At 42.7% G+C, this 72,089-nt stretch overlaps 1 protein-coding gene across 1 annotated transcript; it reads left to right on the forward strand.

Annotated features, from left to right (window-relative positions):
* Positions 1-12,271: 12,271 nt before the first annotated feature.
* Positions 12,272-32,907, forward strand: IYD (iodotyrosine deiodinase). The gene is made up of 5 exons (XM_057739893.1): positions 12,272-12,449; positions 23,852-24,043; positions 25,925-26,084; positions 30,756-30,912; positions 32,725-32,907. Exons 1-5 carry the CDS (start codon positions 12,272-12,274, stop codon positions 32,905-32,907), a joined length of 870 nt encoding a protein of 289 aa, XP_057595876.1.
* The last annotated feature ends 39,182 nt before the right edge of the window (positions 32,908-72,089 follow it).

Below are 72,089 nucleotides of genomic sequence, written 5' to 3' on the forward strand. Positions count from 1 at the left end.
CCCCTCCCTGCTTCCCTCTCCCCACTGGTAACTACTAGTTTGTTCTCTATATCTGAGTCCACTTCTTTTTTTGTTATATTCACTAGATTGGTGTATTTTTTAGATCCACATATAAGTGATTTTATACAGTACTTGTCTTTCTCTGTCTGACATTTCACTTAGCATAACGCCCTCCAAGTCCATCATATTGCTGCAAATGGCAAAATTTTATTCTTTTTTATGGCTGAGTAGTATTCCATTATGTAATATAACCACATCTTTTTTATCCATTCATCTGTTGATGGACACTTAGGTTGCTTCCATATCTTGGCGACTGTAAATCATGCTGTTATGAACATTGGGGTGCATGCATCTTTTCAAGTTAGTGTTTTTGTTTCTTTTGGATATATACTTAGGCATGGAATTGCTGGGTCATATGGTTGTTCTAATTTAGTTTTTTAAGAAACCTCCATACTGTTTTTCACAGTGGCTGCACCAATTTACATTCCTAGCAACGGTGTGGGAGGGTTCTCTTTTTCTCCACATCCTCACCAACATTCGTTTATGTGTTCTTTTTGATGATGGCCATTCTGACAGGTGTGAAGTGATATCTCATTGTGGTTTTGGTTTGCATTTCCCTGATAACTAGAGATGTTGAGCATCTTTTCATGTGCCTGCTGGCCATCTGCATTTCTTCTTTGGGAAAATGTCTATTCAGTTCTTCTACCCATTTTTTAATTGGGTTGTTTGTTTTTTTGATGTTGAGGTGTATGAGCTGTTCATATATGTTGGATATTAACCCTTTGTTGGTCATATATTTGCAAATATTTTCTCCCTTTCAGTAGGTTGTCTTCACTTTTTTGGTTTTCTTTACTGTGCAAAAGCTTTTAAGTTTAATTGGGTCCCATTTGTTTATTTTTGCTTTTATTTCTTTTGCTTTAGGAGATAGATCCAAAAAAAATATTGCTATGATTCATGTTAAAGAGTAGTATCTGGTCTCATATTTAGGCCTTTAATCCATTTTGAGTTTTTTTTTTTGTATATGTAATACTAAATATCTTGAAAGTCATAAATATTATCTATTCATTTATTCCTTCAATAAATATTTATTGAATGCCTATTATGGTAGGCCTTGTGCTAGATGACCACTGCATCCCTCCCTGTTTTTAAGTATATTTAATCTTGACTCAGCCATTGGAGTAAAAGATGACACAAATAATAATGCTTCCTCATTATTTCACAACATGTTTTGGAAATGGAAAGTACTATTGGAACTATTTTACAGAGAGGAAACTGAAATAGAAGGAAGGTAGTTAATATCTTACAGTAACTGTCCTTGCTCTTCCATTTTAGGTTCAGATGTAAGTCTGGCTAAAAGAATAAGCAATGGGAATAGTGGTGCAGGAGATGCTCTTATGTGCTCCAGGCTCTTTGTCTTTTATCCTTTGGCAGCTGCTGGTGAGGGGTCGGGACTGACCAGGAGAGCCTGGGGAGCGTAAAGGAAGTGGGAAAGAGGAAGTGGAGCCATGTTTCTTTTCAGGGGGTTTGACGGTAAGTCTGCTGGAACTTATTCTGGTGTGTCTGCTGTCCTGGAAGTCTGATATTCCTAACCCATGTCGAACTCTATGCATTAAGTATTTTTAAAAAATTTGAAGGCCCAAGGTTGTGGTGTGTTTTTGTTAGTATCTTCCTGACAGGGACTCAGGAGCCTGCCATCCTGTCACTCATGTCAGCAGAGGGAAGTCCCACCCGTAGAGAGGAAGTTCTATAATATCTTCCCTTTGTAAATACGTCTGCCAATTAGGAGCACTTTCTTTACATATTTCACTTGATCTTCACAACCACCCACAAGGTAGAAAGAAAATGGTTTGTGGTTCTCATTTTATAGATAAGAAAAAGAGGACTGGAGAGGTAAAGTGACTTGTCCAAGGTCAAACACTCTGTAAGTGGTTGAGCAAGAATATAGCTCCAGGCTGGGTGGGGAGAACATTCAGGACACCTGGTTCATGGTTTAGATCTGCAGGTAACTAGTGGTTCAACCCTTGGGAGCCGCTTGTTCATGAGAAATCAAGAGGCTGGGGTTCCCTGGGGGATCCCTGAGGGTCTCTGGCCCTGGCTGGTGGGAAGTGGGGCTATCCACCTGCTTATTCCCTCCCCCTGACCTCCACTGAGTCATTCCTGGATATGGAAATGAGGAATACAGGATAGTACTTTCCAGGGAGATTTCATTTCTTTCCTGTTAAGTACAGATAGGCTGAAAAATCACTGGGGAATCAGCAAAATCCCTCAGTCGCTCCAAACCTCCTTAAGCAATTGGTGCTGCCTAAATCCAAAAGGAAGCTCTGGCTTTGCCGTGAGCTGCTTGGCAAGCCGCCTGTCTAATTACCATACGGCAGGAAGCTCTGTTATATTCTGTAGAACCACGATTACGGACTCAACCTGTAATTCAGTCTTAAGAAAACTGTCATTTTAGAGTGTGCGCCGTCAGAGGGCGTTACGCAGTCTGAATTCGGATGTTGTGGTTACTTTGGATTCTATGTTACTCACTGAAGTGAACTTCCTACCACTACTTTTGACCCTAAGAACATACCTTTTCCCTGTCAGTAATGAGATTCAGCTTTCTGAATAGTGTCTTGATGTCTATGGTAACTATGGTAACACCTCCACCCCCCCCACCCCCACCCCCACCAAGGAGAAACAAACAAAGAAATAATAAAGAAATAAGTTCACATCATACCGGCTCCGTCTGTAGTCCACCTGAGGAAATGGATTTGTTTGGGCAAGGCAGCCACCACCATCCCTCCCGGAGCCCCTGGTACTGCACTTCTGCTCAGCAATGCTCTCCTTCTCTCCTGGGGCCATCCTGCTTTTAGCATCATTCTGTTATTCCCTGTTTTACCACAGAGCAGTGGTAATTGATGTTGATGCTCTATTAAACAGATGGAGGGATGAGCCGGAAGCATCTTAGTTAAAAGACAGTTAGATTCTAACAGTCTTGTCGAAACACTTTACCCTCTGATTTAATTTTATTCCACTGGGATTGAGGGTTACAGCTTCTGGTTCTCATTCTGTTGTCATTCATAAGGATACATACACTCTCTAGAAAAGAGACGAGCCCTCTCTCCTGCCCTTCTTCCCACCCAGATTAAGGGTGTGAGGTGAAAACACAAATAGCATCCACTGAGGGCCTTCTCTTGTGAATTCTTTTCTGCCAACAGGCAGATGGGGTGGGCAGCCTCGCTGGCAGGCGACAAGGGAGAAGGGAAAAAATCATTACTGCCAAGTGAACCTTGAAATGGTGGGGAAGCTTGGTTTGATGCTGTGAATGCAAACCTCTGAGCTTTCTGGAGTTTTCTCTGAAATTTGATCTGAGTGTTTAACCTCTTCCTTTCTGGTCAGACACCTGAATGTAGAATGACATAAATGGTACAGCAAATAAAGTATCCAGATTAAAAAGAAGATAAAGATTGGGATTAGAACACATTTTTCTTAGAATAGTGTCTTGTAAGTGATATTCTAGGTTAGTGCGTCTCAAACTGTGGATGTCCCAGGCCTTCAGGATGCCTCGTGTACATTGTGACCCTGGAGAGGTATATTCCTTTCTGTATGGTACTGGTGGTTTAGCATTTAAGGAGATACCTGGTGTACTAGTTTCCTAGGGCCACTGCAACAAAGTACCACAAAGCAGGTGGCTTAAGACAACAGAGATTTCTGGTCTGGAGTGAGGAGGTGAAAAATCTGAAATGAAGGTGTGGGCAGAGCTGTGCTTCCTCTGAAACATGTAGAGGAGAGTCCTTCCTGTGTCTTCCAGTTTCCGGTGTTTGCCAGCAATCTGTGATGTTCCTTGGCTTATAGACACATCGCTCTAATCTCTGCCTTCATCACCACATGGATGTCTCCCTGTGTATCTATGTTTCTATGTCTCCCTTCCTTTTATAAGGACACCGGCCACATTGGATTTGGAGCCAAGCCTACTCTAGTATAACTTCATCTGAATTTACTTAATTACATCTGCAATGACCCTGGTTCAAATAAGGTCATATCCTAAGGCATTGGGGTTAGGACTTCAGCACACCTTTTGGGGGGACACAATTTAACTCGTAAGAAGAGAAGATACCGAATCCAAAGTTTCCCCAACTTAAGTGTCCAGAGAATGTTTTGATTGAAGAGGATACTGCGGAATTCATGACCTGGGGAACATGCTTGTGAAACGATGCCCTTAGCCCCGTGGAAGGCTAGCTCGCGGAGTTCTCCAGTTTAGCTCCAATACTACCCTCAATAGGGTTTCGTGCCTTTCAGGCTCTGACACCATCGTCCCCCCATTTCAGTTTCCCGGAGACCATGGAAACTGCCGCCCAGGAGAGGAAGGGGGCCCCCGTTTTGAGGAGTCTGCGCAGGCGGCCTGGCCCTGACCAAGCATTGCTCGCAGCTGAAGCTGAGACCCTGTCTAAGTGCACACCTGCTATTTTGTGGTTGGCTCTGACTTCTCTGCAACAGGCAGATTTTCTATCAAGTAAAACAAGAGCCTTTTGCCTCTGCTAAGAGTAATGGTGCCTCAAAGCCCAGACCATCAGAGGCAGCCACTGCTCAGCTGCTCTCTGCTTCTGGGACCAAACTAGCCACACTCTGGTCTTTATATGGTCTATACAGTGCTGTATGTCAATTTTATCTCAATAAAACTAGAAGAAAAAAGTACCTACTGTTGGGGTTTGACTATAATAATTAATCACCTCCCTCTCTGCTGCTGGGAGTTCAGAGACAGACTCAGGAGTTAGATAAATGGGAACAAAAATAGTTGTATTCTTGGTAAAATTCAACTGGAGAATGCGGCACCTATGTTTTGATGATCTAGAGGGTCTGTTAATGTTTCCTTCTTAATATCTTGACCAGAGTTTCTAGAACTAGAATGCTCTAGAGTAAGCTCTCTTTTTTGCTTCTTTCCCTCTCTCCCTGTCTTTCCTTCCTTTTTTTAAATGTTGATTTCTGATTTTAATGATATTGCCTCTAGTGTTTATTATTAAGAATATTGTCGATTCAGTTTAAGGTGGATTTTTTAAACCATGTTAAAGAAACATTTTAGGACTTCTAAAGAAGTTCCTAAAAATCAGGTTGGGTATTAAATAATATCAGATAGCTTTTGGAAATATAATTTTAAATTTTGACCAACTTTTGTAATACAATATATTTAGGCTTTCTCATACTTAATTATTCTGCATCTCTTGGATAAATCTTATTTGACCCTATTTAGTGAAGATATTCTAAAATATATTGATCAATTTAAATTGTTAATTCTTTCCGTAAAATTTACAAGTGGGATTTATAAGTGCGATTGATTTTTTTTTTGGTCTGCGATCTTTGTTGAACTTTGTTAGTAGGATTATTACTACTTTCGCTCAATAAATTGAGCAGATTTTCATGCTTACATATACTCTGAGACTTTTTATTTAGCTTGGGTAATATTGTTCTTTCAGTGTTTGAAAAGGTCATCATCTGAGGTAGGATGCATCTTTTTTTAAACATAACATTCTTTGACAATTTTTTTTTGATTAATTAGTTTATTTTTGGCTGCGTTGGGTCTTTGTTGCTGCATGTGGGCTTTCTCTAGTTGCGGAGAGGAGGGGCTACTTTTCATTGCAGTGCATAGGGTTCTCAGTGTGGTGGCTTCTCTTGTTGCGGAGCACAGGCTCTAGGCACGTGGGCTTCAGTGATTGTGGCACACGGGCTCAGTAGTTGTGGCACGTGAGCTTAGTTGCTCCGTGGCATGTGGGATATTCCCAGACCAGGGATCAAACCCATGTCCCCCACATTGCCAGGCGGATTCTTAACCACTGCGCCACCGGGGAAGCCCGACAATGTTTTTAATTTTTTATCACAGCCACTGATATTTTTAGTCAATTGTAGAATCTTGCTTGTTTTCTCCCCAAAAATTGCCCATTTTATCAAGAGTTTAAAAAGGTATCCACACTGAATCATATAAAGCTTGATGTAATTGAAAATGTCCCTTTGTAATTGTTTTAGATATGACCTTAGTTCTAATTTTGTTAAATTGTGTTTTTCTTATTCAGGTTTGCTTTTGTACGTTGTATTCTTTTTTCTCTAAAGAATCAGTACCACTATATTTAATAAATAAATTTATTTGTTTTTTAGAGAAACATTTAAAAATGAAAATACAAGAATTTAAGGGTAATTATAATGCTAACTAGGGGGAAAAAAACAAGTTTCAGAAAAATTAGCTACTTGTATTATGTAATGTTTCATTAAGAATCAGCCCCCAGGCACTCCCGGCAATTTTAGAGTCAGAGGTTTCAGTTCCTCAGATTGAACTACACTGTTAACAGTGTTGAAAAGAATAGCATAGCACAACAGTGTTCACAGCTGCACTGTGCACAGTAGCTGAACGGCAGAAGCAACCCGTGTCCTTCAACAAGTAAATGAATGAACAAGATGCAGTATATTCATACAACGGAATATCATTTGGCTTTAAAAAGGAAAGGAATTCTGACACACGCTATAACATAGATGACCCTGAAGACACTGTGCTATGCGAAATAAGCCAGACATAAAAGGACAAATATTACATAATTCCACTTATATGAGGTACATAGGGCAGTCAAATTTCTAAGGACAGAAAATAGAATGGTGGTTGCAAGGGGCTGGGGGACGAGGGAACAGGGAGTTAATGTTTAATGGTCCAGAGTTCCTATCTGGGATGATAAAAGAGTGTTGCAGATGGATGGTAGTGATGGTTGTTACAGCAGTGTGAACATCCTTAACGCCACTGAACTGTATGCTTAAAAATGGTTAAAATGGTAAATTTTATGTTATGTATATTTTACCACAATTTTAAGAAAAGAATATTATGCAGTCAGCTTTGGCTTAGTTTTGATTAATTATTCATGAAACGAGAGTACCGTAACTCGATTAATCTATTAATTGGTAGAGAAACAGCCCACACTGAGGCTTAGCATGCAATATTAAAGAGATTTTAAGTCATTATTTTGCAGAAAAGCATTGAATGCCTTTCTTTGCCTGCAGAAATATTCCTTTATGTTAATATTGCAAGGAAATATTAAACAGGGAGATTACCCTGGATTACTGGCTGGACCCAACATAATCAGAAGGAGAGGTCCTGTCCTCTCTCAACCTGGTTCTCCTAGTGGGAAAAGGGGGGGTAGAGGTGGAAGTCAGAGTGATGTGATAGGAGAAGGACCTGACCAGCTATTGCTAGTTACAGTCATTAACATTAATATCTAATCAAAAAATTTAAGGAAAATTATGGCATTGGCCAAAAAGTTCATTTGGGTTTTACTGTAATATCTTTTCGAAAAACCCAAACAAACTTTTGGGCCAACCCAATAAAATACATAACCTTTGGACGTCTGGCCTTTCCAGAGTCCAAGGTTGGATCTAAACATACCGGGGAATAAAAAAAAAAAAAGAAGGATTCTGGTCTTCCAATATTTGTATTAAGCAATCTCAGGGTCCCAGCTGGACAGGTGAGTCATTGATGAGCCTTCACCCCCAACAGGAAACTGACCACAGACGGAGTGGTTGAGGGAACACTTTTGCCTTCAAGGAGAGAGAGAAATGACTGTAATTTCTCTTGTTCGGCCCACTTTATAATCAGAAAGACTAAACACCTGGAGACTCACTATGATCTGATTAACATTTCACAGTTAACTGGTGATACTCACAGGAAACAGGCGAAGTATCTTCACTTCCGTTTTATCAGGTATTGCGGGTTGAACTGGGTCCCCAAAGAGATATGTTCACATCCACCTGGAATGTGCGAAGGTGGTCTTACTTGGAAATAGGTTCTTTGCAGGTGTAGTCAAGTTAAGATGAAGTCATTAGGGTGGGCCCGAATCTAAAATGACTGGTGTCCTTGTAAGAAGAGGAGAAACATACAGACAGAGACCCTCCGGGGAAGAGGAGGTGAAGTCCCACAGAGAGAATGCCGTGTGACTCCAGAGGCAGGACCGGAGTGACAAGTCTACCAGCCAAGGAGCAGCAAGGCTTGTGGGCCTCCACCGGGAGTGAAGACAAAGGCCTGGGACAGATTCTCCTCTAGAGCCATCGCGGGGGGAGAACCGGGCCTGCTGACACCTCAATTTCAGACTTCTGGCCTCCAGACCTATAAGACAATACAGTTTTGTTGTTTTAAGCCATCCAGTTCATGGGACTTTGTTACAGCAGCCCTAGGAAATGAACACACCAGGCACCCCCGTAAATGCCAAGCAACCAATGCCTCTCTTAAGAGCCACCTTGTTCTGTCAAAATTCTGCTGTGTAATTTATTCTTAGAGGAGAAATTAGATTGAGAAACCATCACTAGTTCAGATAATATATATTTTTTAAGGTGTGGAAAAGCAATAATGAATGTCTATAGGAAGCAAATACAGTATTGATAAATACTAAATAACGTTGGCCTGGAACATGCTATTTTTCTATTAAAAAATGTTTCTGACTAATGTTACCCAGTGTTTTTGTCTTCTTGTCTAGAATGGATGTCATTCGGTTTGTGGCTAAGCTCCTTCATAAAAAGGCACTGTTTTCCACAGATACTATAATACAGTGGTTGGAGAATTCCCGTCATTTTTCTTCTGTGGGCCCTCATCCATGGCAGGGCAGTGCTGTTTGGACAGCGCTTGGGTGAGGAAAAGAAACACTCAGGAAATCCCCGCATCTCAGAAGTCGTGTTTTGATAGGGGCAGAGACAGTCTCACTTGATGAATCACGTTCCGGAACAAGCCCCAGCTTTGTGAGACCTGTGTTTTCTTTCCAGCTTTTTTCCTGAGAGCTCTTTCTAGAAGAGTCTCTCCCTCCAGTCTCTCCACTTAAATGCTCACTGGGTTAAATACCATGGAGCACGTGAAATCCCCAAGTCTGCCCCAGAGAAAGTAAAGAGTGAGACAAAGTACAGATGGAAATATACTTGGAGAAGGAGGGATATAATTTTTGATTCCCACTCTATAACCCTCCATGTCTGGACCTTGTCATCTCCACCACTTCCAAATTTTATGCCAGTAGCTTTCTCGCCAGATGAGCCCTCGGTCAGCTCTCATCTGAATGACTGCAGTGGTTCTTCTTCTCCTCCCCCTCCCCCTCCTCCCCCTCCGCCTCCTCCTCCTCCTCCTCCTTCTTCTTCTTCCTCCTCTTCCTCTTCCCCCTCCTCCTCCTCCCCCTCCCCTACCCCCCTTCTTTTTTTTGAAGTACAGCTGATTACAATGTTGTGTTAGTTTCAGGTGTACAGCAAATTGATTCGTATATGTGTGTGTGTGTATAAACACACATATGTATATTCTTTCTCAGATGCTTTTTCCAAATAGGTTATTACAAAATATTGAGTATAGTCCCCTGTGCTATATGGTAGGTCCTTGTTTATCTGTTTTACGTATAGTAGTGTGTATATGTTACTCCCAAATTCCTAATTTATCCTCCCCCTCCGGCTTTCCCCTTCGATAACCATAAGTTGGTTTTCTATGTCTGTGAGTCTGTTTCTCTTTTGTAAATAAGTTCATTTGTATCCTTTTTTTAGATTCCACATTTAACTGATATACGATATTGGTCTTTCTCTGACTGACATTTTTTCACTTCATATGATAATCTCTAAGTCCTTCCATTGTTGCTGCAAATGGCATTATTTCATTCTTTTTTTTTTTTATGACTGAGTAATACTCCATTATATATACATACCACATCTTCTTTGACTGCCTTTCTGGTCACAGCCTTTATTGGCACCTGATTTGGTGACCAGATTAATCTTCCTTAATATAGTTTTTAAAACATCACCTCTATTCTTAAAACTTTGAATTTATATTTGTTGGGAGTTTATTATGTGCAGCATAGGGTGCCTTATTGAGACACCATGTAAGAAAAAGTTTCAAGAAGCATTTGATGGTTACAATACTTTGCTCTTTTGAACAAGGAGAGGGCTTGAGCGTAGAGAATCTAAATTTGAGGTAAAGTAGGGACTGTGAGGAGAGAGCCGTTCTTGAGTGTTCTCTCCCTTCAGCAAGTGTCAGAGTCACATGGGCTTCCTGAAACACAGAGTGCTGGGCCCGCCCCCAGACTTTCTGACTCAGTGGGTCTGGGGTAGGGCCTGAGAATCTGCATGTCTAAGAAATCACCCAGAGATGCTGACAGAGGGGACCCAGGACCACACTTTGAGGACCTTTTGCTGACTCATTTGCGGTGCTTTAGCTGTGGTGTATAAGCGCTTCATTTTCTTCAGGACAGCGGAGTATTTTTTTAATTAAACATTTTTTTGTAAAATATACACATAAAATTTACCATCTTTGCTATTTTTAAATGTACAGTTCAAGAGTCTTAAGTACATTCCCAGTGTTGTGCAACCGTCACCCCCATCCATGTCCAGAACTCTTTTCATCTTGCAAAACTGAAACTCTGCACCCATTAGACAAGAACTCTCCTTTTCCCCTCCCCCAGCCACAGTCAATGACCATTCTACTTTCTGTCTTTATGAATTTGACTACATTAGATACCTCATATACGTGGATTGTACAAGTTTTATCTTTTTGTGACTAGCTTTTTTTATTTAGCAAATGTCTTCAAAATTCATCTATGCTGCATCATGTGTCAGAATTCCCCTCTTTTTTTTTTTTTAAGGCTGAATAATATTCCAGTGTCTCTATAAACTATATTTTGTTTGTTCAGTCATCTGTCCATGAACCCTTGGTTTGCTCCCATGTCTTGGCTATGGTCAAAAATGGTGCTATGAACATAAGTGTGCAAATAGCTCTTTGAGACCCTGCTTTCAATTCTTCTGTGCATATACCCAGTAGTGGAATTGTTGGAGCAGTGGAGTTTCTTTCTTTTTTTTTTTTTAATTTATTTTATTGGCTGTGTTGGGTCTTTTTTGCTGTGCGTGGGCTTTCTTTAGTTGCGGTGAGTGGGGGCTACTCTTCGTTGTGATGAGCAGGTCCTCATTGCCATGGCTTCTCTTATTGCAGAGCACGGACTCTAGGCACGTGGGCTTCAGTAGTTGCAGCACATGGGCTCAATAGTTGTGGCTCACGGGCTCTAAAGCACAGGCTCGATAGTTGCGGCGCACAGGCTTAGCTGCTCCGCGGCATGAGGGATCTTCCTGGAGCAGGGATCGAACCCGGGTCCCCTGCATTGGCAGGCAGATTCTTAACCACTGTGCCACCCAGGAAGCCCTGGAGTTTCTTATAAAGTGCCTCATCCTGTGAATTAAATGGGATAATGTAGATAAAGAATCAACACAGTGTTTGCACAGAGTAACAAAAACTTCTGCATCACACAGCCCTCTGGGCATTAGAGCTACATAAAAGAAACACCCTTCAGTGGTGTTGATGTTATTAGTGAGCATGGACTGTGTATAGGTGAGGCCAATTAGGTTTAAAAACGTTTTGAATTTCTCCCCCCCCCAACTTCACACTTGAATTGAGATAAGATTTTGGTGTAGACATAGGCACATCCTATTTCAAGCCTTTAGCTTGAATACTTGATATAACACTTGCTAAATGAGCACTTCATAGAAATGCTTGGTGAAGGTTGCTTGCGTGAATCATTAGAAACTGTGTTCCCTCACTCAACACCCCAGGAAGTTCTCTTTCACATCATTTGACTTCCCCTGCAGATACACTCATGGGATGTTACAAAAGCAGGAAGGAAATGGGGATGGGGATCATCAGATTCACCATCAGCACTGCAAGTTAAAAGTCACATGTGTGTCTTGGGAAAATGTGTTTTCTAGACGAAGGCTATTCGCAATGTGGTCTGCAGACTGGCCAGTCCATCCACTCTTGATAGCCAGTCATAAAATGAGACAAGGGGCACACACTAGGACAGAAATTCAGGCAAAGCAACCACATCGCTACCCTACACACTGTCTAGGTCAGCTGTCTTTTTTTTTTTTTTTCAGCAGGAGTTGCTCAAGGAAGGGAACAGTGCATTGATTAGATTCTGGCACAAGCTCCTTGAGTAGCATTACAGGAGGAAGATCGAGTGCATTAAAGTGTTTCCTCAACTCCTGGCAACTATTGTCTAAGACTATATTGATTGAGCACACAGTTTAAAAAAGTGCAGGCACCTGTGCGTTCCCAGACCCACAACACACCCCGGTGCCCACGGCTGTGATCTTTGCTCCTTTGCAAAGTCCTCGTAGAGTCAGCAAGTTCGCTGTTCCTTCCTCCGGCTTCCCCCCTCCCTTCCTTCACTGCGTCTCCCGGCATTCCCCACTCCGGTCCCTGTGTGTTTAAGTACTGGCCTGGGAAGTATGGGCACCGCTCAGAATCAGCCTCACCATCATGTTTCTGCTGACTCCAGTCTTGGTAGCAGTCGTCTGTATTTTGATGGTGCGGATCTTTACAAATGCTAATGGAGGCACCAAGAGAAGGAAGGAGGAGCCTAGGGTTGAGGCCCGTCCTTGGGTGGATGAAGACTTGAAAGACAGCACTGATGTCCGCCAGGTGGAAGAAGCTAAAGGTACTGGCTGTGCTGCTCGGTTTCCGCCTTCTGTGTTTTTATGAGGAGGGCAAGTGGATGGCAGGGCTTATGAAGAGGAAGAAATGTAGGCAGGTCAGTTTCATCAGCACCCTCTATTGTGCAGACAAATTTAACGTGTGACGGAGACATCATTTCCCTCGGGTGGTCACCTGCTGGCACCAAGCCTCTTTATTCCTGGATCTTCAGTAAAAAGCAGTTGTGAGGCTGACATTTTCCCCAGCTCTGGTCCTCTGAGGCTGCTAAAATCTTTCTGAAGGGGCACAACACAGGCTAGGGTGGCTGTGGGTTAAGTAGTCTGGTTTTGATCAAGAACTTTGAAATAGAAAAGGGACATCTACCTAGGGGCTTGCTACCCCTCATTGCACCAGCCCTGTGGGTCAGAGGCAAGAGTGGCTGCTGTCCTCAAAGCTGAGCATCCAATTCAGTAGACAAGGCAATAAACAGGCCACCAATAGAGAGTAAAACAGAGAGAACTGGGTGGAACTGGTTATAAAGTGTTTTGGGAAGCCTTGGTGGTTTGGTGGGGCAGCTAGAAAAAGGCTGAGCCAGGCCTGGTGGGTTACTAGAATATGAATAGCAAGGCTTAGGAGGCTAAGAGGAACAGAAAGAGCCCGAGTATGGAACCCCAGGGAAAGATGCCAAGAAGATGGAAGGACTATACTGACCAGGGCAGGGTGAAAGCACATGGGGAGTTGAGGGTGGGCTGGGGGCATAGTTGACCTGAGAAAGAAGAGGTGATGATGGAGGTAGGCAGGAAGGAAGATGTTCTTGAGGAGCTTTGAGTCATCTGTGTTTGAGGTTTGTCTGAGGTGGTTTTGTGGGATGGATTCGACTTGAAAGAGGCTCAGTAATGCTCAGCTGGGGTAGTAATGCCTCCACCCACCCTCCCTCCAACAGAGGCCACCTGGAAGTGTGTGTGTGCATGTGTGTGTGTGTGTGTGTGTGTGTTCTGAGTTGTCTTAATCTCAGGATTAGCGGGTGAGCTACTCTCAGCTGGCACTCAGTGCTGGGAGCCTGGCACTCAATGCTGGATGTACTGCTCAGGATCCAAGCCCAGGCAGCCTCCCAGCAGGGTGACCTCTTACTCTCCCCCCTGAATGCCAACTATGCCAGTTGAGAAGCACTTCCCTTGAAAGAGGGGAGATCCACCATGAAGCTGGGTAAGGATCTATTCCAGCAACGATGGGCTAGGCAGTGGGGACCGTGAGATGCAGAGGAAGGGGTGAATCAGAGGGAAGGTCAAGGAAGAACAGTGAGGTCTGGTCATAAATTAGATATCGGGAGAGGAGGAAGAGGGCACGATTTGGAGACTGGAGGAATCAGAACAATGCTGTTACAAATGGGGGAGCGAAGAGGATCCGGTTTAAAGCGGAAGCTGTGGAGTGTCGTGCAGGACGTGTTAGGTTTGAGAGGATAATGACATGCTGAAGCAGAAAGGCAGGCAGGTTTCTAGGTGAGGGATCCAGGCTGCAGACACTGATCGGAGAGTCAGCAGCATACGGGTGATGCTCGGAACTAGGAACACTAATGAATTCACTAGGGGGGTATCGCTAGTATTCCTGGAGAGAAGGCTGAGGATAGAACTTGGCGGGCGGCACCTTCAGTTAAGAGGAGCTGCCAGGAGGAGTGGACTCAGAAAAGAAGGTGTGGGAAAGGAGGGCTGGGGTAGTAATAACAAGCCCTCACGTGGCACTGCCGGTATCCAGTGTCACTTTTATATACGGTGAATCATTTAGTCTTCGTAACGATGCAGGCAGGCAGGCACTATTATCATCCCCATATTATAGATAAGGAAACTGAGGCTCAAGTCAGCTAAGTCACCAGCCCAAGCAGCTAGTGGAGGATCCAGGACCCAGGCAGCCTGGCTCCAGAGTCCAGGCCTACAGGCAGTGTGCTAGGCTGTTTTTTTTTCAAAAGAGCAACCCAGAACAGAGGGGGCAGGAGATGGCTAGCAGGGTTAAACATTCCCTGAGAGATCAGAGGTCGTGTGCATCGAGGAAAGGCCCCTGGATTTGAAGACCCAAGAGCCTGAGGGACACAGAGGGACTGATAAGGCAGGCTGGTGGGGAACCCGGGACCTGGGGCTGGGCCTGAAGGTTGGGAACAGAGAGCAAAGCTGTATGGTCCCCGTTCTGCCTCTCTCCTGATGATCCACTTTTAATCCTCTGCCTCTCCAGTCTCTGTTCCTCACATAGAGGAACGAATTGAACACATAGTGGCCCCCTCGACAGCCATGAGCACATCTTCCCCGAGTGCAGAGTTCACGGTCTCTTATTGGGATTTTTGTTACTTACAGAAGTGATACTTACTGAGGTCACACAGTTACACAGGTGGAAGGTGAGGACTAATGTTTAAACTCAGTCTCCTCTGCCACCCAAGTCCCTGTTCTTAACCAGTGGGTGGGTAGACACAGTCTAAGAGAGGATGTATAATTGGAGATATAATTGGAGAAGAGAAGGGAGTCCATTACCAAGGAAACATGAGATGGTTTTGATAACAGTGAAGAGACACCAGATTCAAAGCATTTTGAAAATTAACAGAGACAAAACAGTAAAATATTGTAGGCCATTCTAATGTGAGTTAGAGAACACATGGGTACCAATCCAACCTCTCTGATTCACAGAGAATTCCTGTTCCGCATTCACAGATCAGGGAATCAGCGTGTGTGGGGGCAGGGTGGAGGTAGGGGTGGGTGGGAGGGGTATAGAGAAGACATGCGGATTAGAAATCAGACACAGACTTCCTCCGGGGACCAGTCACACGTGGCGTCCTGTTAATGCTCTTCAGTTCCCTGTTTATCTATAGCAGAGGTCTGAGGAGGAGAAATGACTGGTATTTAATCTCAAAGCGGAAACCTCAGATTGTTTCCCTAAAATGAACTGAATATACTGCACAAAAATTCTCTAGTGAGGCCCAGAATCACGAAAGCCCACAGAACCGGAAATAAGAGAAAAGGACACAGGAAACACATCTTATTAAGATGTGTCCGTTTTCACGTTAGTGAGGATTTGCTTGGCTCATCTTCCCTAGCTCCAAAAGCGATGATTCTAACTGAAATTGTGATCGTCCCAGTCACCGCTAAAAAAGCCTTCGTTAAAATTCTTATCTAGTGTGGGCAACACCTGAGAATAAAAATGTTCCCTCAGACTTGGGAACAGACAGATTTTTATGTACCCATAGGCAGGTGTTTCAAACCTGTTCCTTGGATCAGTGACAGCACAGCTCAGTAAAAGCTTAACAAGTCAACCAATGAGAGATGGGCTTATTCCAATACCAGCCCCTCTGAGTGCCAACCACTCAAAGACAGTTTCAACCAAGTAACACTGTTCCCGCAGAAGCTATCAACCCTCTTACGTGCCTGGAAGTCCACCAATGCCTGCATTCCATGCTTCACCACCCAAGTGGTGTGCAAGAACTAGCCTATGGGGCTAGCCAGAGCCAACTGTTAAATATTCAGAAAATCTGCAGGCCATTTGCTCAATTGCCAGTAGCTTGAAATCAGGCCATGATGGGACTGTATACTCCACAGAAATTGGCAAGTGCTGTAAATCAGGGCTCTTTTTTCCCTCCTCTCAGAGAGCTGGTTTACCAGCACGCCGCTGATAAAAAACACTACATAAGGGCAGCACTTAGGACCAGCATAGTTTTCCTTTGCCCTAGGAAGCAATAAATGCAGCTTCATCTTTGCATTTCATCATCCTTTGACACACCCACCCGTGCATACTTCTGCATGGCTCATTTTAAAAGGCTGGTTTATCAGGACTCCGGTAAGACTTGATGGTTCTATGACAAAGGATAGGTAAATTCAAATTCAGATGATTTGGGAAGGGAAAGGACTTGAATGGAGATGTTGTCCTTGGGATCAAGTCTGGGTGGGATCTGCTGGGGAGAGTGAAGGTCAGCACAGAACACTGGGGACACCGGGGACACCACAAGAGGTGAAGGGGCTCAGAAAACAAGTTCTTTCAACTTCACGCAGGATAGCATTGCTCTATTCAAGGCCTTTCCATCTGGATACCCCCAGACTCCCCAGCCCCCATCCACCCCTGTGTCTGTTAGTGAGTCAGTCTATACAGCAGTGAGGGAGTTGAATGGCTGAGAGGTCCACGTAGGAAGCAGAGTGATGGCTGAGGCAGTGGGAAGGAGGAGAGCTCCAGGTGTTGCGCCTCGAAGTTGCTCCCATAGCCACCTTCAGAATCTGTCTGTTGTGAGAGCTGTGTCACCCTGAACCTTATGAATACTGATGCTCAAGTCTTCCCCAGAATTGCAGGGAGGGAACAAGGATGACATGACACAAATGGGCCTTGGAGTTTCATAGCTGGAAAACATTTGGCCCATTTGCAACGATTTTGAGGCAGAACTGCAAAAACACAGAAGCAATTCATGTAGACATGCAGCCAGAAAAATGCCTCCAAGTTAAACATTAAAGGATAGACGTGGCCTGGAATTACTTGGCCATTAAACCTAATTATGGAGCAATTTAGGGCTCCTCGGCAATAAAGCCCGGATAAAAGGCGAGTTGGTCTTGGTGCCAATAGCAAACCGCACGTGTGGCAGCACAGGACTGATGTTAAAATAAAGTAGCGTGCATTTATTTAGGAATATACGGGCTGCACAGCTTGAATGAATCCCCCAGAGTGGCTTGGCTGGTCTGGGGTGGAAAAGCAGGAGAGCTGCAGAACAGAGGCTGTTTGTTCTCTTTCCTCTGGTGAGGCCTTATTCCTAGGGGGCAGTAAGGAGTTCAAGAGGAAGGAGAGAGCTGTGCCTTTCTTATCAGTTCACTGCCTTGCACCCCCTCCCTCAGAGCTTCTCTCCAAGCCTGTCTCAACCTGCCTCCCTTCCCCAGGCTGAGTGTAGACGTTCAGCCCTGAGAGAGGCTCCAGCAACAGCAGCCCCGCTATGCTCTGCTCAGACAGCCTTTCACGATAACCCAGCCCAGCGGTGGTTGGGGCCATTTGTCCGCTGTGCTCAGAGATAAGGCTGCACTGATAAGGCTCAGGCAGCAGCCCTTCCTTCAGTTTCACTATTTTAGGAGCACCTACCCTGCACTTTTGCTGCTGCAGAGACCGCCAAGTCATGCACCTCGGCTGCCTTTAGTTTATGCAAATGCTGAGGTTAAGGAGGCCTTGCAGGCATTGACTCACTGACCACTTACTGACTGCCGAGGTTACCGGGCTTCATTACAGGTGGGGGAGTATCCCTGGTGTTGGAAGTCTTTATTGACACATCTGATAAAGTTCAGGGTTGATACTGATGACATCTGGGTTTGGTTCAGAGCGGCTTTCTAGAAAGCTGATAGGTGTTAGTTGCCACTCCCCCATCTCACCTACTTCCTTTTAACTTTGTAACTGGGCCTTTGCAAGCCAGTGGGGACCTGCTGAGTGGCACGGGGAGCTCCGCTCCATGCTGTGTGGTGACCTAGATGGGAAGAGAATTCCAAGGGGGGTGGATACGTGTGTAAGGCTGAGTCCCTTTGCTGTGTACCTGGAACTAGCACAACGTTGTTAATTGGCTGTACTCCAGTATAAAATAAAAAGTTAAAAAAATATATGTGTACAATATGGGCCCCCACCGCCCCAGCTAGTAAAGTGTAAAAAGTTTCTCACTACTAGCTATGAGCTAACTGTGGTCCCTGCTAGTTTTGTAGTTGGGTTCTCAGTCTCTTCAAAGTCCTCTTTTCCTGAGTGTTCCCACTTGCCATCTTCTCCCCATCCTCACATATCCAGAAGTGACGTGTGTGGGTGCTCCCGGGGAGAAGGTCCCTCTTCTACCTGAATTCCACCCAGAATGCGGCAGACCCTCAGGGCCGGGCCCTGGCTCTTCTTGCTCTCTTCCCTCTGTTCCTGTCGGCATTCTCCTCTTTATCTGAGGGCTCCCAAAGTGACCTCTCGCCTTCTGGACGTTTACTGCAGCGCTCCCTTATCCTCAGGGGATGTGTTCAAGATCCCAAGTGGATGCCTGAAACCATGGAGAGTCCTGAACCCCACCTATCCTAAGTTTCCTCCTGTGCATACAAACTTGATGTTTAATTTAAGTCAGACTCAGAAAGAGAATGTCCCAATTGCCAGCATCACGGCTCATGTGCTTCGGGGTCATTACTAAGTAAAATCAGGGTCACGTGAACACCAGCAGTATCCCAGCCGTCGACCTGATAACTGAGAGGCTAGTAAGTGACTAACTGGGGAGATATATGGACAAAGGGATGATTCGTGTGGGTGGGGGGTTGGAGTAGGACAGGCATGACATTTCGTCATGTTCTCAGAATGGTACACAATTTAAAACTTGTGAATTGTTTATTTCTTGAATTTTCCATTTAATATATTCAGAACACAGTTGACTGTGGGTAACTGAAACCTCAGAAAGCAAAACCTCTGATAAGGGAGAACTGCTGTATTGGGGCGGGGGGGGGAAACCACTGATTAAGGAGTTAAGAAACCTGGGCTGTAGTTCTGGCTCCATGAAGGACTGCTATGTGGTCAGGACAAGTTAATTGTGCCCACTCATTCCTGTTCCTGTTTTTGTCCCTCCTTCCCCAGATGGTTCACCTCTCATCCTCTTATCTCCCTTAAGAAAGTATCAAGTGTCTTTTTTTTTTCCCACAGATGTTCTTAAATAACAGTCGTTGGGTTTGTTTTTTGTTTGTTTTTTTGGTAATTCGTTTCTATGGCCTTCTCATTAAAGACAACAAAAACAAAAACAAACAAAAAAACTAAACAAACCACAAAACCCCTTAATTGTGAAATGTAATATGCTTACTAGAAAAGTATATAAAACACAGGTGAATGAAAGCAAAAATCCATATAATTATCACTTAGGTCAAGAAATATGAACTTCTAATACTCCATAAACCCTTATATGTTCTTTCCCAGTCACAAGCTCTTCTCTACCCTATAGAAGTAACTATTATTTTATTTTGAATTTTATGGGAATTGCTTCTTTGCTTTTTTTACAGATGTATCACCTGTGCCTGCATTCCTAAACAGTAGAATTATATTGCTTATAATCTTTTGACTTTGTTCTTTTGCTTAACATTACATTTGTAAAATTCATCCACATTAGGCATGTGACTAGAGTTCATTCATTTTCACTGCTGTATAGTACTCCATTTCGTGAGTATATCTCAATTCATTCATTCTACTGTTGATGAATGTTTTCAGGCTATTACTAGTTTAGGGCTATTATAAACTATGCCTCTATGAACACTTTAATACTTGTTTCCAGTGTACATGTGCATGAGTTTCTCTGGGGTGTACACGGGATTGCAGGGTTATAGTGTGATGGGCATGGAAATTTACCACCCAGATCCCCCTTCAAGGAAAGACTTGTTGCTCCTTCTGCTGGTAGTGCTGTCAGCAAATAGCCTTCAACTGTCAGCATCTTCCAGGGTTTACCCCTGCTGCCTACCTGCTTTGCCCAAGATCCTGCCTTTCCCGGGGTGGTCCATACAAAATGACTGATTGGGTTAAGGGTAAAATAGCCCAGTCATTTTGGCCTAATTTGGGACAATTCTGATGGGCTGTATTTGTTCCAAAGAAGCCTTTGTTCTAGGTTAAGCCATCACCCAAGGCTTGCATTGAAATGTGACATCTTCTTCTGTCCAATCCTCTTTTTTTCCTCTCTCTTCCACAGTGTTTGATTCCAAAGGTACTTCCTATAAACATCCTACACACTAGTCTCAGTCTGAATCTGCTTCCTGGAGAAGCTAATAGACACTTGTAGGGTATACACACACACACACACACACACACACACACACACACACACACACGCGCGCGCGCATTTAACTTTACTAGATGATGCTGAGATTTTAAATCCGTGGATTGGTGTCTTTCATCAATTTTGGAAAAATTTCAACCATTATCTCTTCAAATACTGCCTCTGTCCCATTCTCTCTCTCCTCTCCTCTCCTCTCCTCTCCTTCCAAGACTCCAATTAAATGGTTAAACCTTTTAACTGTATTCTCCAATGTCTTCTACTTTCTCTTCCATATTTCCTATATTTTTGTCTTTTTGTACTGTATTTTGTATATATAAGAAGAAATCTTCCTATTAATGAATTTTTATCTTCTGCTGTGTCTACTCTGATGTTCAGCCTGTTAATTACATATCTAATTTGTTATTGTAATTTTTAACTTCTGGAAGATCTGTTTGGTTCCTTTCTCAAATTTGCCGTCACTTTTTCCTGCCATAATTGTCAAGTTTTTCTTTTATTTCTTTGACCATAGTGCGCATAGCTATTTCATGATCTATCTGATATTTCCACTTAATATATTCAGAACACAGCTGACCGTGAGTAGCTGAAACCTCATAAAGCATGTTGTTTCATGATCTATCTGATAATTCCAATATCTCAAGTTTTTGTGGGTCTATTTCTGATGTCTGTGGTTTCCATGGTTCTTATTCATGACATCTTGTTTTTTGTTATCTTTAATTGCATACTGGTCATTCATACTCATACTTTTTTTTTTTTTTTCTGAGGTCTATGATACTGTTACTTATTCCAGGGACTATTCACATTTGCAGCTACCAGTTGAACAACATTCTAACACACTGGGGCAACTTTAATCTGAGGTCAAGACTTATGGTTCCCTGGATCACTCACAGGGTATTACCTTAGGCTCTAGGACAAATTGGGATTATCCCAGGAATGCAAGGTTAACAATGTTAGAAAAGCAATGTTGTTTGTTACATTCACAAGCTGATAATCATTGTAATGCAGAAAAAGTGTTTGATAAAATTCGGCATTCATCTCTTAGTAAATGGGGAATAGAAAGGAATTCTTAACCTGATAAAGTCTAACTATGGGGAAAAACACCAAAACAGCCCAGAAACAACTGCATAGTTAGTGGTGAAACACTGAAACTCTTCCACCAGATATTGAAAATTAATGAATATTGCCTGTATTTTCTTTACATATTGTTGCATTCTGTTTACCAATATTTTGGTTAGGACTTTTTGCATCTGTATTTATGAGAGAGTTAAGCCTGTAGCTTTTCTTTCATTTAGTGGTCCACTCAGGCTTGGTAGCAAGGTTGTACGAGTCTTATAAAATGAGTTGGGGAGGATATTTCCTCTATTTCTATTCTTGGGAGGAGTTTGAGAAAATTTAGCAATAATTGTTCTATGAGTTTGGTAGAACTCCCTCATGAAGCCATCTGGGCATCCTCCTAAGGGAATCTTTTTTTTTCCTCTGACTGATTTTAAGATTTTTATATTTGATTATAAAATGTGTGGGCTTCTCTTCTCTTATACTGCTTGGGATTTACTGGGCCTCCTGAATCTGTAGATCAGGCATTTTTCATCAGTTTTTCATCAGATATTCTCTTTCAAATATGGCCTCTGCCACATCCACTTCCCCATCTCCTGCTGTCACTATCATCAGATAGATATTAGACATTCTCACTCTGCTTTACTTTTTCTTGATCTTTCTTTTATGTTTTCCATTGTTTGGTCTTTCCTTGTGTATTTTCTTATGAGTTATCTTCAGTTCATTAATTCTTTCTTTAGGTATGTCTAACCTGCTATTAAACCCATCCATCAAGTTCTTAATTCTATTATTTTATTTTTCAGTTCTAAAAGCTCTATTTTAAAATATTTTCTGTCACTTTTCTCCTTTTCCTGTACCCTACAGATTATATATGTTTGTCTTTTTTTCCCCTCTAAACCTAGTAATCACAGTTGTTTTATCTTTTGAGTCTGATAATTCCAATATTTGGAGACTTTGATGTCTGACTTTATTTTTAAAAACATATTCTGCTGTTACTTGCTCAAGATATCTTGTTTTTTGTATGTCTGGTTGTCTTTGGTGGGTTGCTGATAATTGTACTTAAAATTATTTCTATGTTGGCATTTGCTTCTGCTGGGTAATGGGGGTATTTTCAGGTAGGGCCACATTGTTCCAAGTTCAAGTTTGAGGCAGGACCCATGAAAATGTTATAACCTCTTGGGAGCTGATTTATTTATTTATTTATGGCTGTGCCATGTGGCATGTGGGATCTTAGTTCCCCGACCAGGGATTGAACCCATGCCACCTGCAATGGAAGTACAGAGTCTTAACCACTGGACGGCCAGAGAAGTCCCTGATTTATTTATGATTCTTGTTTTTTCTAAGGATGTAGTCTTGGGGTACCAGCTTGTTAGACTTCCCATTGTATATAGGCCTACGCTTTGATTTCTGTCCCTCTTGATCCCTGAAAATATAAAAATAAAAATTCAAATATATAAGGATTGGCAGATATTATCAGGGCAAATGCAGCTTCAGTGCTTATTTACCTCTGCAGGATCATATTTTCTCCTCAATTTTGGCCTAGGAATTTCTTACTATGCTGTCAGTAATTCAATGATTTTAAAAGGGCTTTTAAAAAAATTCTTTATTTTAAGATCTTTGTGGTTTTCAGGGGACATCCCTGGCAGTCCAGCGGTGAAGACTCCATGCTTCCACTGCAGGGGGCACGAGTTTGGGGAACTAAGATTTGGCAAAAAAAAAAAAAAAAAAATCCTAGTGGTTTTCAGCTAGTGGAGATTATTTCAAATAAATTAGTTCACCATTAACAGAAATTTGCATTTCTTATCTTTATGTAGGTAAAAATCTTCTTTTTCTTGATTTATAACTAGTCTGGGGTGTGAAGGACAGTGAAGATTAGAGTTCAGGGATTCTGTAGACCTATTCTTCTCATTTGTTCTCGATGTTCCTGAGCTCATCACCTTACAGATATTTTTGAGAACTTTATTTTCTTCTCCCCAGTGAATACCCTGTGATGATAAGGGAGGAAAAATAATTTTCCCTCTCTCTACCCTTCTAGGTTTTTGGCTGAGACACACCTCCCCCATAATACAAATAGATTAACAAGAAAAAAACAAACAGAAGTTTAACAACGTGAATATCTCTTGTGTACGTGGGAGAGATCCTGGAAAACTGAGTAACCCCCTGAAATGGCCCTAGCCACCACCTTAAACACCATCTTCAGATAAAGACAAAAGAAAGGGGTCGGGGGCTGGGGAGACCCAGTTATGGGAGGTTATCAGGAAAAGCGGAATAAACAAGGGTAAGGTTGCTACAGAGGTTCAAGTCCATGCCTTCTCTTATTGACAAGAGTTTACTGTGATTTAGAATCCTCCTTCTCTTCCTGATACAGAGAGGGAGACACTTCCAAATGGAGATTTCCTTTATAAATGGTAAATGTCTCTTACAAAATGGTGACTTCTACTCGGGTTTTCAGGACTTCTCCTGTGTCTGCATTTCTTAAAAATAGTCAACTCAAAATAATTCTTATGCTAAAGAGGCATATTTGGCGGGGGTGGGGAGGCTGGGGGAGTATTGCACTCCCCTTCACAATCAAGAGAGGTAACTTATTTTGCTGTCTTTCTTGTTCTTATTTGCAGATGCTGATGAATGGCAAGAATCAGAGGAAGAGGTGAAACACATCCCATTCTCCCACACCCGGTACCCTGAGAAGGAAATGGTTAAGAGATCCCAGGAATTTTACGAACTTCTCAATAAGAGACGGTCTGTTAGATTCATAAGTAATGAGCAAGTCCCAATGGAAGTGATTGATAATGTCATCAAAGCAGCAGGTCTGTAAGTGCACAGTGCGTCTTTGAGAACGTCTGCTACAGGTGACACAAGTGGAGCAATGTTGAAGTTCAAACACAGGGAATAAAGCCTGGAGTGATAGATTTCCCTGCAAAGTCTTACCCAGGTGTTGACTGACTGCCAGGGACATAATGATTTCCACTTTCTACAAACTTTTAACTATTACAAACTCCGTGGGAGCAGATGTGACAACAGTTCAAAACTTTCGAAATTATTCAACATTATAAAATTTATGAAAAATGAAAATTTCTGAACACACTATTACACATCAGAAGAGAAACATCCTCTTACTTTCACCTCCCCTTAAACCTCCCCCCACCACACACAAACACACACTCAGTCACATTTATACATTTCCCTTTTGGGAACCAAATTTCTCATATTACACACCAGGATGTTCTAGTACTGTATTCTAATGAACTAGCAAAATTTATTCCTGTGAATTCACAAAGTAAATCAAAGCAAGGCAAACCCATTTCCAGTGTAAGTTAACATCTATTCCTAAAGGAATAGATGAGAATTATAGAAAAGGGGGAGGAGATATTGATATAAGAGAAAGCCCCCTATTTGAGAGTCTCCTCTGATTGGATTCTTATTCCTATATAAGTCACATTTAAGTTCATATGCAGAAATTATTGCATGACCATTATAAATCCTTTGCCCAAATTAAAAGGAAGTAAGAATAAAACATTTCATTTCAGTTAAGAACACAAATGCAGTAGATTGGGGAGTCCTTTAACTAACTAACAGCAATTACTAAATTTCTTCTGTGTACATATCTGTATCTAAATGTGTGGGTGTGTGCATATGACATTCAGAGAAGTTTGGCATAATTAAAAACATTAGGGGGCAATTTATTTCTTATGTTCAGTGACGCCAGTATTTGGTGAACAGACAACGTGTACAAAGTGAACTAGAATCCCTCCGTTCAGAAATTTGGGCTTTATGTTTAGATTTGACTTGCATTTCACAGTTCAATCATGCCTTCTCTACCATGGGGACTGGTGGATGGCAAACTCATCAAGGCTGGCAGGACTGAAACCCCTCCTGTAGAGTTTATGCCATTGAATGACTCACTAGGAAGAAAGGAATACTTGCTTCTGAAATATCCCATCAGTGGGTCACTGTGGTCTACTTCTAGAAACAGTGGGCCATTTCTAGGACAGAGGGGTGACACCCAGAGCAGAAGTTGGCCCAGTCCCTGGCTGGAATCTTAAAGGGAATTCAAGCTCCTTGGTTCCCGCGATGCATTAGGAAGCTTTGTCCGGGATACTGGGACTTATCCGGGTGTGGGTTGAGGTTTCTCAAAACCTGTGAGTCTGAGTGCCCAGGGCCAAGAGTTCTCATGTGCTCCAACAGGGCCAAAAACCCCACAGAGCCACGCTCAGAACTTTGATATAGGTACTAAGCAATTTATAGTTCAGTTGCCTTTTGAAGAGTGCTTTTGAAGCCATTTTACCATTTAAATCTTACCATTTCCAGTAGACTTCATGACTTGATCCTTTTTCAAGAAAAACAAAACAAACAGCATTTGGAGGATTTGGGCTGTCAGAGCTTCCCCTCTGAGTTCCCTTATTGGTCACGATGTAGTTTCTTAGGGATGTTTTCTCCCACGTAATTAGAGAAGCAGTGATAAATTCCCACAGCCTGGGAACTACTGGCCTTGATCTCAGTTAGTTGGTTTGGAGACCCCAGTAGAGATGCTGAACAAAGCGGGCCCCCAGCAACATCCCAGAGGCTACCACCAGGCACTTTGTGCACCAGATGCTCTAAGTTCATTTTGAGTAAATATGAGTTATATTTAATTAACAGTCACATTTTCCTTCGGTTTTAATTTCTGATTTTAATTTAATGGGTGATAGGAACAGCCCCCAGTGGGGCCCACACAGAGCCCTGGACCTTTGTGGTTGTGAAGGACCCAGACGTGAAGCATAAGATTCGGGAGATCATTGAGGAGGAAGAGGAAATAAACTACTTGAAGAGGATGGGACCTCGGTGGGTTACAGACCTGAAGAAACTGAGGTACAAAAGTGGGTAGAAAAAAAGAAAAAGAAAAAAACAAAAAAAGAAGAAAAAAAAGAAAAAAGTGGGTAGAATTAGGCATGTTTGGTTTAGTTTCTTAAAATGAAATACTTATGACTTTGGTTTCCTGGTTTTGTTTTAGGCATTAAAAAGTTTCATTTTACCTGTGGGAGAAATAGTGAAAGTTAAATCATTCCTCACTGCTGTATTGCCTTGAGCACATGTCTTGGGCTGGGGTGAGGGATGCCGGTTGGAATTGCGTCTGGGTTCACATCTTAGCTCTGGTTTTCCAACGGCAAGACCTTAGGTGTTTGCTTATTTTCTGTAAGTGCATTAGTCTGAATTCTCAGAGAAACAGAATCAATAAAGAGACAGAGAGACAGAGAAACACAGAGAGAAAGAGATTTATTGTAAGTAGTTGCTCAAGTGATTATAGAGGCTGGGAAGTCCCAAGATTCGTAGTCAGCAAGCTGCAGAGCCCATGGAATAGTTCCAGTTTGAATCCAAAGGCCTGGGAACCAGGAAAACCGATGTGTAAGTTGCAGCCCACATCTGAGTCCAAAGGCAGGAGAAGACTGATGTCCCAGCTCAAAGATAGACAGGCAGAGAGAGAAAATCCTCCCTTATTCCATGTGTTTTGTTCTATTCAGGGCTTCAACAGATTAGATGAAATCCACGCATGTTGGGGAGGTCAGTCTGCTTTACTCAGTGTGCCAATTCACATGTTAATCTCATCCAGAAACATCCTCACAGACACACCCAGAATAATGTTTAACCAACCATCTGGGTGCCTTGTGGCCCAGTCAAGTTGACACATAAAAATAACCATCACACTAAGCTTCTGTTTTTTCATCCAAAATGATAAAACATTGTGTCAGGATTAAATAAGAGGCTAAGAGTAGGGCCTTGGAAGCTAGAGTGCTTGGGTTCAAATATGAGGTCTACTACTTATTAACCTTTCTGTGCCTCAGTTTCCTCATCTGTAAAATGGGAATAAGTCTAATATCTACTTCATTTTGAAAATGAGATGTATTTGTAAGCACGTAGAACAGTGATGGCACATAATAAGGACCATATGAATCTGGTAAATAAATAGGCTCTGACCCAAACAATTATTAGTAAATAAAACTTTAAGGACTTACGTTTCTACCATCTGGAATGTAAAATTGTGAAATATTTCTCAGGATCTTGAGTGAAGTAAATTACATTTTGCTATAATGATCACGTTTTATACCTGATCTCATTAAGCAGGCTTTCATTTTAGTACATGTTTAGCAAAAGTACAAATTTAGTACAAGTATGATATCCATTAGGCGTTAGTAACTTTGCAGGCTTCCTTATCTCCAGGAAAGAAGTGGATTGGAATTCAGTGTAACTGGCTTTACCATGAGGCCTCAGCGTATTAGGGTAGGCATGTGTGAGGCTTCATTTTTTTTTGGAAACTACAAATAACTCTGCCTTGTTGAGCCCACTTTCCCCATTGTGGGCCAGTCACCCTACACAATGTCCAGGATAGATTCCATAATTTCTCAGTCATTTTTGTAGTTAAAACAGTCACTTTCAATTTTTTCAGACAGCCTTGTCATTTTATTTATTTATTTTTAAAAGTCTTTGGGGGGGGGATGGTAAGTATTTATTTATTTGACTGTGCCGGGTCTTAGTTGCAGCATGCCGGATCTAGTTCCCTGATCAGGGATCGAACCTGGGCCCTTGCATTGGGAGCTCAGAGTCTTAACCACTGGACCACCAGGGAAGTTCCAGCCTTGTCATTTAAGAACACTGGTCACAGAGTCCTCTTTATAAATACTGCACTCCCCACAGAGGCGTTTTCTTTCCCCTCTAACCCCTTCTGGGGCTGAGCGTGAGGTGGGATGGGGCAGAGATATTGGCTCTGACCTCTCAGAAGGCCCTGCGGGGAAGCCAGCTACTTCTTGGCATGTGTAACGTAGAGGCACCCATGCTTCTGGCTGTCAGCTCCGGGCCTTTAGCAGCCAGTTCCAGCATTAGCCATCCAATACCCACTGTGACACAAGCCTAAGAAAAGGCAATGGAATCTCCATCTTGTGGGCTGAGGCGGGACTTCTCTGGTAGTTAGGGCTGGGTGGTGAGAAGGATGGCCTCTTAGTCCTGCTCCTATCTCATTTATTTGGCCCCAGAGGACAATTTTTTTTCCTGAGATATTTAAACCCTATTAAAATGGATGTCTATTGGCATTGTAACTGACAGCTGTGTTCTGGAATAAGTGCAAGGTATTAATAATGAATATATAAATCTTGTTGCACATTCATGAGAAAGAACGGATGGGTAAAGTCCAGCTGAGTCTCTCCTCTTAGAGGGATGTTGCACCTGTGTGTGCAGCACCTACAAAATGCTGCCAGCCCCGTCCCTCCTCAGAGACGGCAGCGTCAGCTGCTCCCTTGTCTCTACGCTCGAAGCACCTGATACACACCTTCCAGGCATTTCAAATAGCCATTACCATGCAGTATTTTAATTATTGGCTTACTTTTCTTCTCATTTTATTGGCCATACTTTAGAAACCTTTGCGGTACACCAAGATACTCTTGAGAATCCAATTAACATGATGGACTTTCTCTGCAGACAATATGCACGCGCGCGCGCACACACACACACACACACACACACACACACACACAGACATATATATAATCTCTAGGGTCCAGGGACCTGCAGTTTAAAGACGTCTTGTATTGTACCACCTCGCACAGTGGGCTGAGGCATAGTAGGTAACGGAATAAATGTTCGTTAAACAGTATTGCAAGTGAACGAATGTCCTGTTTGAGTCAGTCTGAGTCAACTCTGAAACTCATAGCTGTCATTAAAGGCTTGATATACCATCTGGTCCACCCAAGGAGCGTTCTCTTGCTGCTGGCGTGAGACCCTCCATCCCAGGTGGCAGGTGCTAATGGTCCTTTCTTAACAGACCTCAGCACGTTGCTGTCTTCTTATTAGCTCTCATATGATGCCATAATACATTCTTGTAAAATCGAACAAACCCAAAATACTAGCTACCAGTGTATGCCTTGGCAAAATACATAAGTACAAAAATTGGTAAACATTACCACCCTGCCTCCGAACCTAGTCAATTCCTTATTCTTCGCCTCATATTTAAAAATTGTTTTGAATTATTCACTGTAAGATAATGTGTAGTAGTAATACTACTACTAGCTAATATATACATGGCACTGTATACTAGATACTATTCTAAGCACTTGATCTATTTGGACTGATTTTACCTTCACAATAACCGTTTGAGGTGCGTGTACAATTGTACGTTTTACATCTGAGGACGCTGAGCTGTGAGAAGGTGAGGAACTTGCCCAACATGGCAAAGGACTCCAGAGTGTCCTGTAAACTATTAACATTCTCCCGCTGTGTAAAGAGAAAAAGAATTGATACTAGTCAAATGTGAGTAAGCCGGCTGAAGGATGGTAAAGCAGCTTTGAAAATGTACTGTATAGAAGTTAGTAGTGCACAAGGAAGCATAACCAGGCTAAAAATGAAATGAATGGTGACTGTCTCTTGCTTGTTGATGACGTAACATACCCTAAGGAGAAATCCCAGTATATAGCATTGTATGAATATCTTTCCTTTGAATATCTGTGCTAGAAAGAAGCATTTGCCAAAATGTATGGGCAGGATAATGAAATAGAGAAAGATATGCTCTTAGCTGGGAAACAAAAATGGAAACTCAACATTTATGCCTCACGTGACTTACCTCCCACTGCCACAAAAGTTTCCTTCCCTTTCCCCATAACTAGGCTAAGAGCTTTATTGTCTGCCCATCTGGAATTTCGGTTCAAACTCACCACCACCGTTTCTTCTGCCTGTGCACTCCTGTACCAGAGCTGTCGGCTCCAGCCTCTGCAGCTCCCCAGCTCCCCCGGGGCCTTTGCCATTGTCTCCTGCCTGGTCCCCTTCAAGCTGGTCCTTTGCGCACACCCATCTGCCTCTTTCTGAAACAGATCTGATCATGTGATGCTTCTGCTCAGAAGCTTGTGATAACTTTCCATCGCCCAGGGAACCAAATCCAGGACCCTGCAAAATCTGAAGGAAAACTGCAAGCCCCCAATGTGTGCCCCCCACCCCCCACCCCCAAGCACACCATCCTGCAGCCTACCAGGCCGCTGAAATTCCCTGGCCACCCAAGCATTCTCCTTCCGGCTCTGTGCCTCGCTCTTCTCTTCCCTGGGGTGCCCTCCCCAATGCCCTTTCTCGTCTTGGCCTTCAGTGCCCCGCCTCAAGAGAAACTTTGGAAACATTCTGGGTCTTTTTATTCAAAACTAACATTTCATTTTGGGGCTCCTAATACACTTGGCTTATATTTCTTTAATAATAACACTTACCAGGTTTTGTTTTGCTAAATTTGGCTTGTTGTCCTGTGCGTTATAGGATCCATCTTTGTATCTTTCAGCATTTCACGTCTTGCCTTATTAGGCCATTATTAACACCTGTTTTTTGACTTTGGCTAGAAAAAGATGCACATGGCACAAATAAAAGACACAAACAAAAATCCTGCTCTTTTTCAATTTAAACACAAAAGAGAAGTAATTGTTTTTATTTTTAATGTAAATAAGATAAGGTGGTAAAAAGGGAAACAGAAATCCATGAAAAGAAAATATTCTCCTGAATCTCTTTTTCTTTCCCCTTTAGGACCAACTGGATTAAAGAGTACTTGGACACAGCCCCTGTTTTGATTCTCATTTTCAAACAAGTACACGGTTTTGCGGTAAATGGCAAGAAAAGGATCCACTACTACAATGAGATCAGTGTTTCCATCGCTTGTGGCATCCTCCTAGCTGCCCTGCAGGTATGTCACCCTCCCACTCTGCCCAAGAGAGAGACGTGATACTTGGAGGCCAAGTGTGCTTTTATTTGCAAATTTTAGCTGAGTTTCTAGTTCAGGGACAGTGGAATTTTATCTACAGTTGAATTCCTAAGGAAGGGAACTCTGATGTAAAAACTGCTTCTGGAACCTTGGATTGATGAGAGTGATGTTTCCAACAAACTGGCATCCTTCCTGGAAATTTACTTACAACATTCTTTAAGGGTCAGAAAAAATGGTCTTTGTGTTTGCCTTCATCTGTAATGACACAAAGCTTTAAGGGTTTTGGTAAACACACATGAAGAGCTTCAGAGCTTGAAAGTGCCAGGGCCTGGCTTCTCAGCTGTGTTTACTATTGTCTGAGCCAGTGGGATGATTAAATGGCTATAAGGGGAACTCTATCATAGAGCTCCTGTCCTGAGAAGTTGGGTTTATATTGTATTGCATTAGAAAGATGTCCATGTGCTTGAAAAAGTTCTGTCTACATGGTAGATACAGGGATGCTAAGTGTGAAATAGAGCAGGATTGAGGTCTGCCTTTCATAGGATTCAAGTCATTCACTCAACAGATATTTTCTAAGCTCCTTCTATGTGGCAGCTTCCAGGAGACACCAGGAACAGTCATCTTGTGAACTGTACATTCTGGTGGGACTGAGGTCCTGGGAGAGGGCAGAGAGCAACAGTAAACACCTGAAATAAATAAAGCAAACAGGATTATAAGAGCGAATGAGCCTACTTTCAAGGGACAATCGATTCCAAAGAACTATGTGCTTCTTTACTTATCTCGAAGAAAAATGTGTTTGCTGAAAATTTGCAAAATAGTCATTATGACATAAAAGAGGAATGTGTTGTTAGATGACTTGAAAAATTTCCCTCCTGATTCTGTAACAGACAAATAAAGGAATCACCGTGTGATGTCAGACTGCAGGGCGCCGCCCCCATCCTGGATAGGGTGCCCAAAGAAGCAGTTTAAGCGTGGCGAGGGCTCCCTTCACCTGTGGCTTTTATGCATTCCAAGCAGCAACTTTTTCTACTTTACTGTGGAGTTTGCTGCCCTCTAGCTTTCTGTCAGGAATAATTCTGAGTGTAGGTTTTGATTTGTGAAGGAGGAAGGAATCTCCTGGAAGTCCTTGTCTGGGCAGATTGCACAGGGACTGGAGGCATGCTTGACGCCAAAAGGCAGTTCCAGAACCTCCTTCCGGTCTAGGCTTAGCGATGGCCATCTGATGAGAAAAGCAGGTGGGATAGAGGGGGCCAACTGGGAAAGTGTCTTGAAGCTACATGTGATTTTTATTGGATGTTTATTATTCGAAGGGGCTGGGGAGAGGTTGGTGGAGTATTTCCTCTACTTCTTAAGTACCCCTTGGCCGCTGGGTCCTCCATCACCGGACACAGGTATTTTCAGCTGGGGAGGATGCTCTGCTTCCATTGTTGGTTATATAATCACTGGAACTGCCTTTTGTTTTTCTATTCCTTTGTTGTAGTTGGATTCCCCAAGTTTCTTTCCATGAGATAACCACGCCCATTTCTTAAGCATCGGTCAAAAATAAGACTGGTATTTTCTTCTCTGAGAAGCTTCCCACTGTTTGGTTAAAAGAAGGTGGGGTCTGGGAAGGTCGAGGAGGGCAGGTAAGATTCAAGACACCACTGCCTGAGCTGGTAGCCTCTTTGCTGCCCAACTTCAAGGAAATGATAGGACAAGCAGATCTTACAGGGACTGGAACATGCACAGGCTAGAAGCAGAGTTGGGATTTTGCCTGCTGACTTTAAAATGTTTTCTTTTCCTCTCCTGTTGTAGAATGCAGGACTGGTGACTGTCACGACCACTCCTCTCAACTGTGGCCCCCGTCTGAGGCTGCTCCTCAACCGCCCTGCAAACGAGAAGCTGTTGATGCTGCTCCCCGTGGGGTACCCCAGCAAAGAGGCCACGGTGCCCGACCTCGCGCGGAAACCTCTGGATCAGATCATGGTGACTGTGTAGGCAGGACACAGGCAGCGAAGGCTGGAAGGTGATGCTCCTTTCTCCTGCTCCTCTTGGGATTACAGGCTGCTCTTTCCCTGGGTGTTCCGTCTGCCCGGCTCTCCACTCCCCAGGGGTGGCCACTCTGTGTGTCGAGAAAACTTTCCATTTTCTCCAGCACTTTGAGTCTGAGAAGCCCTGATTCCGACAGTGTGATTCGCTGAACATACAGAATAAGAGATGAACAGATATGTTCTCTTCCATTTCTCAGCCACTTTGGAAATGCATTCAAGTTTTTCTAAGAACATGCCCTGGTTTCTAAGGTTTTTTAATTGTTCCAGAAAAATCACAGGTGATTTTTTTCTTTTACTTTAAAAACTCAAAGAGGAAAGAGTCATCAGAAAATTTAATATAGTCCCAAGAATTCAGCTATGTGGTGATTTTTTAATTTAAATTTAGACTGATCAAATGGCCTTCTGCTCTCTGCTTTCTGGTGGCTTTTAGACAAGGTTATATTTTTGAGATGCACTCTTCCTGAGCTTTACTGGATATTCTGCCAGTTTTTAATATGTAACCTTCAAAATAATTAAAACATCACAAGCGCAGAACAGAACAGCGTGTGCTTGTGTAGGTGGGTCGGACTGGCAACCATCTGGACTTGTAAATGGTTAGTCGCATTGTCCAGTGTATATTGGAGCTGGCTCAACCAGCTCATTGAAGCTGATGGTTAAAAATTCAAGAATTTTGTGAGCCCGTTATTAACCCATTTGTAGCTTAAAATTGGCCACGGTGGGGGTATTTACACCATGGCAATCGGCAGACACACAAGTCAGGACTTCCTTTCTTTTTTTTGAAGAGAGCTGTTTTCCAGACACTAGGGAACACTAACTGTGTCCCCCTTCTTTCTACTCTCCCCCATGAAACACACTTATCCTTTTTCTCCAGATGGCAGTCACGCTGTTTGGAACTGATGGGGTCACAAAGTGCCAGGTGGGGGCTGCCAGCTCTAGCCCTTCAGCCATCACCTTCTGTCTTCCCTTCCAGGGGCGCTGCTCAGACGGGCACACTCAGAGCTCAGATAATTGCTCATCAAACAACTCTACTCACCTCTCTATCCCCTCCCACCATCTTTTTTCTCTTCTACTTTTATTTTATTTTATTTTATTTTATATTTTATTTTATTTTGCTCATTTCCCTCCAGAAAAAGTCTCCTGCCTCTTTTCCCTTCATTTGTGAGTCACACAGTGCATTAAGATCATTGATAGTATCATTGATGAGTCAGAGCTGGTGACAAATCTGTATCAGAGAAAAGCAAGACTTTTTTTCCCTTTAAAATATAATTAGAGGGAATTCCCTGCTGGTCCAGTGGTTAGAACTCTGTGCATTCACTGTTGTGGGCAGGGGTCCAATCCCCGGTTGGGGAACTAAGATTCCGCAAGCCGTGTGGTGCAGCCAAGAAAAAAGAAAAAAAAAAAAAAGAAATAAAACTCTTAAAAATGTGTATATAACTAGATATTACAAGAACCTGTGCTGTCAATCTCTGAAGTACCCAGACATCTCTTTTAGAATCTCCAAAATCTTCCATCTAAATCTTTTCCTCTAAACATGCTTTTGCCCAAGTCTACACATTTTACTAAATACAAACTTTCTTATATTTTGTTTCTATTTTTTTTTTTCATTATTAGTATTGTGATAGGTATTTGTCCTGAACTGTTTACTGTGAACGAACATTGTTTTAACTACATTGTGGCTTTGTTAGGCTTACCGCAGGCTGGGCTGGTTGCCTAATCCCTAGGCTACAGTGGTTTTTAATAGGAGAAAGATACTCTGAGTTCCAACAGCAGACCAATAAGCATTTTGGCATCACAGTGCAAAGAAATCGACGTTATATTTATGAACTTCTCTTCTATTTCCTATGATTTGAGCCCAGGCAGTTCTTTGCTAGTTTTAGTGCACCCTGCTGAGGAGCTGAGGGTGCAGGAGAACCTTGCCTCCTGGGTGAGGGGTGGAGAAGGAAACTGGCCAGTGGTGGGGGTCTGAGTGCAGTCGTTCAACTACAGAGGCATTGAGGGGAAAGGGGAAGTCCAGTCACAGGCGTTAGGGCCCTCAGGCAAAGGGTTGATCTGGTCCCCTTCTAACCACAGCCACCCAGGAACACGGCCCTGATTTCTCATGCATGTGGAACAAAGTTGCAGAGGTATGGATTTGGGGGGAGGTGCTCCAGCCAGCTTTCTCTTTGGGGGATAGAATTATTAGCAATTCTTAGTCTGGACAGCACAGCATAGATGGGCTTGGATTCAAGTTCCCCTCCTGCTGCTCCCCAGCTGGGTGGCTCTGGAGAACTGAATCTGTCTCAGCCTCATTTTCTTCATCTGCAAAATGAGGGTAAATGCAGTTCTTTCCTCAGGGCTACTGTGGTGACCGAGTGTGATGATTCACATATAGTTCCCAGCGTGGGGTAATGACACTGGTGTGAGCTTTTATTGTGGGCTCTTGATATTGTTATTCGTGTTATTATTAATACTATGTGCTATGTGCATTTGACCACAAAAATTAAAAACTAAAATGACACCCTTTAAGAGTCTTGTCCTTAATGCACTAAATCATCTTAAAATGTATTATAAGAGAAAGATGTCTGCCATCTCAGCCTGAGCCTGAGCTGTTTTGAGGATTTAGGTTGATTTGGCTGTTTCTGGTGGGTTCTGGGGGCTCTGGATGGGACCTCGGAGTCTATTTAGTAGTAAGGTCTATAAGCAGAGGTCTATTTAAAAGTAAGGAAAAGGCTCATTGGAAAACTTATTTTCAGGGAAGAGAGACTGGAGACATATAGTAAGATCCTATGACAATAATCAATGTCAGAAAAAAGGGACAAATCTAAATGTGGTTTAGAGTCTGCCCCTCAGATACCAAGTCCTAAACTCTCACTGACGTTCCAGGACAGAGGAGGCTGGAACAAGCAGAATCACTGCTCCCTGCAGAGATCTCCGTGACGGGTGCACAGCCCAGTCGTTCGATCCAGCTGCGGGCAGGGCTGCATTCAAAGAAACATCAGATGACTTTCGTTTTTCCAATTATCATAGATCAGCAATTAATATCTTTACTGCCTTCTTTTGAGAACGCAGCAAAGGAAGATTACAAAACTGAAAACCCTCTTTCCCATCTGTCTCTCTCTCTAAATATATCTCTAACCAACATATGACAGCTGCTCCCAAGGTATATATTGTCCCTATTTGTTAATCACCTCGACATTTTGTCACAAGCTTGCCCCACGAAGGCTCTCTTATACCCTTTGCTCCTTTCTGTTCTCTCTTTTTTTTTTCTTCTTCTTCTCACTTTTCACCATTATAAATCCAGCTGTCCTCTCTGGCTTCTTCTGTCCTTGCTACCCTCTCCCCCATACATTATTCTGATCCTGGAAATAGAGGCCTAATAATGACAGGTGAAGGGAAACTTTCTTAGATCCAGCAGAGGGGAGGAGATGGTGTATCCTCATATGTCAAGACCACCATCAAGGTCACGTCCAAGAGACAGTGGTGGCAGTGAGTATAATGGCTGAGGACATGAGCTTAGGAGTCACCCAGGCTGGGTTTATATCCCTGCTCTGCCAGGGATCTTAGGGGAAAAAACTCTTATTTCCTGGGTGATCTTGAACTAGTTGCTTAATTAAGGCTATTATCTGATATGCAAAATGAGGTTAATCATATTTACCTTGCGGGGCTTGGCACAGTGCCGGGTACCCAGCCCTTTGAAATGATAGATGTCATCTTGTGGTGGTGATGGTTGACACCACTGTCATTGGCAGGCAGCTCTGCTTTGGGTGCCAGATGGGCAAAGGTAAGAAGTTCGGGCGAGAGGCCCCCTCCCCTCAGAGGAGAAACCTGCCTGGGGCTCGGGGGGCAGCGGCAGACCAGGTGGATGTGGCCTAGAGGGTGTCAGCCACAGCGGGTCAGAGAGCTTCTCAGCAGACACCACTGGCAACTTGAAATGATTTATTTCTCTGTTATAGTTAATGTTATCAAGTTGATATACAGTTGGGTATTTACTTGTTTGCATGCATTTGTAACATTTGTATTTAAAAATTACAATTGGGGAAGATAAAATTGGAGGTGCTCACCCCAGCAATTACATATGTTGGCCCAGGAGTGCCTTCCTCACCCTCACAACCCACTGGCCAGAACTAAGTCACATGGCCTCATCAGAAGGTCACCCTCCTGTGCCTGCAAGGAGAGGGGACTGAGACGGGGGTAAGCATTAGAAGCTTCTTCCTCCAGCACGAGTAATTTAGAACTTAGGAGATAAAGCTGGATACAAGAAAAAAAGTGGGGAGAGGAAGGAAGGCTGAAGAAATGGATGAAATTAGAATTAGGATGGTGAAAGGCTAAAGATTCTCTTTTGAAAGGTAAACATTAAGACTGGTTGATATTTGTCTGATACAGCTTTGAAATACAGCATCCATTTGGGCCAAGAAAATGAATATAAATATATAGAGAAGGACACTAAAATTCCCTTCTTCCTAAATATTCCTGCCTTTGCCCACAAAATGGAAACTTCTATCTGAGAAGTACTGAGGGAAAGTCCCTATTTCCACATTATTTGTTCATTCTTATGAAGGAATAGGGACTTCTCTGGTTGTGGAAATTGGGGGGAGTGGGGGAAGGGTTATTGCACATGTTCAAACCCAACAAAGTGTACTCCATTTTAAGCCAAATGTGCAAATTACAAGTGAGTTTTCACCCTAGAAAGACGATCCACCCATGAATTTCTCTAAATATTGGAGTTTCAAAGAGTATTTGAACTGATGTGATACTAAAAAAAATCTTTGTAAACCTTTTTAGGAGTATCTGTAACCTAGGGAAAACATACTTATCAATATTTTGCTTGAGAGGCAGGAGGAATGTAACTGTTATTTTGCCAGATAGCAGAATGCTCCCTTAGAATCTCATGAAATAGGAACAATTGTAATGTTTCAATCCACTCATGTCTACAAATAATGAAAAGTCTATAAGAGTTCTGCTGTGGCGGCCTCACGTTCACACACACACAAAAGGCCAGGCATTCAAAAAAAGGGGGAACTTCTCCACCTTTTAGAGAGAAGTGAATAAAGAGACCAGGAGGTGGGGATGGTAAGGAGACCCCCCTGGGCTGGAGTGGACTGAATGAGCTGACACATCTGAGGGTGGGACCAGACCAGCTCCCCCTTTGTGTGGCCTCAGCTACCATCCAGGAGATACAGGTTCCAGGGAGAACAGTACCCGGAGCAGAGATCCTGTGAGTTAAATACAGTAGTTCTGATGAAATGTGAAATGCTATAATCTCACTTTGGGAATTCCTGAGAAGTTACAAGGAAGGGAAATGGTTTGTGTTATTCTCATGACTTTAGAATCATGGTTCAGAGCCAAATGTTCAGGATTAAATTGAACAGCATTAAAATGTCCTTAGAGCAACATGGAAATATGTTAGCAATGTCTGCAGAGGGCCAAGCAAACCTAGAAGCCAATGAAGTAATAGAGCAAGTTAGCTAACCATGGTGGAGGTGGAGTTGCCAACTTCTTTCTACTCTAATAATTAAAAATAAAGAATAATAACTAAGAGGTAACTGGAATGAAGCTTCTAAAATCAACCCCCTCTGAAGGTGTCCCCTGTTGCCATAGTAACTGCAGAAAGGGTCAAGGTGCTCGCTTCCCTTCTGATTTTGGCTTGTAAGCACCTTCGGCTTATCTGAGATTCCATCATATTGAGGTCATGAGTAATTGACCCAGTAGCTTTGACTCCCTGAGGTCAAAAATCTGTTCCTTCGTTGAATAAGTGACTTCCCAAGTCTGAGAATGTTTAGAATCAAATATGGAAATGATGAAATAAGTTTCATCATAATAATATTGATACTCTCATGTTAAGAATAATCTTGCATATGTTTCTTATTTAAATAATTTAAATGTTTTTTTAAAACTTATGATTCCAATTTAAAATGTGAAATTGATTTAGGCTTATAATTTTATGTTGAAAGGTGTAAGGAAATTTGACTTAGCTCATTAACAACATTAAAACAGATTCATTATGTTTATGAATTTAATTTACTAGGTTTAGAAGAATAGTTTGAACATATGAGAACATTTTGACTTAATTGGTGGTAAACTTGCCCAGGTCAATTATATGAAGTGCTAAAACAGAAAATCAACTATGATTAAGTCCACACAAGGAGTTTAAAATGTTTAAGAGATTTTAATAAATGATGCTTTTTAATCAATGATGCTTAACTTTAATCAATGAGACTGATGGTTTAAGGGAGTTTTGCTTATTCAATTTGAGTTCATCAAGCATTAATCAAAGTCCCTCTTCCCAAAGTGATTAGTTTTATTTTATTTAAATGCACTAGACTTATAAATACAACAATAAAATGTGTATCAGATTAGAATGCTTTTGGCAGAAAGTAACAAACAAAAAACCCCTACCATAGGGGCTTAAATAAACAGAGGGGTGTCTTCTCCTCATAATGATAAGTTTGGATGGAGGTCCAGGGTTCAATGAAATCAGTGTCAAAATCTTAGTGGTTTTCCTGGCCTTTCTTCATGACCACAGGATGCTGATATGCTTCCCTCATCACAAGCAAGCGGGGTGCTTGAAACATAACAGGCACACAATAAATATTGGGAAAAGATTGAATTTGTGCTGAAATATATATATATATATTATACAAATTTTAAATGCAAGATCCAAATGGGACCTGGAAATGTACGTTTTTAACAAGTGTTCCAGGTGGTTCTGCTGGTAAACATGGACAGTATTCTCTAATGAGCTCCTTCATCCCAGAGCTTTAAGTACCTGCCCTCTGCCAGGGCCTCCCATGTCTCTACCTCCAGCTTTGACCTCTTCCCTAAACTCCAGACACTTACACTCAACTATGCACCTCCTCTTAGATGTCTATTAAGCATCTATTAAGATGTCTACTAGACATCTCCCCTTGGATGTCTATGAAGCATCTCAGATGCTTCTATGCTCAAAGTAATTATTCTGAATCCTTCTCACCTAGGATCCTCCATTCATTTTCCTTTGGGTGCAGCCCCAGATCTAGAAAGCATCCTAAATTTCTATCATTCTCTTATCTCCCACATCCAAATCCATCAGCAAGTCTTACCGACTCTACCTCTGCGTTGCCCACAGGCAGGGAGCATGGAGAACCCGTGGGGACACAAAGGTCATTCTGCCTGCTGCCAAGAACAATAAAATGTCTTGGAATGACCCAGATGCCTCGGGTCTTCGGCCAGCACCCACAAAACTGGCAAGCTACCTGGTTAGCAATGCAAGTAGGGTACATGCTCAGAACATTTACTGACACTTTGTGCTAAAGTTTCCCTCGACCTCAAATATCCGCCCCCTCCAACCCCCCAGCGTCATCAGGGCTGGCCTCTCCACATGAGTCACATTTTCAGCTCCACTGTTACCTCTCGGAGCAGCTTTCTTTGACCATCCAATCCAAATACCCCCATGCTGGTGACTAGTCTCTTTATAGCACTTATCACTATCTAATAAATTTTTTAAATTAAGGCAACATTTAAAATACACACACGCCCTCTAAAGAATATGAGAAGAAATAACTATGTAACCACAACTTGGGTTAAGATACAGAACATCATCAACACAGTTGATACCCCCTGCGTCCCCCTCCCCAAGTCCATCATCTTCGCTCCTTCCACAGAGGAAAGCACTAACCTCCCCGCTCAATGAATTTAAGGTTATTCATTCCCATGGATTAAAAAAGGCTTTGGCCCTCAATAATATGGAATATTATTTTGCATATTTTAAGTTCACGTAGAGGGCATTGCACATGACATATTTTTCAGTGGCATGCTTCGTTAAGCCAATGGTACGTCTGTGAGACAGTCCACGTTGATATGTGTTACTCCGGTTCGTTCATTTCCACTACTCTGCACTATCCATTGCAGGCATATATCCCACATTGCAAATTGGCATTTAAATTCTTTCATGTTCATTCTTTCTCCTTGTCTTAAGAATTTCTCTAGGGCATATACCTAGGCAGAGAACTGCTGGGTCAAAGGGCATTCCTATTTCAACTAGATATTTCAACTAAATTGTTCTCCTAAGGTTCCCCCGCCCCAGATTTTTTAAACTCGTTTACTGAGCGTCTGCCATGACCAGACTTAAAATCTAAGACGTCTTATCCCTCACGCTCACGTTTATATCCGCAGTGCCCAGAATAGTGGCGGTAACATGAATATTTGTCGAATAGCTGAAGATATGGTGACCCAGAGGGGTGCAGGGACTTGTCCAGGGTTACAAACTGTCTTCAGGACAAAGCTGGAATCTGAGCTCAGGTTGCTGACTCCCTAAAGCCTAAGTGGAAGCAGTTATTGTAAGCACAGTCCCTTGAGCTATGGGTCCAAAGTTCTGTCCCCAGGAACAAAGTCTGGAGTGAGTTCACACTGACAGCCAGTGGGCTCTACACACGGCTGAGCTGGTGTGAGCCAGACACACGCACCCAGTGGAGGTAGGAGGTGTGGTTTCTGAAGACTCTTCAGAAGGTGAGCATCTGACCCGAAAGCATAGGAACATAGCTGCTGGGGGCTACAGGGGCTATGGTGACAGGGGGATCCTGGCAGAGGGGACAGAGCAGAGGTGGGAGGGAGGACAGGCCACGCCGCTGGCAGAGGAAATGCTGCCCAGCAGAGGCTCCCTGTGTAAGCCGCAAGATCACATCTATCTTTAAAGAGTGAAGAAGGAACGCCCAGAGGCCTTGCCTCCAGCTGCCCGTGCGTCCTCGTGAGGCAGCCCTGCAGGTGGACTTTGGGCTGAGCCACAGAGCCCTGGAGCAAGGCTCAGCCCCAGGCCGAGCTTTGGAAACTGTTAGTTTGAGGTCTTGAAGTTTGTGTTTATTCTGGCCTTTCTTTCTACTCAATTTGCATTTGGTTTTCATCTCACACTGTCTTGGATCCAGCCTGGAATGGATACATCACTTAGCAAGCAAGCAGACAGCAGGGCCACCAAAGGGATGGAAAATGAAACCCCCAAAGCGGGGTTGAAGAGAGGCAATTGGAGAAAGGGAGGGGGAAGCATGGGCTGGGGGCAGAGAGGGATGGGGATGTGAGTCACAGAGGCAGTAACAGCGTCTTCTAGTCCCCCAGGACTGGCTCTGCCAGACCTCAGATACCTCTGGGGCGGGGGCGGGGGGGGGGGGGAGAGAGAGGGAGAGAGGGAGATCGAGAGTTAGACTGAGCATCTGTTCAGAGTGTATGAAAGAGAACTAGCCCAAGAATCCAGCATCAGGGTGTCCCACCATCACTCAGATTATCTACTTCCCCCTGTAGGGTGCTACTCAGTCAAATTGGACCATTTTCTGTGCCCCTCAATCCCCCATGGTTGCCCTCCCTGCTTAGACCCAGACAACCTTTCCATTTCCTTCTCCCAGCTTTATCCTCCCGTCCTTTAAGGCCCAACCTTCCGTCACGTTGCTGAAGAAGTCCCCCCAGGGTCTCCAGTCAGACTTCCACAGGCAAAGACCAAGGCTGGGCTCATCCCTCGCCTTCGAGCTCCTGTGGGGTCCCTTCCTGTGGCACTTGCCACCCTGCTTCTCGGGGCAAGCCCTCCATTAGACTCTCAGCTCTTGGAGAGCAAGGACCAAACCTAGGGCAGCTTGGTATCCCCTGGGCACCTGGCACACAGCCTGGCCCATGGTAGATCTTGGTAATTATTGTCTAATAGGATTCACGTGGCAGGAAAGCCCTGCAACTTGATGCTATCATTGGATGATTGGGAGACTTCACCCAACCATTTTCTGCACTCTTGGGGAAAAAAAAAGAGCCTGGGTCTCTCAGATTTGGTGGTGAGATAAACCAGCTACAACAAAATCCACATAGTTATGGGCAGAGTAGGGTTAGGTATTTGGAGGGTGGGTGGCGGGATGGAATAAAACTAAGTGCAGGCTCTTCACTCTTTGGCCCTCTGAACTTATAATTTAATTTCTGGCCACAAACTGGGAGCATTGGGCTTGCTAAACATCATGTTTAATACAGATTTCTGGACTGAAAAAGGAATGAAAAGGCTATTTCTATGCCCATTCTCTGCTCTTGGAAGGGGTGGATGCCATCCATGCTGCTGCATTCCAAGAAAGGTATTACAGGATGTATTAGACAGGTCCAGCCGGATAAAGAGACCATTTACTTCCATAAAGGGATTAAAAAAAAAACTGGTTGCAAAGTTGACGGGAGCACTGACAAACCAAAGGAGACATTGAGGCAACGGTTGATAAGTCATCACCAGCCGTTCCCCATAGTCGGGGGGTGGGGGAGGGGTCTCTGCAGAGGGGTCACCTGGAGGAAGCTGGGAACATGGATGGCCTGCCAGGCAGGGACCACAGGGCTTCGCAGCCACAGCCAGGACACCATCTGAGACACAGAGAGAGAAGTATTCTGACTTTGCCTTTCCTCTGACCCTCCGAACTCCCACCAGTGCCTCTCACTGGTTGAGACATCCTTCCTTGCTCTCTTCCTCCCTCCTTCCTTTCTTCCCTGTTTTTGTATTAAGAAAAATTAAAAAAAAAAAATTCAAACAAGGAAATTTTTTTTCTGGTGCTTACTAATATTTCTAGAAAAGAAAATAGCACATTTAAAATTAAAAGTAAAAACTAGAATGTTCTTGGTAGCCCTGAAAGCAAAGAGAAACTGAAGCCTTTCGCTTCCTGACCTCAAAGTTTCTGTGGAAACTGCAGACGAACTTCCCCATCTTACCAAAGAGGCAGTGGGCCTGGCTGGCAGGAGTGTGGGCCCCAGAGCCCAGCAGCCTGGATCCAAGCTCCAGGCCCACTGTCTAACCGTGAGCTCCTGTTGACCTTGCCATCGAGTGTTCTCATTTGTGGAAAGGATCACAGCATCCCTACCGCAGAGGATTATTATAAGAATTCTGGAGTTAACACACTTAAGGACCTTGGAACAGAGCCTGGCGGACAACACTAGAGCTCTTGTCCCGAGAAGATTCCTAAGCATCCCTGTGGTCCTCAGCCGTCTTCCAATTAAGCTCCAGAAAATAAAATATCTGCTCCAGCCATCCTCCTCCTATGGAAATATTTAGACTTGGAGATCCGATATCATTCATTTTCAGCCTTTAATCAAACACACACTATTTCCACTAGGAGGGTTGAGTGCTGTCTTGGCATCCTGCCGAATGTCATGTGGTGAGGACCCAATTAAACTGGCAGCAGGAAGGAGGAAAGACAAAACAAGCCCCAATGGCATTTGAGCCTGCCAAGCTCAGCGGCTGCTCGGGCACAGAACAGGGCTGATCTGCTGCACCTGCGGGGTTAGGAGCTGGGCTCGGCTGCCCAGTGCAGGCAGAGGGCTGTAAGGGACAGCGCACCCGTCCACAGGGACAGAGCAGTGTTACATGCGTCTCCCTGGCCATTTGCTTGGCAAGTTGCGCCTGTTCAGCCAAAGCCTATGCCTCTGTGGATTGGTTTCTTAAATCAGCGGCCCCACTAGTTTCTATATTCTTTCTTTACTTCTTCAAGTGATAGTATTAATTTCTGAAAGAATAAAAATAGGGCTAGTGATCCCAGAAGGCTCTATGGTCTTAGACTCAACCTGTTAACAACTGAAACAAAAAAGGACCATATCAAACACATGAGTATCAATGGTTCAGTTCATAACATTGAAATGGAGCCTTGTGAAAATTTTATCACAAACTCTGTGTGTACCTAAAACCTAGTGGCCTTCTGATTTTCAATTAGGTGTTTAAACGTAATTAAATGAACACTTCTGCAATTCCCTTAATTAAGGTCTAAGGGAGTGAAGTGATTTAACTTATGCCAGCTTTCAGCCATGCATGAACTTTTTTTTTAATGTTGAAAGTAAAACTCAGAGTTTCCTAGCTTAGAGGCAGAAACTAAACCAGAGCCAGCATGAACTCTGGCAGTGACCTGTAAAGGGAAAATTGTGGCGGAGAAGCTGGAGAGAAAATAAAGCTTAAAAGAGGCAGATGTCCACTAATTAAAACTAATACGAGACATGGAAATCAAAACTAATAGATGGTAGCTTTAATTCTTTAAGGTTTCACATCCAAGCACTGGTTTTCATAGCCACGTCCATGCTTGAGGCAGTGTGGGTATTTGTCAAATGCATGAATCTCTCTTTCTTATTTTTTTAATATGACTACTTTCAATAAAGATTTAAGGCAACTGATGCTACTGCAACTTCTTTTTTAAAAAACAAACAAAAAATTGGAGCAATAAAGACAATAAGGAAGGCAATTTCTGAGATATTTTCCTTTTACCACCATTTTTGGGGCCAAAGGATCACATTACATTGTTATCTACACATAAGACCTCTTGAAAACAGTCTGAGTATGGAAAGGCTTTTCTAAGGAATATTCGGTGTTCACTCTTCATCACATAAAACCGCAGTCTCTGTCAATTTTAATATGACATGAGGCATGTCAGTCATAGAAGACGCTATGGATCACAGCCATCGAGATAAAGGACTCACTTCAAAATGATGAATTATATTGAAGTATTGAACCAACTTCAAGCCTTACACACAGATATGATTTAAAATGCCATTTTCCTTTTTATAAGCCATATTCCTATGATTGACCATAAAAAGTAAACTCGAATATGTGCCAGCCAATTCCCAGAAGATCTGTCCTTCTCAAAGTCAGGGTTACAAAGGAGAGATTCTGATAGCTCACTGCCATTCTTCGATATAGTAGAGTATGTGTTTACTGTTTCTCATTTGAAATTATTAATTTATAAGGTGAAGCCTTTTGTGAGGATTATTTATCATAGCTGACAATTAAGAAGCAAATACAGATAAAACTATGGAGCCGACACAGCCCAGCCAGGATCCTTGGGTTGCAGAAAACCAGCCACCTCAGGAGCAGGTATTGTCTGCTCTTCAGAAGCCTCCTATACCAAGAGTCTGAAGATGACCTCTAGGTTCTTCCTCTTTGGGTAGGTAACTACTCTTGCTGTTCTGTATAAGAATCAATTGAGATCATTTATATTTTGAAGCTATAGAGCATCTAATATACATTAGATGTGACAGTCACATTGAGCACAGAAATATTGGAGATTCATTGCAAAGTACTCCTACTACCTAAAGAGTAACCCGAAGTATGAAATGGATCAATTTATCATCGGTCTCTACTGTGAAGGAGAGAAAGTCAAATACACAGCCACTCTAAAGTGGAGTCAAAATAGTTCCATAAGCTCAGAAAAGCAAAACAGATTTTCCAATGATCTGCAGCCTCAGAACACAGGAGATCCAGTCATTGATTTCTTGGGGGGCAAATACAAGCAAAATACGAAGTATGTTTTAAACACTCAACTACAATTGTAATATATTAAAACAGTGCTTTTCAAAAATCAGTTTATAATGTTTAATCCCATAGCTTAACCCTGGGACACAAATTGTTAAGTGGACCTGCTCCAAATAAAAAGTACTGGATTAAAAAATAGGAAGGCTGATGTTCATCATCTAATAAAGAATGGAAATAGAAAAAACGTTTTTAATGTCTTCACAGTGGCTCATGTGTCTTTGTTTTGATTTCAAAGCACTATTTTCAGCAGCAAGCAGATAATTCCTTTTTCCATATACCCACTAAAGGTAAAAATAAGGCACTTATAGAGTTTATATCAGATATAGAAATGACTCACTTGACGATGTTTGGATTTATAAAATCTCAGTCCTCTGGTTCATAAGCTGCAATCCAGGGGTGAACATTTTTCCTCCTAAGAGGCTTCAATAGTTGTCACCAAACCCATCCTAAAGGTCCGGAACAATCCCCTGCAACAAAAGTCCTCAGACCTTTGCTCAGAGTCTATTTATTTTACAAACAATTCTAAAAAGCATATTTATTTAATTTCCTAGCATACAGTGAATGAAATAGGAACTTGGTGACAAAAACTGGAAGAAGCAACATTAAGAAAGATATGAACGCAATCCCTATCAAATTACCAATGGCATTTTTCACAGAACTCGAACAAGAAATCTTATGATTTGTATGGAAATGCAAAAGACCCCGAATAGCCAAAGCGATCTTGAGAAGGAAAGACGGAGTTGGTGGAATTAGGCTTCCTGACTTCAAACTGTATTACAAGGCCACAGTGATCAAGACAGGATGGTACTGGCACAAAAATAGAAAGGAAATCAATGGAACAGAATAGAGAACCCAGAGGTAAACCCAAGCACATATGAGCACCTTATCTTTGACAGAGGAGGCAAGAATATACAATGGGAAAAAGACAGCCTCTTCAATAAGCGGTGCTGGGAAAATTGGACAGCAACATGTAAAAGAATGACATTAGAACACTTCCTAACACCATACACAAAAATAAACTCCAAATGGATTAAAGACCTACATGTAAGGCCAGACAACATAAAACTCCTAAAGGAAAACATAGGCAGAACACTCAATGACATACATCAAAGCAAGATCCTTTTGGACCCACCTTCTAGAATCATGGAAATAAAATCAAGAATAAACAAATGGGACCTCATGAAACTGAAAAGCTTTTGCACAGCGAAAGAAACCATAAACAAGACAAGAAAGCAATCCTCAGAATGGGAGAAAAGACTTGCCAATGAAGAAACGGACAAAGGATTAATCTCCAAAATATACAAGCAGCTCATGCAGCTTCATACCAAAAAAGCAAATAACCCAATCCACAAATGGGCGGAAGACCTAAACAGACATTTCTCCAAAGAAGACATACAGATGGCCAACAAACACATGAAAAGCTGCTCAACATCACTAATCATCAGAGAAATGCAAGTCAAAGCCACAATGAGGTATCACCTCACACCGATCAGAATGGCCATCATCACAAAATCTGGAAACAACAAATGTTGGAGAGGGTGTGGAGAAAAGGGAACTCTCCTGCACTGTTGGTGGGAATGTAAGTTGGTACGGCCACTATGAAAAACAATTTGGAGGTTCCTTAAAAAACTACAAATAGAACTACCATATGATCCAGTAATCCCACTCCTGGGCATATACCCAAAGAAAACCATAATCCCAAAAGAAACATGTACCATAATGTTTATTGCAGCACTATTTACAATAGCCAGGACATGGAAGCAACCTAAATGCCCATCAACAGATGAATGGATAAAGAAAATGTGGCATATATATACAATGGAATATTAGCCATAAAAAGGAATGAAATGGAGTTATATGTAATGAGGTGGATAGACCTAGATTCTGTCATACAGAGTGAAGTAAGCCAGAAAGAAGAAAACAAATAATGTATGCTAACTCATATATACGGAATCTAAAAAAAAAAAAAAAAAATGGTACTGATGAACCCAGTGACAGGGCAAGAATAAGGATGCAGATGCAGAGAATGGACAGGAGGACATGGGGTTGGGGGTGCGGGGGACGAAGGGTAATCTGGGACGAAGTGAGAGAGCAGCATAGACATATATACACTACCAACTGTAAAACAGATAGCTAGTGGGAAGTTGCTGTATAACAAAGGGAGATCAACTCGATGATGGGTGATATCTTAAAGGGCCAGGACAGGGAGGGTGGGAGGGAGTTGCTGGAGGGAGGGGAAATGGGGATACATGTATAAATACAGCTGATTCACTTTGGTGTACCTCAAAAGCTGGTACAAGAGTGTAAAGCAATTATATTCCAATAAAGAGCTTAAAAAAAAACCACAAGATATGACAGTTTACGAGGGTGCTACAGGCAGGAGGATGGAAGGCCCAATGCACTTAACTGATAGCAATCTGTGGACAGTTAATTACCTAAAGTGCTTGCAACTTCAGTGGTGTTTAAGGGTATTACTGTGTTAGGGCATATAAACTTCTAGATGAATATTGACACAGTGGAAGACAAATGAGAATATACTAAAATAAATTTTTATTTTTTCCTGTGGAAAATCTGGAACGTATAAAGAGTATGAAAAAAAAACTCCCATTGATCTTACAAGTTAGAAATAATCTTTATGAACCGTTTGTGTTATTTCTTCCTGGTTGCCAACATGTGCAGTAAATTTGCAGCACTAAGAATTTATATTAGTTCATTACCTCATAGCCTAGCCTAGCTCTTCAAACAGAAGCTTATTGTGCAGCTCCTGCGAGGAGGCCACAGAGCAAGGGGATTCTGGGTATTCTCTCTCTCCTCTAGTGCTGGGAGGTGAATTGCTCTTCTAGAAGAAACTATGAACACTGTGGTAACCATTCTCAAGTGATTTTTTAAATTATGTTTTTACTGACATACGTTAAATATTTAGTGATAAAATATGAAATCTGTGACCCACCTCCTTTAGCCATGTCAAAAGGAACTGTGGCATCAGTGGTTTCACACATATCCAAATGTCCACACATCCCTGGATTTACTTTTTGAAATATTATTTTGGTCATTTGAAAAATGAAGGAAAGTACTGAGAGCATAAAAACACACATGAATCCAGTCCTTCATATTAGTGAGTATTTACATTTTGTAATTTTGCATCCTTTTTTTTTTTTTTGCCTAAGCATTTTATTTTTAATTCTAATTTTTTCAGTAAATTTAATTTATTTATTTATGTATGTATGTATTTCTGGCTGCGTTGGGTCTTCATTACTGCACGTGGACTTTCTCTAGTTGAGGAGGGTGAGGGCTACTCATCATTGTGGTGTGCAGGCTTCTCAGGGTGGTAGCTTTTCTTGCTGCAGAGCACAGGCTCTAGGTGTGCAGGCTTCAGCAGTTGTAGCACATGGGCTCAATAGTTGTGGCTCCAGGCTCTAGAGCACAGGCTCAGTAGTTGTGGCACACGGGCTTAGTTGCTCTGCGGCAGGCAACTTTTTTTTTTTTAATACAAGAAACAGAGCCTTAGAAATGCATGTGTAAGACCTCACTAGACCCTCCTTGGTCCCAACTCATTTTTTCCTTTTTCCGAGGCAGTTATTCCCTGTGAGCCGCTTCTGAATGGAAGGTATTAATGACCAGCAGAAATCTGTGGATGCTGATAAGGAAGTGGATGTTCTCAGCGGCACATTACATACACACACTCAAGAGCATTGAAAACATATGTTATATAAACATTTGTACGTGAATGTTCATAGCAGCATTTTTCATAATAAAGCCTAAAATAGAAACAACCCACGTGTCCATTAACTGCTGAATGTATAATAAATGGTGTGTTATGTATTCATACAATGAACTATCATTCAGCCATAACAAGGGATAAAGGACTGTAAATGTTACAAGATGAATGAACTTTGAACGTGCTAAGTGCAAGAAGCCAAACACCAAAGATAACATGCTATATGTTACCATTTACATAGAACATATAGAATAGGCAAATCCATAGAGCTCAAAAGTAGACTATTGGTTGCCAGAGGCTGGCGTGGAAAGAGGGACAGGGAGCGAGGGAGGTATGGGGGGTGTGGTTTCTTTGCAGAGTAATGAAAATGTTCTAAAATTAGTTTGAGGTGATGGTTGCACAACTTTGCGAATGACCAAATACGTTAAAATGGTCACATATATGTTATGTGAATTATATCTCAACAACAAAAACAAAACAATAAATAAACCAATAAATTTTATCCACTATTTGGAATATTCTGGGTTCAAAAGTAGACTATGTTTTAAAAATCTGACACATTTCAATGTTTCCAATGTTTCCAAAGGATTTAGAGGCTTTTGCCCCAGCCTTGCTTCCTTCTCAGGTGGTTTATCATTTTGTACATTCATATGTTTCTATAAATCTGTGTGAAATGTGCAGTCATTCCAACGATTTGTTAAATGAACTCTGGAGATTTTCTACTTTTTTCTTCACTGAGTTTCTTCTGAATCTTTCACCGTAGTTGGCACCGAGCCTCCCAGTTGAGAGTATAAATAGCTGATCAGAGAACTTTGGCAGAACTGGGGCAATCTGAGGGCTGCGGGTACTGGTGGCCCCCAGAACTCAGCACAGGGAGCAGGAGACTCCAGGTAAAGAGAGAACCAGAGCTGGTGTGGCGAGGCTTCGCATTTAAAGAAAAATTAGCAAAAACATCACCATTTCAAAGCAAGAGATTTGGCAGGTCAGCGTCATTGCTTTGTGGAGAACCTCAGCCTTTGAGTATTTGAAGGATGGCTATTGAGTTCGGGGAAGCTTCTTCTATATCTTTGTTGGTTGCTGCTAGTACTATCACTACTTCTTACTATCTTATAAACAGAAGGAAAGAGAAGTCTGTAACTCCTCTACTCAACAGTTAAGCTGGAGGGCAGGTACCATCTACAGAGCTGGTTGGTGTCTTTGGTGTCCAGACACAATACACACTTTGACATTTGAGTAGATGTTTTTAGATGGAATCAAGCATTTGTGTGAAGTTCATGAGCTTTCACGCCACGACTGGCTTACATAATTTGGAAAGAGCTTGTTGGTGCCATAAAAATTCTCTTTCAGCCCCTTTTCTGTTGTGGGGAAATTCAAAGCACTTTACGGGAACTGAATGTATTTCCAACTCAAGGCAGTTACTATGCATCCACTAGATGGTGCACTCATGCTGGATCAAGACCTGCTTATGGCCGAGGACAATGAATTTAAGCAGGTAACTTCCTCAGGCTCTTAAAGAGCTACAGTTCCTTCCCCCACCCCCTTCCCCCCAGAATTCTCCTGTGTGTTCGTAATTTACTTCTTCCAGATCATGTAAATACAGATGTGCTAGAGTTAGTCACTCAGATCAACCATTCAGTGTCTAAGGCGGGGCTGTAAAAGTGGTCACTCTCCTTTGATTTCAATTCAAGTATTTTGACCATTCCTTTGCCACCCATTCCTTTGTTTTTCATATAGTTACATCAGTGGCCTGGGTCTCTTTTCTTCTGTACACATACTGATGGAGAGGAAAACTACTATCTTTCATGCACTGGGAATTTTCTTGCATAGTGCCTCAATTCCCTAACCCTCTTAAAGTTGCCACTCATTTTATTTCACATGTGTGAAGGGGCTCAGCTTTTAGAAGGATGTTAGAGAAAAGAAATATCCCAAGATACAAACCAAATATTTGCTCTCTTTACTCAGCTTCATTTGTCTTTGTCTTTTGGAAAAAACAAAGAGAGCGAGAGAGAGGAAATATTTTATTCACAGCCAGAAGCTGAACCAGCAAGACCAGGCATGTTAGGGAGCCTGTCCTGTGGTCACTGAGATACGCCACCTCCCAGTCTACCCCCCACCCCAGCCTGCCCCCGTCTAGAGCCAGACACAGTCAGCCCCCCAGAGGAGAAGTTTGGTAGGATATCATCTGGAGTGAGTCCAGAGCCAATAAAGGAACTAATGGAAGAGACTTAGAGGCAAGGAGAGAGGAATGAGACTTATTTAGCCTGAGGTCAGAGTGCCACAAATGTGGTCAGAAAGAGGCTACTTGTGTGGAAGCGTGAAGCCAGGACAGCCTGGGGGCTGGGAGGTCCACCTCTTGCCTGAGGCTCTGCTGCTGTCCCAAAAACATGTTTGAGTTTGGGATCTCATGGAATCTAAAGGAGAGGACCCCTGAGATGGTGGCAGCCCCTGGAGTGGCTGGTGTGAAGGGGCAGCAGACCCGACCCAAGAGGGTGGAAGATGAGTGGGGTAAAGTGGACACACTGACCATGCTTTCCTCAGTTTCTTTATGGTGCTTAGTTTCCACAAGGAGAAGACAAAAAACAATAGTCTAAATCATAAAACAAGGGTGTGATCTAGTTTTTCATAGAAAAGAATTGAGAAACAGTCCTTGATTATGCCAACAACATTTTAGAAACTATTTATGTCTGTTATTGAAGTCTCCAGAGATGACCTTTAATTCTAGAAGTATATGGTTAAAGATTTTTTGTTTTTATCTGTTCAGTCCTTGGGATAAAAAAAGAACCTTGTGGTCCTTTGACATTTATGAAGAGGTAGACTTCTTTTAAATTTTTAAATACACTGAATCAATTTTATATAGTATTGCATTCTTAATAACCCTTATTTACTTTTATTTTTAAAGCCTACCTTCCTGGTTTTTTTTGATTCAGGTGTCATGTAATAAGTTGTGACATTATACATTTGTACCTTAGAACCATGTTCTAGGGCTTAAAAATGGTATGTTCTATGAGAAAACACTAATATGAAAGAAAGTAGGCATGAATTCAGTTTTGTAATAACTAAATTCAATTCCAGGATGGCAAAGATTTACATAGGATTTATACTTAACATTAGTCATAACAAGTAGTGCTGGCTGCACTGAACATTTCAGTGGTTTAACACAATAAAGGTTTATCTCTCACTGCCGTCACACCTCAACGTGGGTCTCTCAGGAGACAGGGAGGGAGCCCTGTTCCATACAGTCTGTGGTCTGTGGTGCTTTCTATGCCCATGTGATGGCCTGAGCTGTCTGTAACCTCTGGGAAACTTTGGGGTGTGTTTGCTTCCTGCTAGACCTACATGGGTTCTAGACTATTTTCCCTAATTTCCCTGTTATGGACTGAATGTTTGTATCTCCCTTAAATTCATGTGTTGAAATCCTACCCCACAATATGATGGTGTTAGGAGGTGGGGCCTTTGGGAGGTAATTAGGTTTAAATGAGGTCATGAGAGCAGAGCCCTCATGAATGGGATTAGTGCCCTTATAAGAGCCATAAGAGAGCTTGCTTCCCCTCTCTGCTGTCTACCATGTGAGGATACTGTGAGAAGCTGGTCATCTGCAACCTAAAAGAGGGACCTCACCAGAACCTGACCATGCTGTTTCCCTGATCTTGGATTTCCAGCCTCCAGCCTGTGAGAAATAAGTTCTTGATCTTTAGAAGCCACCCAGTTTATGGTATTTTGTTATAGTAGTTGGGACCAAGACACTCCCCAACTTGGATGCAGCCGGCATCAGTTGCAGAGACAGCCAAGTAGCCTGTGCTTAAGCAGGGCGACATGGTCTGCTAGCTGCAATGTTCAGAAAAATCACCTGGGACGGGGGTGGGAGGTGGGAGCTGTTTAAAATGCAGATCCCGAGGCCCCCTGGCCGTTCTGAGCCTGTAGGCTTGGGGCGAGGCTGGTGATTCTGAGGCAGAAGGACACCTCTGGACCTAAGAAGAGCTCTGTAGCAGGGCAATGCCCTCCTCTTCACAGGCCCCACCTCTGGAGGGTCCATTCTTTCCAGAGCTCTCATATGTTCCAATACTTTGCACAGTTTTTTCCATAATCACTGCTTCCTTCTCTCCAGATCTGGTAACCGACCGTCTGGCCCACAGTGTCGTCCACATGCCGCTTTCTTTTTTACAGGGCTCTGTTTTCCTGCAGGGCTCAGGCAAATCAGGGGAGATAGCTCAGGTGCCACCCCGGAATGCCCATCTCCACCAGGTGGCCACTGGAAGCCTGGGCCCTGACCCAGCTGGGAGCACCAGGCTGGGCCCTGAAACCCAGGAGGAGGGAGGCTCCAGCCCAGCCCCAGGGGACTAAGTTGCTAGTAGGAAGTCAGGCACAGAAGCAGGTCATTTCAAAATGCTATGGGAATGGGGGTATATCTCAGGGGCAGAGCATATGACTGCAAAATCCTATGGGAAGAGCTGAAAAACAACATGAAGTGGGTCCCGTGGGAGCACAGATGATGGATTTTTTTTGCCAAATATGCCCAACGTTCAGAGAAGTTTCCTGAAGGAGACACCATCTGACATGGCTGGGAAGAGCTAATCTAGTCTAGGTCGGAAATTGGCAAACTACAGCCCATGAGCCAAATCCAGGCAGCTCCTGGTTTTTATATAACCCATGGTTGGGAATAGTTTTTGCACTTTTAAATGATTGGGAAAAAAATCACGAGAAGGTGAGTATTTCACGACATGTGAAAATGATATGAAATTCCAATTCTCCATGTCTCTAAGTCAAGTTTTGCTGGAACGCTGTGTGCCGAATTATCTCTGCGGCTGCTTCCATGTTGTGTTGCTACCACAGAGGCTGTGTGGCCGGCAAACCCTCAAGTATTTACTCTCAGGCCCTTGAGGGTGCGCACGTGCTGACCTTCAGCCCAGGTAGAAGGGACACGGCGGGCAGATGCTCGAGGTGAGAAAACTCATAGTGTGTCCAGAGAGCTCCCCACTGTGGGCAGTGTTAGCAGAGCAGAGAGGTGAGGTGGAGAGAAGAGGGGGATGAGGCCGGGGCCACGTCATCTGGGTGGTCAAGGGCCTCGCCTGGACATGAGAGACGTGCCCAGCGTGGGATGAGAGACGTTCTGTAAACAGGGAGATTCAGCAGAGAACCAGGCACTGAGGGCCAGGTGGGGAGGGGTGGCAAGTCAGCCACTGAACAGACTGAGGGGCTGGAGCCTAAAGGTGGAAGAACAGCACAGAAACGGGAGAAAGGAGCCAAAAAGGATGGAGGAAACCCACTTGTCAGGCAATTTTGCAGAAGAGGAGCAACTGCAGTAACCAGGCATTACTGTCAAGCCAACACTGACTCTTCAGACACTTTAGTTTAAATGAATAAAGGTCTTATCTTAGTTATTTATTTTCCAAGTCTATAATGAGTCTTTCCGGTGGGAAGCTACCCTTTTGCATTTTCTCAGATCAGAGACTTGAAGATAGGACAACGTACCGAAAGGCACTTGATAATCAGTAGAGAACTGTGTAAATGTCAGCTTGCTGCTGATCGGCTGAGCCGAAATTCGGGCCGGGTCACAGTGGGATAATTTAGATGGTTAAATATTGTCTTTTCTTCAATATTTCTCACCACTGGCAGTTTAGCCTAGAGGTGCTTATTCTCCATTCACTTTGTGTCGCTCTTTCAGTGACTTTCAGAAAGTAGCTGTGCCCACGAGTTACCAGTTTGGCAAGCAGGTTAATGATCTCTTGCCATTTGTCTCCGTTGAGGAAGAACCAGCATAAGCGCCATCCATGAGATGAACCCTCTTGACAATTATACTCAGTATTTGGGGTGGGAGAGGCTAAAGATCCAGTGCTAATCCAGTTTCCCTCTGGTAATTCATCATTCAGATGGTCTCCCAGTAACAGGTGAAGGACAGGAACAGTGGAGGACGGCGAGGAAGGATGGAGCTTCAGAGAATCTTTGTAACCTCAAGTGTACCCGAGGAGCATTGAGTCTGGGCATTAAAACAAGCAAAATGATTAAGAAGCCATATGAGATGCTTTCTCAGCGCTATTTTGCCTTCTTTTACCTTTTGGGGTGGGGAATGAAGTCAGAATTATTTTTAAACAAGAAAGATGATAAACACTAACCCATTAAAAGGCACAAATCAAATATTCATAAGCACCATCCCACATCCTTAACGGGCACTCTTCCGCGAGGAGGTGGGCTGTCTCCCTCTTCTTCAGGGGAGGGACATCGATCTCCCTTAGGGCTGCCCACTGGTGGCCATCTCCTGTCCTGCCCCCACACCCCATGTCGCAAGTCAACTGTCCTTTGAGCCTCTGCACAGACTACCAAGTTCTTTTTTTTTTTTTTTTTTTTTTTTGCTTTTTGGATTTCCTTTTCAAACCATTACCTCAAATGCAAAAGAACTGAAGTTGGCTGCACTGGCCATTTCCCCTCAAAGAGCAAATTCTCACCATTTATTTTGGAAGAAGGCAGGCAGCAGAAAAGCAGGCTTGGGACAGCGAGCATAAACCGAAGGGTGTGTTTTGAATGGACGAGGGAATATGATATTTCCACTGGTCGTGAAAACCATGACATCAGGGCCACTCCCGTGACCCTTCCCACCACAATTAAAAGAGGTGAAAGATCGTTTCTAAAAGCTCAGTCTACTGTGGAGAAGGGTTTCAGTCACCGAAGTAGATGCCAAGAATACCTGTGAATTAACAAATGATTAGATAGAGAAGAAAAGCTACTAAAGGGCTATTTAGAACCTCTCTCTTCTTATAAGGACCTGAAAGCAGGGCCAGCCACAGTATTTGTGGGGCCCAGTACAAGCTGAAAAATGCAGGCCCTTGCTCAAAAATTATTAAGAATTCCAAGACTTCTAGAGAAAAGTATGAAACCAGGAGCAAGCAGGCTCTTTCAGAGTGCAGGCCCTGAGCAACGTACAGGCAGCACGCCCTTCAGAGTCTAAGGCAGTTTCCAAAATGTGTCTAAGTTACTCGAAGAGAGTTAATTCACCCACTAAGAATCTGTCTTGTAGAGCAAGATTACGCTGTCCTGGAATAAGTTTTCTTTAAGCCTGCAAAGAAATTAATTTGCCTCTGACATATATATTGGTGCAAATGGGCTTTTGTCTGTGAGATACTTATGCTGGGGAAGTGTTGTCCAGGTCTGCCTGAGTACCACACACGTCTGCAAATGTCCCCACGTTGGCAGGATTTAACACACTTTGGAATTGTATCACTTTTGTATTAAAAACAAACAAACAAACAAACAAACCCTTTGCTATAATGGGTTTTGAAAATATACGGATATATATTTAGAAATCCCATTTTCTTTGTTGCTTTCTCCTTTAATAGAAATGTAGTTACTGCTCTCTGCTGTTATACTCAAAAGTGTGGTCTGTTTAAGTGCTTTATTGGACAACTGTCTCGCTGATGTTATTTGACAAGTCAGTATAAGGAGCCATTAGTGATCTAAGAAAGGGTCAGTTGGTGACACAAATCTTTCAAGTTTTGAGAACTCACGTGGAGCAGATTAAAGGAAGCAGCAGCCCTAGAAGTGGTGGAGGAAACTGCAGAGGCATCGTCCACAAAAGGCAGAAAGACCAAGGAGCTCTTGGTAGCGGCCAGAGCAGGAGGGTCCTGGAGCAGCCAACTGGGGGATAAGCGGAAGTACTAGGTGGGCAACGAGGCTGGTCACTCCTCCCCACCCCCCCGACCCACCCCCACCCCCACCCCCGGGTTCCCACACCTATCTCTACCCCTGGGCCAGGTAATGAATAGAGTGATAGGGGCCAGGCAGGAGCAGCCTTCAGGACAGAGAGAGAGGGAGACCTACAAAACCCTTGGAGCGTAGAGTAGGCAGTTCCCCTGCTTGGGTGGTGCCTGCTACCATTTCACTGGTCAAAGTCATTCACGTGGCCACTCCCAAAGCCAGCCCTGGCCAGAGCACACTCTGCCCCAGCGAGCACACTACACGGTCATGTGGCAAAAGGAGTGAAGAGTTGAGGATAATCCAGTTTGATGACCGGGCAGCCAGGACAATGCCTGGCCTCCTCAAGGAGGATTCCCTCCAGAGGCCCTGCTTCCCTTCCCAACTCATATTCCCAAACTTGGACATGAGTGTGGCTAAAATAAGCCCAGCAGGAGGAGAAAGTGCTGGAGGGCTTCAGGCCGTGGGGTGGGAGAGCTGAAGCCGCCTGCGGTGAAGCTGAAAGGCCGTTCTGATGGGTTCTGATCTCCAGCCACAGTTTCTGCAGCTGCAGTTGGACCCTGAACACCATCCCCAAAAACCTGTTCTACTGCTCAGAACAGTGACGGACAAGAGCAGGGTATCAACCCTGGCATCCTGCTACCTGGCGGCACACCAGAGGAAGCAGCAGGACCAGGCCCGAGGCCAGGCTGAATGAGGGTGTCTGGAGACAGGATGGAGCCTCCTGAAGTCTGGAGTGTGAGGCCTTCGTTGTCATCCATCCCCCAGGCCCGCAAAGGTGGGTCTGCGCTTTGGCCTAGCTGTTGGAGCTAGAGTGGAAATGGGCCTGGGCGAGGAAGGGAGCTTTGCTCACAAGACTGAGGTGCCAGGTGGATTCTAAGGAAAAATTTGGCCGCAGAGAAGAAGCAAGTGAGTTGGAGAGACACAGCCTGTAAATATCCCGGGAGTGAACAGCATTGGGGCAGGAAGGTGCTTTTGGAGCTTCTGCGCCAGACCCAGGGGTGAAGAGGCAGCTGTGCAGGGCACCTGGCCCATTGGGACAATGACTCCATTTTACCCACGAGAATCATAGGGCTTGTTAAGAATCAATGAAAGGGCAACTTCTGCACTGCTTTTAGGATTATGCAATCCACTCATCTGGATTATTTTTTAACCAGATGACTAGTTGATGCCCCAGTCCCTTAATCAATAATGTTTGGATAAAAGAGCTTCTACCATATGAATTGAGAATCAGAATCTATGACTCTAAAATTTTTTCCAAAGAGCAAATAACGAATTTATGTGTGCATGGTGCCTTTAAATATTTGTATTATGCTGTGCAGAGTTAGGGGATTCCTGCAGGCCATGACCTTAACTGTCTTGCAGGAAGAGGCTGCAGTTACAACAATAACAAGAAAGCCTGCTGCTCCAGCCTTGCCCAGCTGGCTGGTCTGCTAAGCCAGCTGCCAGGGGTGCAGGGCTCAGGCAGGCAGGGCTGGCCCTCCCCCATTCCTGCCCACTTAGGATATGCAGGACCCAGGTGTGCAGCAGGGAGGGTGGGGAGCGGTTATTGGTTATTATTGTACCCAGGCCCACCTGGTGGGTGGATGTTAATATATACATGTTATGTTAATATATGCATGACATCACGCTCCCTCACCTCTTCCACCCCCACTCACTTCTTTTTTTTATTTTATTTTATTTTATTTTATTTTTTGACTTTTTTTTTACTTTTATTTATTTATTTATTATTTTTTGGGGGGTACACCAAGTTCAATCATCTGTTTTTATACACATATCCCCGTATTCCCTCCCTGAGACATGCAAAAGTCTCATTCCTTGATGCTGGATTTTTCTTTTTTTTTTCTACAATAAAAATGTAGAAAAGAAGGAGGAGGGAACAGTATATTATGTCCCTATATATTATGTAGGTTCTTTGGAATACATGATAGTTCACAATTTAAAAACTGTTTAAAGAGGGAAAAATGAGGGTCATGGGATTTTTACAGAGATCCCTGATAACAGGCTTCTCATCTTCCTGCCCCGGGGGCTGCCTTCTGCAGGCTCCAGCCTCAGCATCTCCCTGTGGAGTGAGGGGCTGGGCTGGATGATTTCTGAGGGTGCCCCCCTCCTCAGCTCTAGCCTCCTGTGAGTCTACACTCCTGGCCCCCTTTCCATAATGGGCACTCATGTTGTTGTCTTTTCTTTTTGGCTGAGTTTTCAATTTATTCCTGAATAACACTCAGGTTTATTCTAACAGAACCAACTGCTTAAAAGTGAGAAAGCCATCTTATTTGTATTTCATTAGCCCTCTTCATATAAGAGGTGTGAGGCAGGTGGGTTTGGGGGGGCATGGACACCCCATGATGGTCCTCTGGTGGTGGTTACTCTCAGGTGTCCAAGAGCCTTGTCCTTCTAAACCCGCTCATGTCACTAGGGATTACTTCCTTATCCACAGGAGGACAGCATTTCTGAAACCCATAACTCACCTGGGAAGTATTCACAGGGTCTTTAGGATTTCACTTTCCTGTCCTGAAGCCTAATGCACAGCTAGAATTTTCCCTTCTAGAAGAAGATAACATCTATAGCCTAACTGTATGGTTTGGCATTGTATTAAACTCAAATTTCTACCTTAAAGTGAATTTAGAAAAGAAAGTATTTAAAGTCACATAAAATCTGTCGTTTACAACAGCAATGTAAACAAGTCCAACACTGTTTTACCTTACACCCTGACATTAAGCATGAAGCAGTTAAAATGAAACCCTGCAGCCAGGAAGGGTGATGGACAAATAGCTTTATTCAGGGAGAGCCACTGTGTTCAGATTTCTGTCTTCAGAAGGATATATTGCTTAGTTTGGACCCAATCTGGAAGATACCCACTAACAACAGGCATTTAAGAATGCCTTATTAGGACTTCCCTGGCAGTCCAGTGGTTAGGACTCTGAGTTTCCACTGCAGGGGGCACAGGTTCGATCCCTGGTCGGGGAACTAAGATCTCACATGCTGCTTAGCGTGGCAAAAAAAAAAAAAGAAAAGAAAAAAAAAAAAAGGGCCTTATCCTGAGCTGCAGTACAAACAAAAACAAAACAAGAGGAAGCTGGTTCAAGAAGGCAGCTGCTCAGATTAGAGGGGACAATTGAAGATCATGCCCTTGTAAGAGATACCACCTCATGGAGGTAGCTTCTGCTGGTTTTATAACAGAATTTCTTAAAAGAATCATCCATAGTTGATGTTTCCAGTTCCTCATCTCTCATTCTCTTCTCAATCCCTATCAGATTTTCACCTGCACCTCTCTGTAGACACCACCCTTGACAATGTCCTGCACCATTTTTATCTGATCAAGTCCAGTGGAAAGTTCTCAATCCACATTCACTTAACCTCCTAGCATCCTCAAAGCAGTTGATTACTTCTTCTTAACCCTTGACTTCCAGGCCACCACACTTACATTATTTTCCTTTGATCTCTCTGGTCTCTTCTTCCTAGTCTTTACTGGAATGCTCTTGAACTCAGTCCTCAGCCTTCCCAAGGCCATTCATCTATTGCCATGGGCTTAAATGTCATATATATTGGTGCTTCCCAAGCTTACATCTGTAATTCTGACCTCTTCCTTGACCTTAGATAACTGCCAACTTGACTTCACTTCTTAGATGTCTGATAGGCATCTCAAGATGAACATGGCAACACCAGAACTCTTGATTCCTTTCCTCATACCCACCCTTAGCCCAGCCGTCTCCATCTCCCCATAACGCAGACATTACTCTTGAAAGGGATTAGAAGGAATGTGAAAATGCTTCATGGAGTTTTTGAGCTAGATGTCCTCTGAAATTTCTATTTCCCTGCTAGTAAAAGACTCAAAATATGGTGTAGCCCAGAGAAAGGAGTTATTCCTAATTTTAGGAAACTCTCAAATACAGACCCCCAGTTAGTATATATTGAATGAATGAATAAGAAGTAGGAAACTTAAATAGCCACCAAAGGGCTTCCAGGTAGACATTTACCAAAATGTCAGTTTTCAGAGATTTAAGAACCTCTCCCTCTGGACTGGTTCTGTGGATACTTCTTTGCCTGAACTCCTATTCCCGAACACACACATCAGCAACTGGACTGTAAAATTCCGGTACTAATAGCAGCTTAAATTTAAAATTACAGGCACACTGAGTTAGGCCCAGCACACACCAGTTTTCCCTGTATCAATTTAAAACACTTAAAATTGATTGCTTGGTTCTGTTGCCTTTCACATGGCTTGAAAATGACCTCTAATGAACATTTGGAAAAGAGCAGAGATGTGGAAAGATCAGTTTATGTCACCTGTAAATAAGCTTAAGAAATAACATGGATGATATCAATGTCAGGCAGATATTCTCTTTTTCCTTTTAATTCTTCAATTACTTACATCCTGGATGTCATCTTCCTTGGGGCACAATCCTTTTAAACAACCCAAAATAGATCTTAATAATAAAAATACTGGTGATAATAATAGTAGGAGACTTTAACACCCCACTTACATCAATGGACAGATCATCCAAACAGAAAATAAATGACACACAAGCTTTAAATGGCATGTTAGACTATCTCGACTTAATTGATATTTATAGGACATTCATCCAAAAACTACAGAATACACTTTCTTCTCAAGTGCACATGAAATGTTTTCCAGGATAGATCACATCTTGGGTCACAAATCAAGTCTTGGTAACTACAAGAAAATTGAAATCATATCAAGCATCTTCTCTGACCACAATACTGTGAGACTAGATATCAATTACAGGAAAAAACTGTAAAAAATACAAACACATGGAGGGTAAACAATACGCTATTAAACAACCAAGAAATCACTAAAGAAATCAAAGAGGAAATCAAAAAATATCTAGAAACAAATGACAATGAAAACACAACAATCCAAAACCTGTGGGACATAGCAAAAGCAGTTCTAAGAGGGAAGTTTGTAGCAACACAGTCCTACCTCAAGAAACAAGAAAAATATCGAATAAACAACCTAACCTTCCACCGGAAACAATTAGAGAAAGAACAAAAAAAATCCCAAAGTGAGCAGAAGGAAAGAAATCATAAAGATCAGATCAGAAATAAATGAAAAAGAAAGGAAGGAAACAATAGCAGAGATCAATAAAACTAAAAGCTGGTTCTTTGAGAAGATAAACAAAATTGATAAACCATTAGCCAGACTCATCAGGAAAAAAAGGGAGAAGAAGCAAATCAACAGAATTAGAAATGAAAAAGGAGAAATAACAACTGACACTGCAGAAATACAAAAGATCATGAGAGACTACTTCAAGCAACTATAGGCCAATAAATTGGATAACCTGGAAGAAATGGATAAATTCTTAGAAAAGTACAATCTTCCAAGACTGAACCAGGAAGAAATAGAAAATATCAACAGAAACTGAGACTGTGATTAAAAATCTCCAACAAACAAAAGTCCAGGGCCAGATGACTTCACAGGCGAATTCTATCAAATACTTAGAAAAGAGTTAACACCTATCTTTCTGAAACTCTTCCAAAATATAGCAGAAGGAGGAACACTACCAAACTCATTCTACATGGCCACCATCACCCTGATACCAAAACCAGGCAAAGATGTCACAAAAAAAGAAAATTATGGGCCAATATCAATGATGAATGTAGATGCAAAAATCCTCAACAAAATACTACCTAACAGAATCCAACAGCACATTAAAGAGATCATATACCATGATCAAGTGGGGTTTATCCCTGGAAAGCAAGGATTCTTCAATATATGCCAATCAATCAGTGTGATACATCATATCAACAAATTGAAGGATAAAAACCATATGATAATCTCAATAGATGCAGAAAAAGCTTTTGACAAAATCAACATCCCTTTATGATAAAAGCTCTCCAGAAAATGGGCATAGAAGGAAATTACCTCAACATAATAAAAGCCATATATGAGAAATGAAAAGCCAACATTGTTCTAAATGGTGAAAAACTGAAAGCATTCCCTCTAAGAACAGGAACAAGACAAGGGTGTCCACTCTCACCATTATTATTCAACATAGTTTTGGAAGTTTTAGCCATAGCAATCAAAGAAGAAAACGAAATAAAAGAAAGCCAAATTGGAAAAGAAGTAAAATTGTCACTCTTTGCAGATGACATGATATTATACATAGAAAACCCTAAAGACTCTACCAGAAAACTGCTAGCACTAATGGATGAGTTTAGTAAAGTAGCAGGATACAAAATTAATGCACAGAAATCTCTTGCATTCCTATACACGAACAATGGAAGAGCAGAAAGAGAAATTAAGGAAACTCTCCCATTTACCATTGCAACCAAAAGAATAAAATACCTAGGAATAAACCTGCCTAAGGAGGCAAAAGACCTGTATGCAGATATCTATAAGACACTGATGAAAGAAATCAAAGACGACAAAAACAGATGGAGGGACATACCATGTTCTTGGATTGGAAGAATCAACATTGTGAAAATGACTGTACTACCCAAAGCAATTTACAGATTCAATGCAATCCCTATCAAAATACCAAAGGCATTTTTCACAGAACCAGAACAAGAAATCTTACAATTTGTACGGAAACACAAAAGACCCCGTACAGCCAAAGCAATCTTGAGAAGGAAAGACGGAGTTGGTGGAATTAGGCTTCCTGACTTCAAACTGTACTACAAGGCCACAGTGATCAAGACAGGATGGTACTGGCACAAAAATAGAATGGAAGATCAATGGAACAGGATAGAGAACCCAGAGGTAAACCAAGCACATATGAGCACCTTATCTTTGATAAAGGAGGCAAGAATATACAATGGAAAAAAGACAGCCTCTTCAGTAAGTGGTGCTGGAAAAATTGGACAGCAACATGTAAAAGAATGACATTAGAACACTTCCTAACACAAAAATAAACTCAAAATGAATTAAAGACCTCAATGTAAGGCCAGACACTATCAAACTCCTAGAGGAAAACATAGGCAGAACACTCTATGACATCCATCAAAGCAAGATCCTTTTTGACCCACCTTCTAGAATCATGGAAATAAAATCAAGAAGAAACAAACGGGGCCTAATGAAACTGAAAAGCTTTTGCACAGTGAAAGAAACCATAAACAAGACAAGAAGGCAACCCTCAGAATGGGAGAAAAGACTTGCCAACAAAGCAACGGACAAAGGATTAATCTCCAAAATATACAAGCAGCTCATACAGCTTCATACCAAAAAAGCAATCCACAAATGGGCAGAAGACCTAAATAGACATTTCTCCAAAGAAGACATGCAGATGGCCAACAAACACATGAAAAGATGCTCAACATCACTAATCACCAGAGAAATGCAAGTCAAAGCCACAATGAGGTATCACCTCACACCAGTCAGAATGGCCATCATTAAAACATCTAGAAACAATAAATGTTGGAGAGGGTGTGGAGAAAAGGGAAGTCTCCTGCACTGTTGGTGGGACTGTAAATTGGTACAGCCACTATGGAAAACAGTTTGGAAGTTCCTTACAAAACTGCAAATAGAACTACCATATGATCCAGTAATCCCACTGCTGGGCATCTACCCAGAGAAAACCATAATCCAAAAAGAAACATGGACCATAATGTTTATTGCAGCACTATTTACAATAGCCAGGGCATGCAAGCAACCTAAATGCCCATCAACAGATGAATTGATAAAGAAGATGTGGCACATATATACAATGGAATATTAGCCATAAAAAGGAATGAAATGGAGTTATATGTAATGAGGTGGATAGACCTAGAGTTTGTCATACAGAGTGAAGTAAGCCAGAAAGAGGAAAACAAATAATGTATGCTAACTCATATATACGGAATTTAAAAAAAAATGGTACTGATGAACCCAGTGATAGGGCAAGAATAAGGATGCAGATGCAGAGAATGGATGGGAGGACACGGGGTTGGGGGTGTGGGGGGGGGGCGAAGGGGAAGCTGGGACGAAGTGAGAGAGTAGCATAGATATATATACACTACCAACTGTAAAATAGATAGCTAGTGGGAAGTTGCTGTATAACAAAGGAAGATCAACTCGTTGATGGGTGATGCTTTAGAGGGCCAGGACAGGGAGGGTGGGAGGGAGCTGCTGGAGGGAGGGGATATAGGGATATATGTATAAATACAGCTGATTTACTTTGGTGAATCAAAAGCTGGTACAGGAGTATAAAGCAATTATATTGCAATAAAGAGCTTAAAAAAAATACTGGTGATGATAGAATGAGGCAGAGAAACCAATAATGAAGGTGTGGTGTGAAGTCATTAAGGCATGAAATCATTGATTTGCCTCTAAATGAAACTTGTATTATATGCTAGAGAGCTACAGGTTCTTTTCTGAGATACAAGAAAGGGCTGGTGACCCATGAGTCAGGCTCCGTTGACAATACGTGAGGGAGGAAGTCAACTGGGGCCTTCACTTGGGCCCGTCTGGGACTAATGAGAGGCCAGAGCAGGACCGGAAGTGATGAGGAAGAGCCAAGGACACAGCACAGGCAGCATCTCTAATCTCTACATTTATACTTACATACACAGTATGTATGCATACACAAGTATACATACATATGTGTATAAATATACACACACCATAGTTTTACACTTCAGAAACATTACAGATTAAACAGGGTTTTTGAGAACCGTCTAGGTTCATTTATTCCAAGAAGTGCCACAAATACAGAAGAGAACTCAATATATTGTTAAATACCTGCATTATTTAATATTTGTACTTGATCATAAAGGTAAACATATTGCCTTTGATTCCTCTGCTCCTATTTTGTTTTGCTTTTCCTGAGAATCTCTATTAAACTGGGGGAACTGTGCATGTATGTGCTTCCTGAAATTAGGAAAAGAGAAGCATTAAACAGAAGGGCAGTTGAGGAGGAAAGTGAGCCGATGACATTGGCAAGCGTAGCGTGGATGCTTGGAAGGTCCAGCTGAGTTCTGAAGCCTTCGTTTTTGAGAACGGCTCACAAAGCCCTATTGCATGATGCTATTTTAGAGAGTTCTCACTGCAGGATGTCTGGGCCACAGGAGACTGCAGTCTGATCAATACTTTTTCCTCTCGTTCCCTTGTATATTACCTCATTTCAGTCATGAGACATCAAGGCAATGGCTACTTTTTTTTTCTTTTCAATATATATATTTTTTATTGAAGTATAGTTGATTTACAATGTTGTGTTCATTTCTGCTGTACACCAAAGTGATTCAGGTACACACATATGTACATTCTTTTTGAACATTCTTTTCCATTATGGTTTATCACAAGATACTGAGTATAGTTCCCTGTGCTATACAGTAGGACCTTGTTGTTTATGTATTCTATATATAAAAGCTTACATCTACTAACTCCAACCTCCTACTCCATCCCTCCCACAACTCCCTCCCCTTTGGCAACCACCAGTCTGTTCTCCATGGCCATGATTCTGTTTCTGTTCCATAAATAGGTTTATTTGTGTCATATTTTAGATTCCACATGTAAGGGATACATATGGTATTTGTCTTTCTTTATGGCCATTTCTATCTTTACTTTATGCCAGGTAGAGACTCTAAGGTTATATTGGTTGCCTTACTCGTGAGTTTTATCTCAAAACTTGGAATTATATCATGGTAGCATCTCTGGGGTCACTGGGGTGAAAAGAAGCATAAAGGGAAACGAGATACGGCTTTGGGGCTGGGGCCCGTTGATAACATCACTGAGGCATAACTGGGGCCTCTCCCTTTCCGACTCTACCTTGAGTAGAGGACTCTTAAAAGAGAAGGAAGAGGAAAAGAAATCCTACTTCCAGGAAAAGAAAGCATTGTTAATTCCTACACTGATAGACCCTATCTCAGCCTGGCGTCAGAGGAAGAGCATGGCCTGGGCTGTCAGAGCTGGTGATGTCACTGTATGTGTGTCACGTCACCTCCCTGGGCCTCAGTTTCTTTGTGAGTAAACAGAATGGGTGCTCATCCAGTACCTATATCCTCTCCCCTCAACCTTGGCAAACCAGTTTTGTTTTGGGCTCTGCTCTCAGCCGCAGAGCATGAAACTGATTGGTCTGGACCAAGTGTAGACATTGTCCTTTTCCAGCATTTGGTTTAGGGATGAGCACGTGTTAAATTGTTTCCCCACAAAAAAGGCTATGTTGGAGTCTTTACTTTTAAATTTATTAATTCATTTATTTTTGGCTGCATTGGGTCTTCATTGCTGCACGCAGGCTTTCTCTAGTTGCCACGAGCAGGGACTACTCTTCGTTGCGGTGCGCAGTCTTCTCGCTGTGGTGGCTTCTCTTGTTGCGAAGCAGGGGCTCTAGGCACTCAGGCTTCAGTAGTTGAGGCACGCGGACTCAGCGGTTGTGGCGCACAGGCTTAATTGCTCTGAGGCACGTGGGATCTTCCCAGACCAGGGTTCAAACCTGTGTTCCCTGCACTGGCAGGCGGATTCTTAACCACTGTGCCACAAGGGAAGTCCCTATGTTGGAGTTTTGACCCCCTGTACCTCAAAATGTGACCTATTAGAGACCTGGCATTTACCATGGGAATCAAGTGACAATGAGATCAAGAGGGTGGGCTCTAATCCAGTCTGACTAGTGTCCTCATGGAAAGGGGGGCATGTGGACACAGAGACAGACATGCGACCGAGGGGAGACAATGGGAAGAGACAGAAGCAGAGGACCGTGGTGGACAAGCTGCGGAGAGAGGCCTGGGACGGGGTCTCCCTCACAGCCCTCAGAAGGAACCAGACTGTGGACACCCTGATTTCAGACTGCCGCCCCCAGAACTGTGAGGCCGTACGCTGCTGTTGTTTAAGCCACTCGGTCTGCGGCCCTTTGTGATGGCAGTCCTAGGACATGAGTGCAGTGCGTTCTGGTCCATGTGCTCAACGAGGACATTTTCTCCCTAATAATCCAAAGTAAGGGACTGTGAGGAGAGAGTCCGCTTCCCTTCCTCCTGCCTTGCACTTGATGGGTGAAGCCTCGGGACACAGACCTCTGGAGCTATCCTATAGCATGCCAGGCACGCCCGGCAAAAGCTTCTCCTGCGGGTGGCGGAGTAGAGCCAGAGAGCCTGGGGCCTGTGGGACACCAAGCTAACCCCGAGTCATCTGCTTCCAGGCTGATACTTTATGATGTAATTACACATCTTTATTGCATGAGCCCATCTTAGATATTGAGAAACAGTTATTTAAGTGCCAACGCAATACGGTTCTTATTGTTTATCCTTGGATGCCCCCAAAGCTGATCTTTGTATCTCTCTTGGTAAGTTATGACCAAAAGGGAAAAAGAAGTTATTGGTTTTAATTGTACGTTTCTTGCTAATAGAAGCTCTTTTTTTTTTTCTTCTAATATGCTGCAGAGACTACACGCAAAAGGTATTAAAGTCAAAGTGGCGTGTAATTCATTTCCATTTGAATTTTTAGATGAGTCATACAGGGCACTAAATGTAAGAAATTGAAACTTGCACTTTCCAGTAGCGTTTAAAAGGCCATTGGCCGTTGGCCCTAGAAACGAGTCACTTGACAGTGAAGAGAGGTTGTGGGGATTGAATTAACTTTCATCTTTGGTCTGAGTAGAAGAGTCTAGTGTAAAAGGCTGTGAAGCCTGCATGGACCATCTAGGTGCTGCTCAAGGCTCTGGCAGTGTCAGCAGCACACCATCCTCTGAGGAGGCTCACCCAGGTGAGCAGGTGAGTCCAGGAAGCAAGAGGAGCACAGCACTGGGAGGGGAGCCGAAACCACGTGGAGACAAGTGCCAAGTACCCGGGGTGCCATGTGAAGAGAAGCTGGAGAGGGGGAGACTGAGTCTGAAGTGGTGCGATGAGAACAGTCTGGGTGGCGGTGCTGGAGAGGGGGAAACTGAGTCTGAAGTGATGCAATGAGAATAGTGTGGGTGGCGGTGCTGGAGACAATGGACAGCACATTATAGTCCCACCTTCATATGGTTTTTGCTACACAGACTGGGAGAAGTGGTGGCGAATTAAAAGAAAGTATAGAACTGGACTCATCACATGATAGGTTATTCTGATGCTGTTCCCTGAGGGGTACTCCTCTGGCACTGTGATTTCTCTCACCACCCTCCAGCACCATGAGTAGACACCATCCTCTGTGAGGAGATATGAGCAGAATTGGGAAAGCTTTTCTTTTCCCTAAAGATGTCTCCTGGGTCTCCATCCAGGTTCCTAAAATCCACCCACACCAAGTCGTTTCTTAGACTGTTATTCAATACAGGTACTCAACTTCTGCTTCTGGTAATATGGTTATTTATGTTATTTGGATCCATCTTTCTGCTGACAACTAAAAATTCTGGATAAAAAGATGTTAAAATATCTTCTTAAAACTGTCAAAGCATCAAGATGATAGTAAGGAATAATCAGGCCAAAATGTTATTGAAAGCTGAAACCTAGAAAGGTCAAGGAGAAGCATCAAAGTTGCTTTTGTTCTGAGAGCATTTGCCGACCTGGGTGAACTTGAACTTCTGATTTGACATCCTCCCAGGGCACGGAAGATGGAAAAGATTCATCCATGTTGCCTCAGCTTCAGCCCTTCGTTCCTTTTTATTGATGAATAGTATTCCAATGTATGAATGTGTGACAGATTGATTATACACTCACAAGTTCATGGATATTTGGCTTGTTTCCTGGTTTTAGCAATTAAAAATCAAGCCACCATAGACAATCACATACAGATTTTTGTGTGAATATAAGTTTTCCTATCACTTGGGTGTATATGTTGGAGTAGGATGGCTGGGTTGTGTGGGAAGTGTATGTTTAACTTTATGAGAAACTGCTAAGTAGCCATGTCATTTTGCACCAACAGTGTATGAGAGTTCCAGTTGCTCCACAGACTCACCAACACTTAATGTTAGTTCTGTCTTGGTTTGATTGGATTTTTTTTTTGCCATTTTAATGTAGTGGTATCTCATTGTGACTTAAATTTGCATTTACCTAATGACTGGTGATATTGAGCATCTTTTCATGTACTTATTTTTCATTTGTATATCTTCTTTGATGAAGTGTCTACTCAAAGCTCTTGCTATTTTTAAATTGGGCTTTTCGCTTAGTATTGAGTTTTAAGGTTATTTTGGACACAAGTTCTTTAGCAGATCTGTGATTTTGCAAATATTTCTCCCTATCTTTGGCTTTTTTCTTTTCATTTTTTTTAAACAGTGTCTTCTTAAAGATCAGAACATTTTAATTTTGATGAATTCAATTTATCAATTTATGGGACATGCATGTTGTATTAGATCGAGTTCCTTCTGAACTGGTTTTATGTTTCAGTGGCTGGCAGCTTCCAGGTTTTCATGTGGTTTCAGTCCTCCCTTTCCACTTACATCACTTTCTCAAATAAATGAAAGGTAACATCTAATAAATCATATTGAGTAACTCAGAATCTATTGCATGTATAGCATCTTCATCTGTCAAAGTCTTGACAAAGACTTGGGAAGAGTAGAACAAGAAGCAGCAAAGCCACAATAGACCCTTTGTAAAGAATAAATCTTTTCATATTATTTCACCCATTCTAATGTCAGTAATAAAAATGAGATAGCACACACAATTTAGGGGACAAAAGTGAACTGTAATTTAAAATAAGGAGAGTTAAGAACAAAAGTGCTGGGTAGCCAATAATGTTACTCACAAAGAGAAAATCACTCTGTAATAGTGATCTTTGAAGATTGGCTTTAGCACCTCAACCTCCCTACCTAGCGAGAAGGGCATGGGTTTTTATTTACTTATTATTTATTTATTTTTAAGCTTTTTTTTTTAAGCTTTTTATTGGGATATAATTGCTTTACACTGTTGTGTCAGTTTTTGCTGTACAGCAAAGTGAATCAACTGTATTTATACATATATCCCCATATCCCCTTCCTCCTTCCCACCCTCCCTATCCCAGCCCTCTAAGGCATCACCCATCATTTAGTTGAACTCCCTGTGTTATGCAGCAGCTTCCCACTAGCTATCTATTTTACAGTTGGTAGTGCATATATGTCAATGTTGCTCTCTCACTTCATCCCAGCTTCCCCTTTGTGCCCCACCCCACCCCACCCCCCATCCTCAAGTCCATTCTCTACATTTGCATGTTTATTCTTGCCCTGTCACTGGGGTCATCAGTACCCTTTTTTTAGATTCCATATATATGAGTTAGCATATGATATTTGTTTTTCTCTTTCTGACTTACTTCACTCTGTATGACAGACTCTAGGTCCATCCGCCTCACTACAAATAACTCAATTTCATTCCTTTTTATGGCTGAGTAATATTCCATTGTATATATGTGCCACATCTTCTTTATCCATTCATCTGTTGATGGGCCTTTAGGTTGCTTCCATGTCCTGGCTATTGTAAATAGTGCTGCAATGAACATTATGGTCCATGTTTCTTTTTGGATTATGGTTTTCTCTGGGTATATGCCCAGGAGTGGGATTGCTGGGTCATATGGTAGTTCTATTTTTAGTTTTTCAAGGACCACCCAATCTGCTATCTATAGTGGCTGTACCAACTTACATTCCCACTAACAGTGCAAGAGGGTTCTCTT

Source organism: Hippopotamus amphibius, chromosome 6 (assembly GCF_030028045.1).
Source record: "Hippopotamus amphibius kiboko isolate mHipAmp2 chromosome 6, mHipAmp2.hap2, whole genome shotgun sequence".
Taxonomy (NCBI): Eukaryota; Metazoa; Chordata; class Mammalia; order Artiodactyla; family Hippopotamidae; genus Hippopotamus; species Hippopotamus amphibius.

Excerpts from the sequence above, each read along its gene's own strand:
- IYD (XM_057739893.1), top strand. The coding sequence starts at position 12,272 with ATGTTTCTGCTGACTCCAGTCTTGGTAGCAGTCGTCTGTATTTTGATG. Across the intron at positions 12,450-23,851 it reads CCAGGTGGAAGAAGCTAAAG|ATGCTGATGAATGGCAAGAA; the intron begins GTACTGGCTGTG and ends TCTTATTTGCAG. Across the intron at positions 26,085-30,755 it reads ACAGACCTGAAGAAACTGAG|GACCAACTGGATTAAAGAGT; the intron begins GTACAAAAGTGG and ends TTTCCCCTTTAG.